Source organism: Excalfactoria chinensis, chromosome 9 (genome assembly GCF_039878825.1).
Source record: "Excalfactoria chinensis isolate bCotChi1 chromosome 9, bCotChi1.hap2, whole genome shotgun sequence".
Lineage (NCBI taxonomy): Eukaryota > Metazoa > Chordata > Aves > Galliformes > Phasianidae > Excalfactoria > Excalfactoria chinensis.
The window spans coordinates 16,586,304-16,658,392 of record NC_092833.1 but is presented as its reverse complement, the minus strand read 5'-3'; the positions used below and the strand labels follow the sequence as shown (position 1 = coordinate 16,658,392).

Here is a 72,089-nt window from a genome sequence, read left to right as displayed (position 1 = left end):
AACAAGCAGCAATGACAGCATGGGCAGACAAAACTTACATTATGTATCACGGATCATTAACTGAGACAATGACAGAGCTTCAGAGCAGGAGCAGGATAGGAGCCAACAATCTGCTAGTTAGGGGATGTAAATTCTATCCAAATCCCCACGGATGTATTTGTACAATTTAGTGCTTTGAAGGAAACCCCTTCTCAAGGGCTTTGGATACCTCTCTGTCCCAACACTTCATGGTTTTCTCAATCATTGCTCACAGGGCTCTTAGAGATGCACACCAATCTCCATTAGGCAGGAGAAAATCAGGTCAGATCAGTTACTTTCTTTTGTCTGATATTCATTAATTCACAGTCTGGTTTCTGCTAATCAGAACAGTTTTTCAAAAGATGACATTTGAGGAAGAACTGGTAGCACCTCTTACTTTAAATGCAAAATTCATGTGGTAACCATTTCTATCAGCAATTTCAGATGAGTTGTGTTAGCCATTAAAGCTGAAATGTACTTCACCTATTCATATGCCAGCTACACATATTTAATTGCAGGAATCTAATGCAAAAGTGTTGCATAGTTTTATTTTTATGTGGAATTCAGGGAGTCTTCATTTTCAAATTTATTTCCAAGATGGAAGAACTGAAACAAGGGATTCTCTTGCTATACCATCCCTGCTGGAAATGCTTGGTGTCAGCTTCAAGACACTAACTTAAATGTTGGCATGTTCTTCAAATCTGAGCTTTCCTTGGGTGATCCTTTGAAGAACATCACCTTTGCACCTGTGCTTTCTGTTGTTTTAAATTATTATTACCTATTTAAAATAGAGCTCTGGTTTTGTAAATCTATTTTTAATACATCAATATAGAAGACTGGAATATTACATAGAAGACTTAATATTTCTCCCATACTCATGGAAGTAGAGTTCATTCTCTTTCCATAACTGCAATGTATCTGGAGCAGGGTACATAATTTTGCTCGCATTAATCTCAGTAAATTGGCAGAACATCTGTAGTTAGATAAGTCCTAATGTAACACTTAGAGAAGAATCTTTTCCAGGAAACGCATATTATTATTATTAGTTCTTCACACATCTTTGAAGTAACGTTCCTCTGAGAGCATTTCTTCTTCAGCAAAGCCAAGAGTTGGCTTCACATTAACCTCTGCGTCAGCACTTTGGAAGCAAGGGAAGGCTGAGGGCATGAGCTTCATTTGGTGTCACAACACTGAGGTCAAGGCAGCATGAACATCAAGTGCTTATCATTATACAGGGAAGATTTTGCCCATGAGATACCAGGAGTACTTTGAACGGGTCCATTTGACTCAGACTGACGTTTTTCAGTGTGTTTGCAGTGGACTTTCAAGTCAGCCCCATTTCCTCCAAACCCCATAGAATATCAGATAGTCACCTGTTTAAAACTTATTACCCTTTTCAATTGGCACAGCCCAGTTTTGAAACTAGCAGTTATCTAGTTCCTGTTTGAAAAAATAAATAAATTGAGATTTATACCATATGTTGCACATTCCTTGGAGCAAGGAGTGTGTTGTGGTTTCCATGTTTATCACAGCTCATAGAATAACAATGACACCAAACTGCACTTTCCCAACCACTCTAACAAATTCAGCATCTTCCTTTGCCAGGCGGTGGAAAAATCTGCTGTTGTTTTGACATTTTGTATCAATATGGGTAAAATTGCAGGAGAAGCCAATTCCTTGAAAGATTACAGGAGAAAGGCTGTAAGTTTTGTCTACACCTTTATGGCTCCATTTGTGCTCCCAGTTAAAGCCTGGGCTTACTTGCATCCAGGGCCACAGCACTGAAACTCAGCATCGCCATGACAACCAGTCAATGTTTGGTTTTCTGCCCACTGCCAGTCACCGGGGAGACAGCAGTGGATGCTGTGTTCAGCTAATTACGTAGGGGAAAACAGAAACTGAGATGAAATATTGTCTTGCTATGTGTGCCTTCATTACAGTCATCTCACGCACACGTGCTCTGAAATTGCAGAATTATTAACATCTCAAATGCAAACTGCAGAGCAGTAGGCACTGATATTTTATACATGTATATCTTTTTCCTTTTTAATTCATAAAAAGTATGTCTGATCCTGTTGAAGCCCAATTCTAAACTGAGCTACCATTGTATTAGATATCAGAAGAATAAATACCAAGTATCCTCTACCACGGACATCCATCTCAGAGCCAGCAGGCCTTGAAGGGAACATTAATCAGGGCATTCCAAGGACACTGCCTTCTTGGCAGGTGAACTCAGTGTCCATGAGACCTGAAGCATCTTCACCATAGTACTAACGATCACAGACATAGGTCAAAAACACACCCATCCAGGTTAAGACCCTTCCCCTGTGCATGCATAGCCATGCAGGTACACAGTCAGCATCAGTAGAATGCTATGAAAATTGCTACCAATTGCAAACTTGCTCAGAGACATCAAATTCCTTCGGACTGAACTATCATGGATATAGCCCCATTGTAAGTGTAAAAAAGAGAAAGACTATGACAGGCATTTGAAATTTATCCACTGCAACAGCTCACTCAGCAGTTCCTCACAGCGCAAAACTCCTGTTTCTGCACAGCCTGCAATAACAACAAAAGCTATCTGGCAATTTCTGCTTTTGACATATTTCCTCTCCTATTCAAAATTCAACATACAAAAACAACTTGTATATTTTTCCTTGAAGCAAATCTGTATCGTTTCCCAAGTTCCTCCCACAAAAAATTCACATTATTTCTCTGAAGCCTTAAGAGCTAAGATTGTGTATTCTTGTTCCAGTGCAAGAAAATACAATAGTTCTTGCAACCATAGCATATAAAAAACTGCAGAAAAAACACAGCATTAATGAGGGTTTGCTCTTCACACTGAAGCCCACAGTATTAATTGATTCTAGTAAAATCTGGCCAAAACTATAAGGAATGTATTCTTGCATGCAATAAAATTTCATTGAAGTGATACAGTGTGAACCTACCCTTTACAAGACCTTATTTAGTTACTCAAACCTAAGTAAAAAGTAACTTACTTCATTCCACCTTCTCCAGTTCTCTAAAAGCTGTTGCACCAAAAGAAGGAAATAATCTGCTGTCCATGACCACAGAGGGCAAAACAGGAGGGACCTCAAATTGCAGTAAGGAAAATGCTGTAACACTTTAGAAGAAGCTTTTTTACCTTAAGGAGAAAGTAAGCTCAGCATAAATTGCTTGAGGAATTAATAGAGACTCTGTTACTAGAAGTTTTTAGTATAAGAACAACTTGTAATGGCACAAGGTCACCTGCTGGGACCCTCCGCTCCTCTTTGGCTGCAGACCAGCAGGCTCAGAGTTAGGATGGACTCATAACCAGAGTTTAAACACAGAGCAAGAGACAACTGGTCATAACTACTGAGTAAGGCAAAGAGAAGATGCTAAGAAACATAAGCACTGAGGCTGGCTGTGTCAAGGCTGTCAGACATAGGGCAAAACAGATTGCCATGTGTGCCACCCACTGCAGCTCTCCACTACTCAGAGTGCAGGCAGTGCAGGACATGACCACTGTTCCAGGGCATGACCAAGACAGGCTGCTCTCTGCCACATCGGTATCACCATCTGAACATCAGCCCTTATTGTAAATTGCTGTCTGCACTTCGGGGATTCATCTCTTCTTGTTACAACAGAACAAATTAATTATCTAACTTCAGACGTATATCTAACTTCTGAATACCACTACCAAAAAAGGCTTTCAGACGGTTTTGTCCCTGCAGTAGAAGCACCCAGCAATGCTTCTCTCTTGTAGTAATTAGCCATCCTTTGTTTGATTCTGATTGTGGCTCACAGAGCATTTCAACAGCTAATCTGAAATCATATAGACTGACATTGTTTTCAGTGTATAAGTAATGTTTTGCTACTAATAAAGTTAATTTCATACTTAGTATTCCAAGTCCTAATTTCCTTTGAAGTCATGAACAGAAAGCAATCAGGAATTGATCCATTATTTTCCAGGGAAATTCTGATATGTCCCAACAAACGGATACCAACGTTTTATAGCAGAGTGGTAGGGGAAGAAATCTTGGTCAGCTACAAACAGAAGAGGACTCAAACAGGCAAAACAAGTCAGGCAGGATGGCAGTGCTAAAGAGAGCACCAACTGATGTCCAAAAAAGTTTGTAATAAAATGATTGCTAATCAGATAGGCTTCTAGGAAGAGGTGGTGTCCCCATTAATGAATCATCAATTATCATAAAGGCAATAAAGGGCCTGGATCATCTCCCTTATAAGGAAAGGCTGATAAGCCTGGGGAAAAATATGACCGAGGATGGATCTGATTAATGTCAATAAATAACTACAGGGAGGTGAGAGACAAACAGTTGAGGCCAGGCTCTTCTCAGTGGTGCACAGCAATAGGGCAAGGAGCACAGGCCTCAAACTTGGACATAGAAAGTTCCAGATAGACATGTGGAAAAACAGTGAGAGTGACAGAGCATTGGAACAGGCTGCCCATGGAGGTTGTGGAGCCTCCTTCTATGGAGATATTCAAGACCCATCCAGACACCTACCTGTGCAACCTGCAGTAGGGAACCTGCTTCAGCAGATCACTTCCAACCACTGCAGTTCTGTGATTCTGTGAAACAGACGTGTAACTTCTGAGAAAGGGTTTAGAATACTCTTAAAGCTTAAAGTGAAATGTTTAAGAATCACTAGTTTCCTCTAACCCAGCACAAGCATTAGATCACTGGATGACCTGATTTTTATTCCTTCCTTTCTATTTTTCCTTTTTAATCAGATTGTCGCACTGTTGCCCTGCTATAAACATCCCCTTGCATCAAAGTGATGGCCAAAGTCACGATAGACCCTATCAGGGCACAGTATGCTTTACAGCTTGCATCTCAAGCAGTAGGATAAAGGATGCTGTTTGGGCTGAGCTCAAGAAAACGTTATCAGAGGCGTTCCCCTGTATAGCAGCTACAGCTCTTCATTGAGATGCAGGTAGTGCCTCGATACCAAAGACTGCAGTGCATCATTAAAGTGCTGTGAAGACAAACAACACTTGCACTGCATACCAAGTGGTATTACATTTAACTGAATCATTTTATTATGAATACATCCAGATCTGCCACCGGGAGCCACTTGTGTAAAACGTGCTGGCAGAAATGGATCTGCACTAATTACATTTCATGCATATTTCAGAATTAACCTCAGGGATATGGAAAGGTGGCAATAAAGAGAAATTTTATAACTAAGTTCATTTGCTATTGGCAGCCATATGAAGAGCAGCCTTCCTCAGAGATAACCCCAGAACATTTCACATTAGGGGGTTTATTGCTGTTATCAGTGCTTTGCTGAAGCACAGGACACATGAAGATTTGGTATCTCTTTGTAACACTGAAACTTTATCAGAAATGAAGCCCTTTCAAATAGGGAGGAGTGAAGGATTTGAGCTAGTATACTACTTCAGCTCAAAGGTGGAAGAAGCAAAATGCCCATATCTCCCTCCAGAGAGCATCAAAGTGACACAATGAGGCTCCATCACTATGATATTTCCATTTCTTCTCACCCCTCTGAACTTCCAGAAACTTTTAGATATGCACTTTAACGCTTTTTCTTGGGGGGAAATGCAGAAAGGTTGGTTCACCCTTCTCCTTCACCTGTTTCAGTAGCAAGTTGCCCAGCTCACACCTTCCCGTTACCTTTGACTCTCCCACAACACCTGTGAACATAATAGAGAGATCACCAGCTATCTCCAGTTCTTGCTTGAGAAGGGGATTCAGAGATGAACAGCTCACTCTGCAGAAGGTCTGCCTTGCTTATTATTTTCCTCATTTACCACTAAATACATTTGGGCTCATTTTGTAATGAGTTGTCAACGACTATTTTCTGTTCCTCTTTGTTTTATATCAACAGCCAGAGTCTTGTTGTGTTATTACTCACGCTATGAATACACAATATATTCCAATGATATCTTGTTCCTACTCCAGCACATTACATTTTATGCTTTTCACATTCCTTTAAACAACTGCAAGAGAATCAGCTCGAAGATCCCAGTCTGTCCTCCCAATCCCTTGCTCTTCAGACACTGTTTGTCAGACCAGCTCATACATAATGTGTTTAAAGGGTGCATCAACAGCAAACAGGTGTTGCATCCAAGGTCACACAGCAGATAAAGGGTTTGCAGTCAGCCCTGCTCCTAGTCTTACTACCGTGCAACACTTCAGCTAATGAATCATGCTTTTCTTTCCACAGTTCATGCTTTTCTCATTTGATGCATCTGCACCGAGACATTGCTTTTTACAATCAGGCAAATGAGAGGAAGCGGAATCAGAACAGCCACAAATCACTCACACGCAGAAAGCAATTAGAGCTATCAGAGGAAACTTCAAACAACTTGAAATGGCATTGGCAGGCCTCTGTTTTACAAGGGTCTCCAAAGATCTGGGAATATTAAACATGAGCTCTGCAGCCAACCATACAGGTTTAGGGAGCAATATGATAAATATCCCCCCTGGGAATGAGGCGGAAGACCAACAGCTGAGATGGAAATATCATGGTCTGCTGTGCACATAAATGAATAGGTAATTTCTAAGCCACTATTTACCTGGTGCATTGTAAAGGGCTTTTATTAAGCATATGGCTGTAAGTGCTCCTTATGACAGGAAACTGCCAGTCCTGCAGGGCATGTGGGGACTGTCCTCTGTGGCATTCCTGAGAGCTCAGGAATGTTCAGCAGGGAACAGAACAACGGCCCAAGTACTGAGTTGATCTCCCTCCTGTCTATAAGCTCCACAATGTCAAAACTGCTTTAAAAAGCAGAGCATCTGATTTTCAACTGTTCAGCAATGACTTCTTCCTTCAAAATCACTTTTCAGAAGTGCTGGATACTCAGAAGAACCTTCTCCAGGGAGCAGACTCCTCATAGGTATAAACACACATTGCTCCAGGGGTGCGTTTCACTGCATGGGAATCTGTCCCCAAAGCAATATGTAAGAAAGAAGAAAAACCACACTTGTATACTAAATTTGACCTGTCAGAACATAAGAGTCTACCAGTTTTCAGCAACTCCATCTTGGCCTAATAAAATACATTTTTCTCATTCTAATAAATAGCTATCCTTAATTTTTTTCCTTTCACATTCCCAGATACTACAATATTTCTCATTAGAAAGTGTCTGCATTCTACTATTTGCTTAATCTATACCATAATTGCTTAATGCCATATGCTTTTAGGGCCTTTAGTTCTTTTAACATCAATAGCTTCCCACCATAGACCACTAAACAACTCTAAATCCTTCCTCCAATCATTTCCTTCTGACCAATAACCATATTTATATGGTCCTTTATTGGATGCAAAGCAGCAAATTAGAATAAAATCCTCCCTCATTCAGTGGCCCAGGATTTGTATGCAAACTCTTTGTCTACAATCAGACATAGGTAGTTGGTATATACCTGGTGTACAGTCCAAGATCTCACAGGATGCAATACCACAGTGCTGGTAGGGCCCAGCACCAGCATACCCACACCACAGATCCCACACTGACACATCGCTCTGGCACTGTTCTTTTCCAGGTTGTTTTGAATCAAAGTGCAGGTACTCAGGCACTCATAACTGCTCACTTCAATAAGGTGATGTGGGTGCAAGGATGAGTCGATGGTTAAAGAAAGTAAGAAAATGCTGCAGCCTTCCCCTTCAAGAAAATGAACTGATGTTTCAAACAGGGAAACTGGAGCAGCAGTGAAGGAAATAACTTGTACCTGCCAAAGAAAGACCAAACTGGGGGGGTAAAAAGTTCTGTCAACCTTCCCAATCAGCTGAAGGTGGTTTTTCTGCATTGGCAGCACAGAGTTCCAGCCCTATTAACCATCCCCAGCTGGCAGGTCTGTACATTTTAGTACCACTGCTATGGCTGTGCTCCTTAATGAGACAGAAGATGTTTGCTTATGAGGAGAGACTGAAAGACCTCAAAATATACAGCCCAGGAATGTGACAAACATGGGAGGAGACAGTGTGAGAGTCATTGATGGCAGCCAACATAAACAGAAAAAACTGCTTAGCATGCTACAATGATTATAAATGTGAGTAATGGTTTGCAGCTTGGATGAGGGTAATTTATCCTGAATATTAGAAAGTGCTCTAACTGAGCTGAATTCATATTCTGTGCTGTCAAGAAAATGGAGTGAGTGACATGAGAGGTCTTTTCTCCTGTAATTTCCATCCTCTTATGACACAGTAACATATCGCATGCCTACCTTTGCATCCCATTCAGGTCGTGCATATATATGGCAACAGAACAAACCTCAGCCTGCAGGTCCAAACCTCTGGTGCTGTGAGTGACATATTAAGTCTTCCTGGAAATTTAATAATCCAACTTTAATGCAGTTTGGATATTTTCTTGCTGCTTGATCGTTTGTAATTTCTTTTTACAGTTCCCATTGGACAGCTGCCCTGAAGCTAGCTGCCCTAATGATAATTGCATACTTAAATCTTTCAGGACCAATTTATGTGTGTTCTTGTGCCAGGACTGTCCTTTCACCCAAATATTTTTCTAGAACTTTCTGTTTATTAGCTTAAAATATATATGAATGCAATCATAGCTTCCCCCAAGCTTACACTTAACGAGCAACTCTGGGCTTACAAAAGAAAACAAACCAAAACCACAAATATGCACAAGATTACCAAAGCAAGACTAAGCAGTTTGCCTTCTTTTAACCAATGGTTCTTTTTTTTTCCCCTCATTTAAAACTGAAAAATTAAAAGCTACCACAGAATTGCTGCCATAACACATAGTATTATGAAAGTGTCAATTAGAGTGCAAGTGTTAGCATCTCCACAAGCTACAATGGCTTCATATCCACTGTAAGCTCTATATCTAAGGTTGGACACAGCAGTGTCCCTGTGCAGGTGCTCCAGGCCATCCCTCAGTACTTCTTGCTAGCAATCAGCCTGCAGAACCAAATCTTTTTGCTTGCAAGAGGAACAGCTATAGAAAACCTGCTGCTATGCCTAACAAAATACATTACAAGAAGTTATAGCCACTGAATTATATGGCGGTTGAAACTTATATGGTTTCAACTAGTAATTGTTGCTACCAACTGGTTGTTGTATCTCTGGTTGTTAAAGGCATTTGTTCTGTAGCCTTCTCTCTGCTGTCTCTTTCCACTGACCCATGTCACACTTCTAAAATAAAGAGAAAACACCTACAGTGAGTTCCCTCTTGCTCACTAATCTAAACCTGAATTTACCAAAGAGCAAAAGCAGCTTTATTCAGAACTATATCCATGCCAACAACTATTAAAGATCCCCCAAAAGCTTGAATTCACCCAGATGTAGTAACTATCAATAAGGAAATAAAACACACAACTCCTGTCAGCCTTACCTGTAAAAGATGGAGTGCTCTCAAGTTGACACAAAAGTATTGAGATGCAGCCCAGCCCCAATCTCACCATCAGTAACAGAAGGCTGAGCCAACAGATCAGAATGGTGCAGTGAGAACTTGAGACAGAGCTGATGCTTCTGGTGGCTTTCCTGACATTCATGGATGAGGTCCACCCCAAGGATGAAGTACACACACCCAACAACTTGCTGAGATCTCCAGCTGTGAGGACAAGGGTGATTTTCATGCATTCTATTTAACTTTAGAAAAAACTTCCTGCACTTTTTAGTTCCCTGGGAAATGCAGTGCTATTGCCTTCTCTGCAGGCTGGTCAGTGCTGAAATGGCAAAAGGTGTAAATTAATTCCAATTCTAATGAGTTTTGTTTTTTTTTTTTTTCCCCCCCAGTTTGGACACCTGAGACCATAAGCTTATTTCAGAAGATCTATTGAATAGCTGTCAGCTGGTAACGATTTGTGGTTCCTAGGCGCACCCTGATCTGGTGGTAAACTTGGCTGGAAGCTGCTGTATCTTATTAGTAATCTCCTGAGGAATTATCCAGAGTGCATTTTTCCTCAACTTCCTCCATTGTCTTTCATTAACCAAAAGCAGTGCAGGATGGACTTAGGAATACAACCCAATGTCTTGATGACACATTACATTAGCAAGACTTTTCCTTTTTGTGTCAAAATATGAGAAACAAGAGAAATTCAGCTTCATAACACGTAGAAAATCACAATTAAATCTCAGCAATTAAAAAAACTAACAAAAAAAATCTGTGCCCACAAGGCTATACTCTACATTGACAAATGATAGTTTAGACAATAAGCAATACATTGGAAGAACAGTGTAATTCACTCCAAAGAATAAGGACTTCTGCTTCGCAAAATGTAAGCATCCCCTGCTTGTCTAAGGTGCTGAACAACTTGAACTAAATGCTTTGCTAATGGGACATTAGGAGTAAAGGTAGGATAATTAAGCTATTTGTTTTTCTTTCATTGTATCCCTGCACAGAACGAAGCATAGCAGGACCTCACTCTGACAACTTCCAGCACTACAATACAATCGATTCCACTATATTTTTAGATTAAGTCTAGAAGAGAGACCACTTAGGAATAATTTTCCATAAAGATTGAAAGCTCCTACTGTACTCTTAGAATAAAAAAAAAAGATACCAAAGAAATAGGGAAATGTTAGAAAAATTCAGTTCAAGACATTGTTCATGCTCTCAGAGAACCATGCATAGGCATTTCAATGAGACAGCAAAGATTTTCACCTTTCACACCACCACTTTCTGCAGGCTCTGACCATTCTCCCCCAGTATTTGCTCCTGTGATGTCCTCTGGCAATGTAATCCATGCAGAAAATTATCTGAGTTCTTCACCAAAAAGACACCCACTTCTTTTTTAATCTCAACTCTAAAATACATAGAAGGTGCCATTTAGTTTTTGAAGTCTCCCATACTGTAAGTGATGTGCCTCTGCTCACATTTAAATCTTTCTCGTTCTAAAGACTATGCAGCACTCTAAAATTGCAACAGATTCATCAGCTTGCAAAGCTTTCCTTTATGCCATTGAAATTTCATTATCACTACAGTAAAGTAGCAGAGTTGATGGTCCTCATTGCATGTACTCCTTAAGTAATGAACAGGGAACTGAGGCATGTAGAAATGAAGCATGTGAGTTGAGGTCTTACAGTGAGATCTCACTGGATGTGCAACCCATGGTTGGAAGTGTGTCCTTCCTCATTACCTGCTAGTCTTCTGCAAGATGTCAAAGATGCAGAGATCATAAAGCTAAAGCAATTGGTCTAGGGAAATGACCTGACACCATCTATACAGAAATAAACAGGAGAATCCAAGATGAGCACATGTAAGAGAACAGTGTGGACTTAACACATGTGACCCCACATCCCTGTTTTTCCTTGTCTCTATCCCAGCAGTGACTCCAGCATGCCAGAAGAGGCTAACATTAAACACTGGTTAACATCCTGAGGCCAAGGAAACAAACTTCAGGAGCAAGATTTTCAATCACTTCTACCGCTCTGCTCTCCTCAGTACAATTTCCTGGAAGCAGAGCAGTGACCAGAAGTTCTGACTGAGAGGTTTGAAAGTGGCACAGGTTTAAAATTCAGCTTTCAAAAACTGGAGAACCCACAAAGCTGCCAACTCTGTAATTCTGTGTACTTGAATCTGAATGACAGCCTCTCTCAAGATGAGCAGAAATGACAGCAGCTTGCAGCTGGACCATTCCCCTGGTAAAATCCATTTATTTCAGGCGTTTTTAATGATGAACTTTTCCGGTAGTTTTAAAGTTACACCAGTGGCTAATAGCCTGGAGAACAGAAATTGGAGCTTGCAGACCAAGCACCCAAAGGGAAACTAAATGACTGCTGCAATGAAAACAAATGGCACTGTGTAGGAGCACCTCCAGCAAATGAGCTCCCATCCATTTTAACCAGCTCCAGGGCCACAGGGGCAGACGAGCTTGGAAATGAATAATGAATGACAGCATGGTCGAAGGCAGGGGAATGCCCCTCTGCAGCAGACCCAGAGGCCACAAGGCTTGCCTTAAACCTATGAGCTGTGCCGAGATCTGTAGAAATAAAGAATGAGCTTCACACTGAAATCATCACAGAAGTGACTGGAGAGTCAGCAGGGTTTGCATCTGTTGTATTTATATGTAATATATGGGGGGGTTGGACTCGATGATCTCTAGAGGTCCCTTCCAACCCCTACAATTCTGTGATTCTGTAATAACATATATGTGAAACAGGCAGAAGAGGTGGCTGCTCACTGAGCATCCCACAAGTCTGGTGAACAAAACCCACATCAGCTCAGGTGTTGCTGGTTTCCTCCCCCATAAGGAGGGCACAAGAACAGTGCAGCTTGCTGTGCCCTTGTGGCTGAAGCACAGAGCAAGGTCCCACATCACCCCGACACCTCAGTAGATGAGAATTGGACAAATAGCAGTTTTGATCTCTAATTATTCTAGTGTGTCAGCCTTGCAGATTAATTTGTGTCTAGTAATGACATGATTACAACAGGTGTTTGGGGTTTTCTGGCACCTCAGCTGTATTTGCCTTATGCATTACTTTGCTAATGCAAATTGCTTCTATATATTGGCAGAGAATTACAGAAGCATTATTGCCTGCTCATGAGAAACAGCTCCAGACTGTAAGAGGTCAACAGGTTGAACTTCCCTCAATCCAGCATCATCATCAGCTTCTGCTGTGTGTAGTTCCTACAATAGAAAGGGCTTGCCTTACACTGGAATGAGAGAATGCACCTTCAGTGCCATGGTAATGTGGACATTTGTTTTCTCTTTGGAAACAATAGCTCAGCTCTCACCAAGATACTTCTATGACAGAGAACATCAGCTTGCACAAATCTACACTGTTTAATGTTGTCCACATTTAAAGCCATGTCAAAAACGCAAGTAAAGCTCAACTCCAATTTAATTTCTCTTTGTGCCATTCTTATAAAGTAGATGGGATGTTTCCCCAGAGTCCCTACAGCTCCAATTTCAGCCCATCACGACCTTAGAGAAGATAACATCCCCACTGCATAACATCCTTCACCAGAATTTCTGATCTCCCACTACAAAGCACTGCAGGAGCAGTTTGTCACTCTCACTAAGCAGATGCAGGAAAGCACACAGAATTATTAATACCAGACAGTTATGCAAACAGCAGTGAAAAATGGTTGCCGCACTTTCTCGATAAGCGATGCAAAATCCTTCCAATTAACATTTTAATTAGAAAATCCACTTACCATGAAACTATCCTGAATTTTCTTCAGGGTTCTACCCATTTCTCTGCAGCATTTTCCACCAGCTTTGAGATGAGGGACCCGGCAGCTGAAGGGGAGTTTCTATGTGAATTATACTCTTAGCTCATGCTCGATTCTCTTTGTTTTACAACTTCAGGCACTCAGGCTTCTATTTCACCATCACTTGCCCTTGAAGACTAATGCAGTTTTGGGGAAAAAAAAGCAATTACCCACTTTGAAAAGCCTCGTAGTTACAATTATGAAATAATAAGATGTCAAAAGCAAATGCCTAATTTAGATATAGTGGTTTAAAACTTTGTTTAGTGAACTACTACAAACTATTCTCCCCAATCATTGCACCTACACAGTACATGATGCCTTTGGCTGGCACAGAAAGCAAATTCACACAGCTTTCGTAAAGCGTTGCTGAGAGTGCATTAGAAATTGATAACCTATTTTGCTCACCGTGTCACCAATAATGCATTGCTTAGCGCTCCAATTCCATTCCCTTTTTTGAATACACTTTGTAAGCAGGAAAACTTCTGTCTCTAGGGTGAAAAATAAGCATAGCATTTGAGAGCAGTCACTTAGTGAGCATTGAGGCTGATGGACACAGGCTTCAGAACTCCTGGTGGTCCACACACCAGCAGCCCAACCACCCTTCATGCCCATCTTCTTCTATTGGGTGAAATAATCTTTAACTCAGTGAAACATTCTACAAGAATACCAATGGCAATGTCTAAACAAAGACAAATTTTCAGCTGGGGTTTTTAGCCCAACCTACTCATCACCACACAACATGCGTATTTGGGAATGGCAGACATTGCAGATTCTCACTGCGTGTGCTGCCAGGTCAGGTCTTACTCATCTTAACACCATCTGAGCTGTGATAAGAAGAGCTGCAAGGTGGCAGAAGGGAAGAGATTACGCCCCTTATCCTGTAATTGTGTTCTCTGATAGCGTCCAGGTACCGTTATCACAGTCCGAGCCTTTTATGAGTGGAATGCAGACACACACAACTCCTGCACACTGAATGCTGGCAAGCTGCACTCCTCATCCTTGCAACGGGCATTAAGAACCATATGCTTGCACAGATTTTGCAAAACTATTGTGGAGACGTGCAACATGTGCTGAGAGAACTGAGAGAAACCAATCACACTCAAGCATCCAGGAACCAGAACTGGTGCAAGTGCTTTTAAAGCGATCTCACCCTCCACGCTGCCCAAACCTTTGCTGGGACCTGGAGCCACCTGTAGATCCTACAGCACACATGCTGTACCTCAGCCATGGCTGGGTGAGCATTACAGCTCATGAGGAGCTCAGAAATGAAGTACTATGTGTATAAAATCACATGCAAGGGGAGTGAGATTGAGACACTGAGGGGGGGAGCAGAACCTGGATGGAAACCCTCCAATAAGCCAAACCTTCCTTCTCCACCTTGGAAAAAACAATTCCCCTGTTATAAACTCAAATCTGTGCAACAGCATGAGACAAGGCTGTTTCATCTCAGCCTCAAAAGGATCGGTTTAGCATTCCCTGCACCTCTGCTCTCCCTAGATAAGGCCAAAACCTTGAGACTGGATTGTTTTTAAGCAGCAAAACCCAGTATGAGACACAATTTGTCCCTCATCATACACTGGAAAGCCAAGCTAAGGGAAATAGAACAATTGGTTGTGAACAAGGTTAGTGAATTCATCATAAATTTATAATAGGTATTTAATTTTAGTCTTTAAAGGCTCTCTGCCCCTTTCATGCTGTTTTAAAATGATATCTAACATGAGAAATAAGGACAAGGAAGCTGGCTTCAAAACAGAACTTGATAGATTTATGACCAGCATCATATGGTAGCTACTTCTGAACTTCTGTAACAAGATACCAAGGTTATGACCCAGGCACATCCTTTCAGCTGTAGTACCAAGGTTACAGCTCATTAGTGGCTCTTTTCCCCAAACATCTTTCCTACCAGTTTCTTTCGATAGCAAAATCTGCCCAGAAGACAGAAAATCAAAACCCTGGAGTGAAAAGAGACAGAGTGAACAAATGCAATGAATCATTACACAAAGCTAGGAAAGTTCCCACAGCTCACAGACAGAAATTGCCTGCAGCACCTGTTTCCAGGAGGCGCTGCTTAGTCCTGCAGGAAGACAGACAGACAGAGCATGGCAGAGCAGTATTCTCAAGTGGAACAGCCAGAGCCTAATCCCCAGCTAAGTGATAATCACCACTGTGCCAAATGTGAAGGCTGCTATCTCACACACATTTATCTCCCTCTCATTCTTTTAATAGCAGAATCATCTGAAAAGAAATCTGTGGCAAACTTGTCTAGACACCCTTTTCAATCCCCACCCAACACAGAGAATCATATGCAGTCTCTCTGTAAAATACAAAGATCAGATAACACCTGCAGAACAAACAAGATGTGTTTTCCTTTTGTCACACAGCAAGATAGATTTGAGGAGAACACAAAAGCAAAACACTTCAGTGATAACCTAGGTAAGATTGTATGACAAGATAATGGTTAATCTAGGCTGATTCTATCCCACTACCTTACTTACATCAGCCGATGCTCTGACCATCAGGCCTCAACCAGTTCTTCCATGAATATCTCACCCACATCTATACTCTAGCTCAAAATGAAGCTCATATGGAAGCTGGGCACCCGACATGTCTTGCAGACTTTTAAACCAGACATGAATCAATGCAAGCTTTTCATCATTTCTGTACGGATTAAACAAGCACTTAAGACAATGCTTCTCCACATTAATATACAAAAGTGTATTCTATGCTAACGTTACCATATCAATTATAACCCATGCTCACAGTGTAAATTCTCTGACAGGAATCTGCAACACCAGCTACTATATTAGAAATCCTTAGGAAAGGAACTTAAATGCTTGAGAAACTTGAAGATATAGTGCAAAACCACAATGCAATCCAGACAGACATGCCCCGACTTGTACCCAGTGAAAGATAAAGCTGAGTTCTTCAGACTACCAGATATGGATTCATTGCACTTGACAGAAGAGTGATCTGATCTCCATTTCTATCTTTTCCCAATACCAGGCATGTATGACAATGATTAAATTTCACACTACTTTAAAGGTTAAAAACAAACACCAAGTTCATAACTAAAACAAAAGTCTTTGACTAGAATACCTGAAGCTTAGCAGTACATCATGCACCTTTACCCAATAAAGATGAAAAGAAATGCTCATTTAACAGCTTCTTCGATTTTAATGTCAAGGAGTCAATTAGCAGCACACCTTTAGGATCAAAGTCATAATATAAGCATATATTTTCACCTGTACCTGCAGAACACGTACATAAACAGTGTCATTGTTCAGCTGATAAGACTGCCAGCTGTTCCTCACTCCAAATCAATACAAACTGTTTTAGTAACTAAGTCCAATCAACAGAAAGTAAACCACGCTGATGTCTCTCCTTATAGCCACTGTACAGTTTCACCCACATCAAACACTACTTGCAAACCAAGCACTAAAAGCTGTGTGTGACTTATTCCTTCCTTTTACCTAATTATTTTTCATTAAGCCCTTTGGAACAAGGGCTTAATCTTACATCATCCATTTTACTTCCAAGATGCAAATCAAAACAGCACACTCAGTGAGGTAGGCTGCCTCCTTCCTCTCTGCTTCTCTTCTGCCATCCAGTTTAGCGCACCATAGTTAAAAACTCTCGTTACTAGTTAAATGAGTTGTAAAGAATAGCTTTGTTAGCTTTGTAATGTTTCTGAGCTCAGCTTGCTAGTAAACACAGTCTCAAACAAAACCATCCCACACATTAAGGACTCCCTTCTGCTTACAGCTTTACGCAATCATGAAATGGGCAATGTACATTCCATAGAATTCATTTTTACTTAATACTCTCCTTCACACTTTTGTATTATTTCATTATTATCAGTAACTCAGCTAAAGAAAAGCTCCACATACAGGTATGTAGAACATCCAGGGGTATTTTAGAGGGCAGCAGGTATCCAATGTTTTCCTTTTCTAGATAATTTAAACAGGCAAACAATTTTAAGACCCATCTACTCTGGTTAAGGCAGTTGCCCCAGATGAGCAATAATGCACCAAACTACTGTAGAAGAAAGCCAGACTACATTTCTTCATAGATGAAGAATTAATCCTGTAGTAATTGTGCTCCTTCAGTCTCCAGTGATCCTCTTGCAGCAGGTTTCTGCGACTTTATAAATTGCTTCATTCAGGAATTGTCTCCATAAAGATCTCATGTACTCCAAAATAAAATCAAGATGCACTTCAAAGGGAAACTCACCATACTGTTAGAAATTGCCAAGTACTGCCATGAAATCACACAGACAAGATTTCACTCTGTCAATCAGCAGTTCTTAATCATCAATACAGCAACATTTCTCAGATCAGGCCCCATATGACTTAAATCCCAGGCAAAAGCTGCCTTACAGCATACATAAACATCACTTCTGGAGGACTTTTAGCTTTTCTCCTGCTCCTCCCCAAAAACGGTACTCAATATAAAAACTGACAATACTTAAATATCAATATATGCAGAGATGGGTGAACTTGAGCAATTTGCCTCAAAAACCATAGAATAGTAGACTAGTAAGAACTGTTAACTTACCATCAATAAAAGGATTAAGAAGTTGGATTTCATTTCTACAAAAAAACAAAACACACCCCTCACTTCTGAGGTTCTTTATTACTTTGTCAAAGACATTTTAATAGAATTATTCTGGTATTCGGATCCAGTACCCGATCACAGCCAAAAACCTCCCTTTTAAGGAAAACCCCTCATTTCGTACCAATTTGGACTGCCAACTGGCTTCAATTTTTCCATTTAATGAATGCTCTGCAGTTCTAAGAAGATGAGTTATGCTTTTCTGCTCACATACAAAAAGACAGTCTAATAGATGTAAACTATTTATTGAATATTTGCCACCAATATTGTTAAATACATCATCTCGCAGTTCTCCGCTTTCAAGTTAAAATGTCAGAAACAGAACACCAAATATTTACAATTCTTATAAGGAATGTTACATAATGACACATTAAGGCGTAAATTCTTTTGGCTTATAATTCTGAAAAGAATGATAATAGCAAAAAGTGATGCAAAATCTTCATCGTGAGATTATGATTAAGCTACAATGTTTTACAAAAATATGGTGTAAGATGGCAATAATCCCATTCAAAATCCTGCATTAGGCCCCTCAAGAGAGGCTGATAATTTATACAGTCAAAACTTTAAAATTTACATATAAAGGTACCCTATCCACCATTGAAAAGTACAACTCTCAACATATACAGTTTTCAGGCCACAGTTTTGAAGGTCTGGAGTATCAAGTTGGTTTGATGAATTAGTCGGTTGGCACTAATGAACACATTTATTGCCCTGTTAGAAAAACAAAGATTATGCTTTAGACACTTTTCAAAGAACACGGTTCAGTAAATAAAGAATTAAATCTAGATAACTAAATATATTAGCATCCAGGGAAACTAGAAGCATCTTTATGTATTGCATCCTATGATGTACCTGAAGCTTACAACTGGCAAACACTTATGTGCTTCTTCTTAGAAGTCTATTGGCAGGAACCTGAATAACTTTGGCTCTTGCTTACATCGTGTTAGGGTTTTAAACATCTAAGGAAGTGTAGGGCAGATGACCATTAGATGTCTGTTCTTTCCCTAGCTGACCATTCCAACCCCTGGTAATTTCATTCAGAATTAGCTACTCTTTACTAAAACACTGAGCATGCAGGCACATGAAAGCAACTTCTTGCAGTTACCTCTGGTGACAAAGAAGAATGGGGTCACTGAGCTTTCCAACTCAATGACACCATTATGAGTGACCATGTTATTTAGTGCTCTTCCTCATGCCAACAGGTTATCTTACCTAGTGTGCTGTTCAAACAGATGTAAATTATTTTCTGTTCCACAAGGAACACAGATATTACCCAGGATTTTCTGAAATACTGATAATACCTGTAAAGCTTATATCCACAACACACAGCACAGCACTCACTTCACACAGGGCTGAACAAAGCTGGTCTGTTTTTCAGCATGCATGGGGTAAGCACACAACACACACAATTCTTGCCCCACTTTTTCAGACAAACGGTTTTGTCTTATTTTCCCCTAGTCACACCAGTTAGGTAAACAAAACCTTTTCACTGTGTATAAGCTTAGTATAAAAAGACACTTACTTGCCATCTTTAAAATAGGTTTTCAGAGTATCGCTGAAACTTTTGGAGTATTTTACAAACTCTTTCTTTTGGTGCTCAAGTGCCTAAGGAAAAAAAAAGTCAAGAAGTCTAAGTTGAGATGCTATTGTGTACATCACAATTAAAGATAAAAGAAAGCACACAAGGATTATGTCGATAAAAGAAGGTGTTTACTGTGGTAATGGGTTCTTCTTTCCCTGTATGTTGTTTTAAAACCAATCTTCCTACAGAACTGCTGAGAATTACCAAACAGCCATGTTAAAACACTGACACTGACCAGTTACGCTCTCCTATTAATCCTACAAAGAAAACAATATGCTTCCTCTTCTACTAGAGAAATACTATATTAGGTTATTTTCACATACCCTCCGGTTCTGGTATTGGTATTTCTTAAAGACGTTATTTACTGTGTCAAGAAGTTCCTTTATTGCACTGGCGATGTCCCTGTTTGAAAATGAAAAGAATTGTAATATCCATAAGCTATTCAACTCAAACATAGAAATTTAATCCTCTTTTAATAGTAGCACAGAAAGAATTTCAAATAGGACACAGAAATCAAATGCTAGGAAAGTGACATGGAACTTCAGCTGCTAATTACTGATTCAAATTACTATCTCCTAACACAGGGATCTCTTAAATGTTCAGCTTTCTTCTTATTTCTACGTGTATGAGAAACTCTCTCCCAATGAAAACAATTTTGCTAGCGCCTCCCACAGCATTTGAACATTCAGCTCCAAACACAAAGTTAGGCCCCTAAAACTTCATAAAAATATTAAATACTGTACTTACTTGATTGTCTGAAGAAACCTCACTCTGTCATTGATCTCATCTGGAATCTTACTAAGAATCTGTTTAAGTGCTCGCGCCTTTTCATTCAGATCTTGGAATTCTGGCTCTGGTCTTTCAATCATATATTCTAATAAGTTGGATATGTAAAAAATGCCATTAGTTTTCCATCCAAAATTTTACAGTGACAGCTTAAATAAAACATTACTTCACAAAATGCACTAGCATTGCCATGACGGATCTCAAGATATTAACAGAAGCAGCCCAACGTCCCTTACAGAAAACTGAGGAAAGCATAGAGCCCATTTTTATTTCCAAAAAACACTGACAACATTACAATAACCAAACACAGTTTTGAAAGAACTTTAAGCCTACTGCATGTTGCTCTCCTGTCATTGTAACTGATGCCTTCAATTTGAAACAAACCTCAACAGGTGAACTTCCCACACAAATCATACAAAGGATGCATTTTCTTCCTCTTAGTCAAGAACATGTCTGGGGAGCTGCAGTGGTAGGGCTTTTTCTTTATTGTCTCCAAAAATAGGTATTCAGAGAAAGAGCTATTCCTACTATTGAATATGGCTGAAAAAGAATCTACTTAGGAAAAGTAAACCTCTTCTGAAAAGAGGCAGAGCAATGCACGCTCTTGTTTAGAGTATGATGAAGAACGCCCTTAAACAACATGAGGCAAAATATTACCTTCTACATCATCCGCTGCCATACGTAGGAGGGACTCTGTAAAGTTCACATCCACACTTTTTTTCTCCAGAATTTTCATAATAATGTCCTGTGTGAGGCCTGGATTTTCTTTTTCAGCCTGCATTGTAAGATAAATTACTATTAAAAAAATGCTCTAGAAATGCAACCATAATATTGCAAGCACAAAAGCAGATTCTAATGCAAGCTGCTTTGTTACACCAGAGTTTGCTAGAAAAGTTTCCATTCTAACAGCTTTAAAAGAGCACTTTACACTGACAACTATTCTTCCAGCATATTTTCCTTGGGTTATATCAGCAGTTTTATATGAATGACTTTATCAATAAGTCCTTCCCCTCATTACAAAATATTTCTTACTCAAATTGACAGTAACTTCTTTATGCTGTTGTACTCCTGCAATGTAACATTAGCAGTATTCACAGTACCTGTGTTGCTATCATAAAACTATGCTGTGCTTAACAAGAATAAGGGTGTGTGTATTCTGAGCTATGACTACCATCTCCACTAAGGTCAGTTTCCATGTCATTCATATTCAGCTTAGCTTCTCAGGACTATCTATATAGAAAATTTAACTTGGAAGAGTTCTAATTGAGAGTTGTGTCTGCTCAAGTACACTTTAAGAGGAGAAACAGGAAAGCACTGCTCGGTTGCTACGCTTGATGTACTTTGCATGTATGCTTATTATTGTTTCTGCTAAAAGAAGTCTAAAAGATAGCTACTGAAAGTATTACAGAATCACACATTTTCATTCTTCCGGTACATAGCAAGTTAAAAGAAATATTTCTTCAATTTCCTGCTAGATTTAAGTAAATATGAACACCAAATACCAAACTTATCTTTCATCCACAAAAAAAAATCCCAAACTATTAATCTTTCCAAGCCTGATACATTCTTAGTACTTCTGAACACCTTCTCTACATAACATCCCACTAACACTGGATTTGTTACCTCTATTTTCTGATCCATCTTCACTGATTTATGCCACCGTTAAGCTTTCATACCACGTACACAAGGTAGGATTGTTTAAAATTGTTCAATATACTTAAATCATTCAGATTTCCAATATGTTCACACCTTCCAAACTTACAGCCCATGCAATTGTACACTCAGTTTTATTGAAAACTATTGATCATAAAGGATGCATTCTTCAAATGCAATAATACAAAGAATTTAAGTTTCAACATATACTGTTTAACTGACCATACTTCAATACAAATTATGTCTCACCTTAATAAAAGCTGCTCTCAGTGTCTGAGCTGCAGATAGATTTACTCTTTCTAGCTGCAACAGAAGTTTAGAATGATTAGTAATTTCACTGTTAACAGCACAACTCAAGTAAAGCACTCATGCACTGCCTTATGTGGCCCAGTGAAAAAGGGTACTGACAGAAGAACAAAGACTGATCTCATCTGAGGGATAGACAAGATGAAGTTTGATCCAAACAAACAGCACTCGATATGCCTTGCTTTTATTCTGCTTGCAGCAGAAATCTGACAGAAGACTTTTGAGAACATCTTGACCTGTGATACTCACAGAGAGACAAATATTCTATTCCATTACAGCCATTAGCAGTAGAAATGGAAATGTATGAGGCTATTCACAGGTATGTGTTACACCATGCATCACTTCTTGTCACATAATGCACAGGTTCCTAATGCTGTGTCAGATCTGGGAACATTAGAGCTGAAACAGCTCCAAAAGCAGCCTCCCAAAAATTGGTTTGTGCATTTACAGGGATGAAGGGGAAAAAGAACACTGAAGAGATCATCTGAAAAGGAACTGCATGGTCAAGAAAAGCATTACTTAGCTAGCACTTCTGCTAGTATCTTCAGCAAAACCTAATTAAAATAATATCAGGGCCAACATATATAATAACTTTTGAGAAGCTTGAAACTACACTTATGGGAAAGAAGGGTGAAATGATGCATAGAAATAAGTGGTGTTAAGAAGTCCTCTGTGTCAAGGTAAGCAATCTGTTACTGCAATCAGATTTACTAATGTCAAAGGGATTACTAGATTCTAAAGCAAAAGCACACAGCTTACCTCATTAAAGACAGGGTACATAACAGCATAGAGTGGCATGGAAACCATTGAAGTGGTCTCTGCTTCATTCTTCATCTCTTCCATTGTCATCCTCATTCAAAGACCCACTTCTCAAGAAAAATGCTATAGAAGCAGAAGACTCCTCATTCACTGAAACGTTTCTTCTTTCTCCTCGTTGTGCAAAAATGATCGATGAACTTGAGAAATGCTGTCCTTATGTCACGAGGAAAAAAAACAACCACAAACCAACAAATAATTATGAATGCTAATAACTGACAATTGCTAAAACAGAAACAAAAAGCACAGAACAACATCAGTCCCTGCCCAGAATGTGGGAATTCTGAGTTTAAGTACAGAATGACTGCTCCATGCATTTTAAATTTCCAATTCTAATTTATTAAGCAAGCAGGTATTTTACTGGAACACGCTGCCACAAAAATCTTCACTGCAAGTTCCTACATAATTCATTTCCCTAGAAATGATTTCACTTGATACACAATACAAAAACTGTGAATACCCTATCTTTGTTTTTATGTAAGCAAAAGTCTTAAGTCATCTTTCCACTCAGGGTGTGTCAACAGCTACGCTAACTGAATGGAAAATTATTGTTCCAGTAACTGAACCTTGGTTTTGGAAGTCCTCCACCCAGTCCAGCTCATCATGCCCAAGATAGCACAATCATTGCTCAGACACAGAAATTAAGAGGGGGAAAAAAGAAAAAGGAAGATGGCTGCCCCGTGGTTCATAAGAAAGCTTTGTAGCAGACCACTAGATTTTGTTTTCAACAAGACTCCTAGAATGTTTCACTTAACGTACTTGAGGACCTAATGTCCAAATTAGGAACAAAGTAGGAACAAAGATGCAAATCTTCTCTTTCTTCAATTTTCTCCTTATTTAATGTGCTACAGGAGTGGTTTTTTCCCCCCACTCCCAGGAACCTTCACACATCCAGCATTTGTATGCCCAAGTAACAGATTTTACTGATATTTTAGAAAAAAGTGAATAGGGTGACATTTTTAAGCAACAGTAAAAACTATAGCAATAACCAATATCACCTTGCAATGGTTTGAATGTGACAAAACATGCTAAGACACTTCAAGCTCTATTCCCCACTCTGCTCTGGTTAGAAATCTCCTGCACACATCTATTTAAATGCAAAACACTTCATCCTTTTGCCCAGTGCAAGCACATATAAGTGAGATTTGTTATTGATTCAAGTAAGCACACAAGGAACGTGGATAGCTACAAATACCATGCATGCCTCACATGTGCATGTGATTGGGTAATATGAAAACACCCCAATGTGATAAAACTCAGGAGCAGGTCACATTACAGAAATAGCCAACAGTTGGGAAAGCACATTAAGAAGAAATTAAATGTAAATGTATTAAGAAGTGACAGTCCTTCATACAAATTGTGACACAGATTATCTACTGCAAAACCTTTTTCTCTTATTGTTTCAAGCCTTCAGTGCAACACATAAGCAGACTTCTGTAGCCACAAAGGCAGCTTACTGGATCCTTATAACGGTAGCTATACAGCTATGTTGGCATGAATGGTATTACAGATCAAGACTCGCTTATTTTTCCATTTACCACCAACCAGCAACTCTTCTACAGTTATCAGCAACACAGAAGAACACAAGTGAATATTCATCATTTCCTCAAGTGGGAACATCTTTAAACAATTTATTTCCGAGTTACACAAATTGATGCCAGGTCTACTCCCATGAAGGGGGGGACTCGTCTGAACAAGTTTCCTCACCAGTGCAAGTACAAGCTGTCCCATTTCTTACACATGCATACTGCCAGCACCAACAGCCTTGGCATGTCATGGGCAAGGGGGAGGGAGAGCTGTTCATTTTGCTCTTTAACTCTGTGTTTCTGGAAGGTCAGTAAGATAAACACTCAAGCAAGGCAACACACAAAGGAGCATCACTGAAGACAGCATTCACAGATTGCCTGCAAGTGTTTATCTAAAGCATTGTGCTGTCAGTATAAGCTTTTCAAAACAGGTAACTGAACATCACTGAACATTACCCAAAAGATTTTTGATCACAAGCAGAAGGGCAAAAAGGACAAAGCAACCATTAGATGCAGTTACTGTGTTTTTATGGGTTGCGGTATCCAGGAAAAAAAATAAAATATTAACTGAAATGATAGATTTTTATGACAATGAAAACCTATTGCACTGTAGACTACCATGAAAGACTCACTTTGTGAGGAGCTATAAGCTACTGTCACTAACCTATTGTACCATTAAACACCCCATATTAAAACAATTATAGACCATCTATTACTTCTTTAGCAGGCACAGACATTCCTCAAACAAAGTAAATCAACCCTGGACTCACATTATCACAAAGAACTCAAGGGACGGAAGACAGAGGTATTTTTTGAGACTGAGGACAAGAGGTGCTTTTAAATACACATGCACACAAAAAACAGGCAAGAACATCAAATAATTTTGTTGGCAACATCACAGAAGGGCCCAGGTTGGAAGAGGCCTCAAGGATCATGAATCTCCAACCTCCCCCTCCTGCAAGCAGGGCCACCAACATCCACATTTAATACTAGACCAGGCTGCCCATGGCCCCATCCAAACTGGCCTTGAACACCATCAAAGATGGGGCATCTACAGCCTCTCTGGGCAGCTATTCCAGCACCTCACTACTCTCATAGTCTCAAACATGATTTAGACCAAATCTGCATGCAAACCATAACCAGCTCCATCATTTTGGTGAATTGTTAGGTAGTCCAACAGCCTTCAGAACTGTTGCTGTGTGTGGCTTTGCTGACACTCAAAAAAGCTGGAATAAGATCCTACAAATAGATGATCCATTAGAACACCACAGTGTCATGGAATACAGAAAACCTTGGTAAAATGCTGTTAGATGCAAAAAGGACATTACTCAACTGGCCAGTCTGCTAATTGCTCTGAGGGAGAAGACTAGGAGAAATTAGTATATACTGTATGAGTTATGGGAATAGACAGACTGCTCAATATCATCTGCATATAAGACTTGTTTCTTTACACAGCAATCCCACAGATTCAAATGTAGCCTGTTCACCAGCATGTGTAATTACAAGTCACGCCTCACCCCTATCAGATGAAATCAATCATCAGAGAAGGAACAAGATGGATATAGCAAGTGTAAAGAGAATTTAAATTTGAAAACAGTGCTAAGATGCAAGCTAATATAATCCTGTCTGTTTAGCATTAAGCCAAATGCATCAAGCCCTATTCCCAGAGAACAACTAACACAGAATCTACTTTCACTGTCCATATAAATCTTGTATGTTATAACCTTTAATGTTGCAGCACCAAAAGACTAGCCCAACTATTCAGTAGTCACAGAACCAGCACACTTTAGATGAGTTACAATGAGTTCTGTTATAGATCTATTCCTCCAAATTCACCCAATGAGGTTTTCAATCATTCAACTGAACTGCCTGAAAGGAAAAACACCACAACACCCTACATTCAGATAAACTTCCTGTAAAGCAGAAGGATGAAAAGCAAGAAACTCCATGTTTTCCCAAAACATACTATGCTATTTTCTGACAGGCGCTGAAAGTCAAGTAGCAGAAGAACCAGGAAGGGCAGAAACTTTCCCCAATCCACCTCTGCTCACTGGTCAGTGTGAAAACAAGCTACTTATCTATAAAAGAAAGTATTTCATCTTATACTACCTTTTGAAAGCGTGTTTAAAGAAAATACAGAAGTATTGCACTTGCAACTTGAAAAAAGTTGGAAAACAATGGAAACGTGAAGTTCCAGATAGCAGAATTTCACTCCTCAGCTATTTCATCTACCTACACCACTGGTGCTGTCTCCATTTCATTCTCCAGGCTCCATTTACCTCAGATGTAGAAAATCTTAAAGCAGCTAAACATTTGTGCTATTTCTTTTTAAGCACGCTATTTCTTTTTAAGCAAAGTACCAAGAGGAAGAAGGCCTGAGGCATTGATCTACCTGCATGATTAATTCAATGACTGGCTTTTAGGACAGAACCAGAAGTTACAGCTCTGCTCCTCCTAGAAAGATTACCCCCACTAACAAGAAGTTCCACTCCACTTCTTGTAGGGAGGATTCAAGAAGGTTGTGCTAAGAGAAAATGCCATCAGAAAAACTTAAGCTTAGTAAGAAAGAACGGGATAAAAACAAACACTTAACTTGAGGCCTGTCCCAAATTCAGAGGCAAAGACCTTGGCCTTTCTTAGTAAAGCCCAAGTGCATGGCTAATATGTTGCTCTAACAGCATACCTACCCTGTGCACAGCTTGCTACCTTTAAATTTCTCTTGTTAATGGTTGCTCATAATAAACTGGAAAAAAAAAAACAACAACACAAGTTCCCCCCTTCAGGAGAGAAGTTACTTACACAGTACTTCCATTTGTAGATCACAGTCACTCCTCTTGTATAACTTTGACTGCATATACAAAGCTGAAAGCCTCTGTGCCTCAAATACTGAGCTACTTCTCTTATTAGAGCTGGGGGCAGGATGGTTGAATTCACTGAAATTGGTATTAAGAGCAGCTGTGATGATAAAAACCTCTGTATTCTAAAACCAATAAAGACAAGAAACCTAAACAAGCAGCCTACTGTATAGGTTCTGCATTCTGCTAAGTCTTATATTCAAAACCTTCACAAAAGAGATAGTAAAAGGAATATTATCAGAAAACAGCACTCAAGTTTAATAGGCATATTTAAATGCCTCTTAGTAGAGCAAACATGCACTTCTCAAATACCTGCATGCACATCTATCACAGCCACTTCCATCCGAGTTCACTCTGACAAAGTATAACTGCTTGTGCATTTTATTATTGTGAGGCCAATTTGGGTGACTAAGTCGCACAAACTTGCAATACATTCAAGATGCCTATTTTTAGACAGTTATTCCAAAATACTCTGAAATCTGGCTTACAATAAATTTGATGCCTGAAGTTCAGAATGGAAATTTAGTAAACCCTAATACTTTGGTTTTGTGTCTGCCTATCACATGAAAAACAAAAGGTGCCTGGACTAGGCCCTAATTTCATTTCTCTCTTGTACTATCACTACTGACCCACAGACAAAGTTTCTCTTTTGTTAACATACTCTCTTTAAGTACTAGAAGGCCACAAAGAAGCCTCTCCGCTCCAATACAGAATAACACACCACATCCCCGTTTCTCTTTCAAGCTCTTTTCCTCTTCCTAAGGAATTTGAAAGTAAAACTACTCAGTTCTTATTGCCCTATCAACCACTAACAGATAAGCCACAAACAGAAACAGCTCCAAACACAATAACACATTCCAGTAGGTAAACAACCAGCACTCAGCAATCAGTTCCTCTGATAACAAGAACACATCCACCTGCCTCAAGGCTTCAGCAGCATACCTGTGCCCCCTACACGGGCAAGCCCCAGGAAGGCCACACACTCACCACTCATTAATCATATAATAGCACACTCAGGCATTTAACAATACCTGCCCAAAGCTCGGTCCTCACAGAGAGCACGACGCGAGCACTTTCTGTCCTCCCCCAGACTCCAGGGCCAGCAAAAGGCCCCACCTGGGCTGAGCCGGGCCCAGCCCTGACAACGCTGTTCAGCAGTACGAGGCCGGGCTAAAAATACACCGCGGGCCTAACGCTGCCAAGAACGGCCGTAGGGCTGCAGACGGGGGTTGGTGCCCTGCCCGACCAGGAGAACTCCGAGCGGGAAGGACGGAAACAAGGACGAGCCCTTGGGCCAGGTCACTGCGCTGATGGGCCGCTCCCGCGGTAGGAAGGAAAAGGCCGCGGCCCGCACCGCACACACCTGCAGCAGACGCCGTTTCTCCCCTCACCCAGCCCCAAACCTGAGCCAGTTTTACACTCCTAACGTAGCGCAGCCCCAAAAGGAAACCCAGGCCCTACACGAACGTACCGGTGACCCCCACCCTCTTCCTCTCTCTCTCTCCAGGCGCTTATCCCTTTGAAGACACAGGCCAAGAGAAGAAAACGAAGCTGCTTACCTCACCGCCTTACCTCCGCCCCGCAAAGCTCACAGAGCTCCGAGGGGGCTCCTCCGCCTGGCCGGAAGCCCTACAAGGAGGAAGCGTCCGCCGTGTTACCACACACCAGGCGTTGTCCGGAACTAACCGGCAGCCGCGCGGACCCCTGGGAGTTGTAGTCCTCTGTCTGCAACTACAAAACCCACAATGCAACGCGGAGGCAAAAGGGGCGGGCGGAGGGGGAAGGAGGAGGAGCAGAGAGCGCCCAATCAGAGCTCGAAACTCGAGGGGTGGGCGGAGCCTGGACGGGGCGGGGCGGGGCGCCTGTGGGCAGCCTGACGCGGGCAGCCGCGGCTGCACTTCACACGGTTGGAGGGGGCTGGTGTGGAGCTGCGGTGCTGGTGAGTGCCTTTAGCCTGCTGTGTTTCGCTGTCGGTGTGTTTAGGGTTGTGGGAGCAGCCTGCTGTTTGCGTGCTGTGAAGCTGCGTGCCTCCGTAGTGCGGGTTGCGAGGAGGGAGATGTTCGCGCCGCGCTGTCTGTTGGCGCCTGAGGGGAGGCGGCAGGCGATGTGGGGGGCGAATGGGATGGAATGGGGGTGGAAGCGAACAACGACATCGTGGCGTCCTGCTGTCCCGGCACCTGCAGCCTGTCCGTCTGCCTGTGTTTTCTGCTAATGCTGCGCTCTCCCGGCGCTCCGTCCCAGCCGCGGTGTGAGCGTGGTAGAACGTAGCTGCCCCAGCCTTGTGCTGAGGTGCTGCCGCGCTTTTCTCCATCGCTTGGCTTGCGCTGCCCTGTGGGTGTCCCTTATGTGGGCTGTTTGAGAACGGTCGCGTTACTTTTTGTGCTGTTAGCTGCCTTATTGGAAAGCTTTGAGGTGAAGCTCTCGGTAACCAGTATGAATTCCAATCAAAACGCAGCTCAGTTCTGGGTTTGCACCTTCATTTCTAACGCGCTAGCTTGCAACTTTTTCCTGGTTCTGATTTACTTTGGTGAGGCATGCGGATTCTGCTGTAAGCAGGTGATGAATCGGTGCATCGTGGTGCTCCTGAATGCCAGCTGCATCTCCTTGCAGCGCTGAGGTGAAGTGGGAAGGCACTGACATCTGTGTGTGGGAGCAGAGCCCTTGTGTGTGCTACCCATACATGTTATTAGTGCCCACCATCTGTATGTAGGTAAGGAAGGATGCTAGAAAACGACTGCTGGATTTGCTGTGCTTTATTGTGTGTGTGGAGTATTTGTCTTGGATTCCTCAATTATTTTCTCTCTATTTTTGATGCGATCAGTGCTTCGGTCCAGTAGAAAGCCTTGCTAGTTAGTTTGCATGATGGACACAGAAGTGTCATAGCATGGGTTGAGGTACGTATGCATCTATGATATTGTCATTCCTTGGTGGTTGTAAAGTGAAGTTATGAAGCTGCAGTTCTACTGGTGCTAGTATTTTACTTTAAATCATAGCATTAATAATGCTTTCCTAGATCTTCTTTTTTTTAGTAGTAAGCTCTTGGACCTGTTTCATACTTCATTGTATTTACAGTGTTTTAGTTTTTCTGAATGGTGGCTTGCTTGAGCATGGTGAGGAGTGACTGTTCAGGAGGTGAGAGTAGGGAGGAAAGGCTTTTACTTGGAGATGTGTTTTGTGTACAGAATTGCACAGAGAAATTGTAAGGCAACAAAACATGAGGTTGTGTGGCAGAGTTAACCTGGTTTAGGCTTTAGAATTTGTTTTGACTCATTTACCTCATCAGTTTTCTTTAGTAGCTTGGTTGTGTATATGAAAGCATTCATGAAGCTTGCTACTCATCTACTTCATTAATAAATGGAGCAGTGGAGAGGAGCTGGTGCTGGTAGGATTCTTTGCACCAAGATCTTTAGCATGCTTTCCAACTTATGTATCTGTATGGTAACTGCTGAATCAATGCCTGAACCACTGATCATGCACCTAGGGAAAGGACCCAGTTAGCCCTGGGAGCACTGGTGAAGGCTTCACCAGTTCAGAAGGAGTGGAGTCTGGCTACATCTCTCTTAGACCTGACTGAAGGGCTGACTGCCACTGGGGAAGGATCTCTGTTTGGAGATCCCTTGCTTGTGGTGTTTTACTTGTGAGCCCAGATCTTCAGAGATGGGTGAGCACTTTTCCTTTGTTATGCACATCACATTCCCTTTGCTTCTGTGCTCCTGTATCACTCTTCCACTCTGTTGACTTTTCTGATTGGTGCAGTGTCTTACTGTTTTCTCCCACTCAGGTTTTGTTGATCTTCATCTACGGAGACACATTTCTGACATTATTCTGTCTTTGTAAAACGCAGCCTAAGCGTGAATTAACATGTCAAGTGTCCTTTGATTCTCTGGTTAAAATTATTTTAGGAGGTAACCATTAATATTCGAGGTGGTGGGCAGATAGTAGGGGTAGACATCTATGAAATAAACTGTTCAGTGGTAACTTTGTACCTTTGAAGACCAGAGCAGTTGATTTAAATTTGGAAGCATCTTCAAAATTGTTGGCTTAGTGGAGTTTGTTGGTGATTGCATAGAACTGAGTATAAATGTAGGTAAGGTAACCTGTGCATTTTGTTAATAAAGCTATGCTGTATTAATCTGCTTTTTTTCCTGTTAGTCTCATACGAACAATCTGCTTCACGTTGATCCTTCAGCCAAGCTGAAATTGGGTGTCTATAACACAGCCTTGCTGGTAGGATGGTCACTGCCTGGCATTGCTTGGCGAAATAGCAATGGTGTTCTTCTGGCTGTTTGTGTTTTGGGTGATTTTGAGCAGCATCTCATTTGGTGGCATGAAATGTCTGATAAGAAATTTTTCTTATGTGGTGTGCTGAAAATATCAACTCTAAGGTCACTTTCTGCTTTGTTTAATATACTTCAAAGCTAATGATTATGAAAACAGCAGAGTGTGGCTAATGTGATAAAAGCTGTGTGAGTTATCCGCATCCTTCTTGGTCTTTTAGAGCCATTGCAAAGCAGCTGTAGCTATGAGATGAGAAAAAAGAATGCTTTGTTGATACAGGCTAATTAGTTAAATATGCACCTCACTTGTGGTTAATAAGATTTGACCTTATGTATTGTGAAGAATTTTTAGTTTTCTGGAGTGTTTAAATATGGTAATTCTTCAAGATTTTTTTTTCTCAGATCTTGAGACAGTTGGTATTTTGGGAGGGGAAATTGATAGTGACAGGTAATATTCCTACTGGAAGAAAGTTGAGCTGTGTGCTGGTGTTCAGTTTTAACCAAATAGCTGCCTATTAATCAGATGTCTTCCTGTTTATTTGGTTGTTCTTCAGCCTTGTGGTTTTTCATCATTACTGTTACATCTAAAGTAATAATTGCTTAATAATGTGAAGGATATTTAATCTGCTGTGCATGTCTCGGGGAAAGCTTGACCTCATGATGACTTCTGAGTCCAGTGGGCTGCAGGCTTCTAGAAAGATCCCTTCCATCCAGATTCAAGCTGTACGCAGTGAAGTTTCCTGCTGATATAAACAGAAATGCTTGTTAGCTAAGAGTGTTCCCCTGAGTCCTTCAGTTCTTGTACTCATTTGTTTTCACATATTTTGTCATTTGAGTTTCTGTCTGCGGAGTGGGCTTGGAGTTTCCCTTGTATGAGGAAGGAGAACTATCATTTGCTTTCTGAATTGTTTTAACAACATATTTAAGACTTGTTTTACTTCTGGAATTGACTGAAGATACCATAACAAGCACTAATTAGCTTGACAATAAAATAACATGCCCAAATGCTTGTGCCAGATGTAAACTACCACTAGTGAGTTGCTTGAGCAGAGATACCATTCTAGTCCTCGGCTTGCTACAGATCATCACAGAAAGTTAGAGAACTTGGACAGCCACTTCTTCATGTTATCTTATAACTGACCTTGGCATGTCAGGGTAACATTAGGAGCATGGTACTTTACTGAAGACAGCCTGTCTGAATTCCTCATGATCACTGAGCCACTGGAGACTGCCTCCTGCCTTGACAATAGAGCAAAATGCTGTTTTTCGGTAATGACCACTTCTGTCTGAGGTAATACTCGCTGCCCCAGTTTTCCCTGTGTGCTTCTTGGTTATATAAGTTACAGCTACAAAGAAAATAGGTTTAAAGATTAAAGATTTCTTTTTTTATTTAATTGGTACACTAAAGCTGCCCTTTTGGAAGGCTTTTCTTTCCACTTCTAAATTAAAGCAGCTCTTTGAGCATTTAATGATTGGGTATTTCACATTGCAACTTGAACTCACTGAAGCAACTCGTGTTTTCTTTCTTGCTTAACTTCTTTCCAGAAAGCATTTGCTCTAGTTTCTAAACTATTTAAAGATATCAATCAAAACCTATACCCACACAAAAAGCTTACTGTAATACTGGGTTTTCAACTTGAGATCCTTTCGGTGTGAAGAGGGGTAGGTCTCAGCATTGTGAATAGAGGCGAAGCTCAAAGGTGAATGATATCTGTGTCAGTAGGGAGGAGACAAGAGGAAAGCCAAGTTACTTTTGCTGTAGATACGTCAGCTTGTAGATTTGTTAATTTCAGATTTATTTGCAAAGCAGGAGGAAGAAATGCTAATGTCTGCCAAAACACGAGTTAATAGATTGAATCAAAAGATGTCTGATGATTCTTATGAGTACTCAAGGGGAATAAACTCTTATTGAATTCTAAGACACTGTAGTGTAGGTTTTTTTTGCCTTTAAAAGCATGTGCACTTGCATATGGTAGCCATAAACCTCCTTATTAAGTAGCATTGTTTGTTCATAATAACTTTACAGGCAGCAGCTGTTTTTATTAAAGTAAAAAAACTAACAAAACAAAACTGACTCAATGCTTCTAAAATAGCCTCAGATAATATTTGACGAAAGTGACATTTGAAGATCACAGAATAGCCTTTAAGTTTAACACTTTATAAGCCTCTCATGCTTGTAGCTTAATATGGGAAAATAAGACCTTGTTTCAATGCTATGTATGCTTCCACACACCTCTTTTTTTTCTTTTTTCTTTTTGTCCTGAAACTCTGCAGTGGTTCTCCCAGCTGCAGCACTCATGAACGTGAGTTCCATGTTCTCCCATTTCCATCTGTCCTTAGAGAAGTTATTCCTGAAGGCCGTGGAATTAAGGATTTGAGTATAACGGATTAGTAGTGCATGAGAATTGGATAAGGAGGTGTTCAAAGAACATACATCTATCCATTGTAATGCAATTGTAGGAGAGTCAGAGCTGAGGTCTTAAGTGAACAGTTTTGGTCTTCTGTTGCTATGGTTTTGTTTTTATAGAGCACTACTGAAACTGGCTTTCCTGCTTTCCTTTAAATTGGAATAATTTTGTTGCGACTGGTATGAGCAGGAAATAGTTTTTGAAATATACCACTCGATGAGCTTCCCAAGAAAAAGTGTTTTTTAAAATGTCTGGGATGAAAGAATGGCTGATATGCAACTTCTTCCCCTGCTCTGCAGCTCCCGGGGTATGGGACTGGTATGTGAAGAACATCTTTAAATGGCTGTTGGAAATTCAGCAGGACATGGGTAACACTGCTAATAAAAGAATGTCTGAAGGAATAAGCAGCGTGAAGCCATTGTGATGTTTTGTGGCAGTGGGTGTTCCTGTTTGTCCTGGGGACAGGCTCTGAAGTTGCATGTCACTTCTGTCTAAAAGCAGCTCCTCACTTCACTGCATGCTACAACTCTGCTTGTTCTCGCTCTCCTGTAGTACAGCCTCTCATTAGTCCTCCCCAGTATCTCTGAGAGATAGGAAGTGCCACAGCAGCACAAATACGCATGTGGATTTGGAAGCTTCTGAGGTCTCTGCTTGCACAGAAGCTTCTTAGCATCATCTGTAGCTGGCAGTTTCTATCTGCTCTCCCTACACAGCATACATTAGAATACTGAAGAATGCAGAATATTAGTTTTATGAGAAGATGTTGAGGGAAAACAAACATCAGAAAAACAAGCAAGCAGCATGTGTTTAACTACGGATGATATGAAGCAGCAGGACAAGTAGAAAGGTTATCCATGAAAATGAGTACAGAACAAGGTGACTCTAAGTGTATTCAAGCACTTAATGCACCAGTCAAAATGTTATTACTTTTTTCATGTGTGAAGGACTGTCAGGCATCTGAGTATTAATTTATTAAAGGTATATTTGAATGGATTTAATACTTTAAACAACATTGTGTTATCTATAAGCTGTGTAAGCAACTAGGTAGACTTGATATTCATCAAGTATGATTGTCTTTGCCATTCGAAAGCATCTTGCTGTAGATCTTGAGATATTAGGTGATTCATACTACTTTAGGGGTGAGTGGTGTCATCAGTTTTCCTTTTTTAATTTGCAAGTCTTTCAGTACAGAGGTTGAATAACACTGTCTGAAATTTACAAATCACAAGCCCAAGATATTGCTTGACTTAGAGTTGTTCTGCAGTGTCCTGATGAGTTGTTTAAGTCTATTAGCCATATTAGTTATGTTCAAGGAGGTAGTTGGATTATCAAGCTTAAGTGAATGCTGTTTTGTCATTCACTTGGTGGGAAAAAAGATCCAGTGTTGAGTACCATTTCAGTCACCAGAATGAAAACACTTTAACCTTTGGGACTCAACTGTTCCATCCTTGAAGTCTTGTGGGACTGTGCCTATGACAGGAAACATTAATATGAGATGTCCATCTTCTTTGTGCTTAAATAGAGTAGATCTGAAGTCAGTTCTTTCAACTAGACAGCACTTTATAACTACTTTAGAGCTCATCAGAGGCAATGTGCTCTGAATAGTTTGCTTCCTATGTGAATTATTGAGACTACTGAAAATGTTGTTCAGCTGCTGTGCTACTTTTATATTCTTACATTTTAGTTGGTTGACTACAGTCACAAAAAGTTTGACTGTTTTTTAACTTACGCAAAATAAAGTTAATTAAGACATGCTATACCTTCTCCCTAGAGTCAAAGTATAATGTTCAGCTGGCTGACTTGCATGAATAATCCATCACTATGAATCATTAATTTAAAAGACAAGTTATGGTAATTGATGTCTTAATACAAGCTATGAAAATACTTAGGGAAATCACTTATTTTTAATCTTGGTACATTTTTTTAATTTGGTTTAGAATGTTTTCTGGCCTGAGTAGCCCTTGAATCAGATTGACCTGTGATTAACTGTTGCAGTGTTAAAAGTGTGTCAGGTAGTGCATGCTTATTGTAATGGAAGACTTGCGTCTGAAGGTTTCATAAAGTTCTTGTAGTTAAATTGTGCTGGAGGCTGCTCCAATAGTAATGTCTCCTATTGTGTTATGGTGGCCTACAATTGTTGGAGGTAGGTTTTGGTGTTGTGGCAGTAGAGACTGAACATCCCCACCTGATATTCCATTACATTTTGTTGCCATGAGGCAGATGGCAGCAGAGTGGTAGTCTGACCGAATGGTGTTTGATGTGGAAGTGCATGTGAAGCAAAAGTATGTCACTGAATTCCTCCATGCAGGAGAAAATGGCATCCATTGACATTTACTGATCCCTGCTGAACACTTCTGGAGGCCAGATGGTGGTTGTGAGCGCAGTGAGGTGGAGCACAGTGGTGATTCAGTGGTGGGGACAGCAGTGTGAGAGATGAGCAGTGTTCTGGATGGCTAGGCTGTCATGGCATGCAGGTGACTGTTTATCACTCACAAAAATGCTAATGGTGGTGCCTGTGTTGAAAGTGTTGTATCTCTGCTCTTTTTGTTTGTAGTTTCCATGAAATTAATAGGAGTCATTACTTTTGGAGCAACCTATGTATAGCAATTATACTTGTATGTCAAGGGAAGTGTTACTAGTTTCTTTTGTGGAATTTCTCCCTGTAAATGAAATGCTAGGATTTAATCATCTGTGTTGTACTAGTCTATGACTTTGTCCCTATTTATGATGTTTTTTACTTTCAGAACAAGGTAGATGTGACTCAGTATTTTATCCAGAGAGTGAGCTCTGTGATGTTTCAGTAGCAGTTCAGAAGCACAATATCAATAGCACATAACAAAGGCGTTGTTGCTGAGGTACAAACATCAAGCTACAAGCTGATTTTTATATTATTACAGATCAAGGCAGTTTGTTTCATTATTTCTTTCAATTGCTGGTCTCTTGTATTTGAAAAATATCCTTTTTAGATCTAAGTTTTCTCCTGCTTTGGCAGCCAGGGATGGTTAGTCTGATTCTTTGAACTCTATTGTATTATTGTTGGTAGGAAAAACATGAATTTCATCTCAAATAGCTTGTTTTTGTGATAGAAGGAGAACTTGTATAAGATTTTTGTGTATGTGTACTTCTAATAATATATATACCTTAACTGTTGTAAATCTTGGTAAAGATTAGTGTCATAAACAGTGAGTTCATTTAAGCTGATGGAAGAAATTTCAGAGCAAAGCAGTGTTTGGTGAAAATAGTGGTCCAAAATTGAGCTGTCAAATGAAGTGTGTATGCTGTGTTTCAGTGGTGTTGCTCCTAGAAACAAAACAAGTATTTTTCTTAATCCATTGTTTTACTAGGCCTTTCCTTGCCCCTCCTAGTACATAGTAATAATGGTAACAATTCCAAAACTCAGTGAATCATGGGAGACAAGTTTTAAGCTGTTAATTTCTGGATGGAGGTGCAAGTCTTACCTAGGCAAGTGTGTATTCATGCCTGACATCATTAATATTGTATTTAGGAGGTACAGCAAGTGTGGACCTATTACAGCCCTATGTGCAATGATGTGTTTCATGAAGGGTTAACAGATTTAGCATGAGTAGGGATGAGACCATTCACACTGTGGGATGTACTTGGAACCCACAGAATGACTGTTCCACAGTGAGTAACTAAAATCTGTGTGCTTCCAGCAATGCTTTGCAACAGCTGCACTAACTGCAGGAGGTCTGTATGAGGCTTTGCGTTCTAGTTGATTGTTGGTTAACGAGTTTGCTGAAAATATGTTGATTGAAAATTAATATCTTGTGTCTGTGTTAGTGGAACCGGATGGCACAAATTGGGTCGAAATCCCATGTTTTGAGGTGCAGCTGCCCACCTCAACTGTTTAACATCCTAATTTAGTCCTAACCTGTGGAGGGTTTGAAAACTGACAGGCACAAAAACTTTGGATAGCCTGTTAATTTTTCAAAGCCAAGCTAATTACGATTAACCTAATTTTTTCATCAGGGTGTGTGCTTTTTACCCACCAATGTAGAATAGTAGACGCGTATGAATCATAGCCCCGTGTTTTATATTATAGGCTACTATTAGACTTCATAATAGGCCGGAACTGAATATTAACTTGCCATAGGAAGTCTCAAATGGAACACCTATGACTTGCTGGAAACAGAGCAGTCGTTCCTTACAGTAAGATTTCAACCCTCATTTTTCACTGTGTATATTGGGAATGCATTGATTACTTTTTGTAAGGGACTGAAGTTGTCGAAGTACAGAAATCTTTTTGCAATACAAGTTCATGCTGCCCTGGGGAGATCATACATGGTTCATCATGTGAACCAGTGAATTCTTGGTTGCTTCATGGAAATAAGACAGAAGTAAATATGTGCAAGTAGATGAGCACTAGTATTGCAAGTAGCAATAATGCTGAAGCCTTAGAGTTAAGAACTGAAACTGACCTTAGGACAGAAGAATAAGTTGAACTTCAGTTTGCAAGTGGTCTTCTCATGTTTCTCATTCCTTTATGATAATTGGGCATCAGTGTCTCTAGCTTCTAAAACAGGACTATTGTGGTGTGTCTTGTTTGGAGCTTCCCCTCATGCCAAGTAGTAAGAAATTCTACTGCTACCTAAATTTTGCATCCAGATTGTTCCGTAGTTTATAGTCTTTTTTTTTTGTAATGGATTTTCTAATGTTACCTTACAGAAATACATGAAGTTGCAAATCTTACATAGTAACAGTGTAAGCTTTTAATTTCTGATTGCCGGTTGTTTGTTTTTGTTAAATGTACATTGTTTCTGTCTTGCTGGTTCAAAGTAAACAACCTTCCATTAGTTCTTAATTTGGTCTCGAGTTTTTGCACAGGACTAGCTTTACAACTGCTTTTGCTTGAATTTTGTATTAATGGTGGCTCTGTCTCATCGTGCTTGCCAGAACAACTCTTTCAACTGGTTTCAAAAGCAGTCCTTCATGTGTCCTGTATGGCTGCAGCAGCTCTGCCAGCACGGCTCTATTAGTGGGTGGCAATGGTTTGGCCAGCTCTGCCAGCCCAGCTCCCTGACTATGCACAGAGCAGCTGTTAGCACAGGAGGTGCCAGAGCTGCTGGTGGCCTGGGGAGCCTGGCTGCTGTGCTGCTGTGCTTCAGTTATCATGGCACAATGGTTAATCAAGTTGTGCTGCTGGCTGTCAGGTCTGTGGCTGTCCTGATGGGCTGTCTGATGTATGCATTTTTGTACTGGAATTTCCAGCTGACTGGAAACTCAGCAGTGGCTGGAGCTTGCCTTGGGTGTAGGAGCGGACCCTGAAGTGGCAAAGTGTTAAAGAAGCAATGCTTGTGCATCAATTAATGTTTCTAATGATCATTTCCATTTTGTAATTAGGGTATAATGTCTACCTCCAGTGCTAGTGTTAAATGTTATTCTTTCCTGAGGCCATTTGTGTATCGTATTTCTTTACAATAAGAAACTAATTCTGATCTAAGTGCTGTTAATGTGTGAGTAACCACTCTTTGCAGTAGTGATGTTACACAAATGCCATCAACATTGGGTTGCATTTATGAGTTTGAAGCCAATGCTGTAGTCTAGATTAGAAAGCTGTTTGGTATGTCACATTTTCATTCAGTTGATGAAATGAGACTCCTTTTCTGAAATTGTGATACATTTTAATGAACTTTGTTCTTGATATCTCTGTATCCATGGTCCGATCTTCTGAATTGCAGCTGAAGGAAGCTGAATGAAGCAGAAATTTATCCTTCGATTCAATGAACTTTCAAATCAGTTTCACAACTAGTACATGGCTTGTCTACTTATTGATTTTAAGGTAATTTGAAGACTGTTGTTCTTGGCTGCATTTTATTGGAGATGTTTAAGAATTATTCTGTGGTTAGTAAGTTTTGGAGATGTTTCTGATTCATTTCAAAGGAGAAACAATTTCAAGGTAGCTTTAATGTGATGCTCATCATTATAGATAGTGAAGGTCTTCTGTTCTTTTACTCCTGTATTCTTCAGCCCTTCATTCTCAGGGGTCCAGTACTGTCTACAAGAACTCCTGTAATGCCAGACTCAGTATATTCTATGATGTAAAATCTCTCATTGCTTTATGTGAAAATACAGAGTTTCAAGAAAGTGTATGGCACTTGAAACATCGTGTTTCCAAACTTGCAGGCTGTAAATGCTTTCACAAAGTGTATTTTTTTTTTCTCATTCTGCAAAAACTGTAATATCGTAATGCATTACAGAAATGTCTTTGACATAAGTGACAGCTTTCATCACATATAAGGCTATGCTCCAGTACATGCAGTAATGTCGCCTTTAGACTTAAACTGTAGAGATTGCATCTGGCAGTTGCATATGGGGGGACTTAGCTACTGCCCTTTAAATTAAATTATAGTTGGGAGTTTGCTTCTGGGAGCTTGCTGATCAACTGGATTTCCTTGTGAAATAGCAGAAATGTGACTTATTGTAAAAGAATTTGCAGTACATGCAAAAGCAGACAAGAAGTCGTTCCTGTATCTAAAATACCTCATTAGTGTGTTGTCTCTGCTGTTCCTGATAGAAAGTTACTGTGGAATTAGGTCAGACCTTTCTTCCTTTCTTTCCCAAACCACACAAAGGAAAACTGAGGATGGAAAAGTTAATGTAATTTGGACTGTCATTCCTAGATGGTTGTATTAGAATTAATGCGGTGCCCCACTTCTATTACTTAAATTCTATACACAAAATGTTATATGCAGAAAATTGCCTAAGGTATAAGGTGTAACGGATGCTTCAGAAATGAGGCACTGGTTCTTCCTACTCCTCAGGGGGTTGAGATCAAAATCATCACTGTGAGACCAATATGTTTGTGAGCGGTCTCATCCAGAGTAGTGTACAGTGCTGACAACCCTCACTGAGAGATGTATTATCTGTTGAAAATCTGTGCCTGATTAAGCTGTGTCTATGGGGCTTGACAGGTAGATGGTTTTGATCTGTTGAAAGCAAGGCCAAGTTGAGCCTCTAGCCTTGAAGCTTTCCACCTCAGTCTGTGTTCCTCAGACCTCCAGTCCCGAACCTTCAGAATCCCCAAATTCTTTAGTATGCAAGTTTCTACTTCATGTCCTTATTTTCTTCATTCTTTGTGGGTTATGTTGTATCTGTTTCAGATTAAAAACAAGCACCACGCTACCCAAGAATTTCTCAGATGTTTATCTCCTGGAGAGATGGAACAAATATACAAGTTGTAGATGGGTCTTCACAATTGTAGGCTTTGTAGCAGTTTCTGGAATAAAAGACCACCTTAATCATCTAGATGTGGATGCAGATATTTGCTTTAGGCTAATCAAATACAAGTATTTTGGACAGTTTCTCAGCGTATTCCACTATTTTTTTAATTGGAACTGAGGGATTTCGCCTGAGGAAGCTCAATTAAGACAACTTTGGCTTGCATAATTGTCTCAGCAGGTTAATGACTCAGTGCCAAGCTCTGTGCAAGTTTAAAAACATTTGGGATTTAATGGTAGAAATTTTCAATATGAAAGTGTTCAGTGCATGTTTCCAGACATTTTCCAGAAGCTGTTGATGTTATGGGGCCTTACAAAGCAGGTTCAGAAAGTCTTGCCTAGCTGTGGTTTGCAGAAGAAAGTCTTAGTACTGCCCAGGCATTTCTTTTTTAGCACTTGTATAATACTGAATAAGAGAGGTTTTTGATACTGAGCTATTATGCTGCTTTCTAATGAAACTGATTTCCAGGTTTCTTTCTCCAGAAGGCAATGACTCCGTAACTAACAGATGGTGATAAAATCCCACAACTTTATTACTAATGTTTGTGCAGTTTGAAATATGAATGTAATTGCACATCTCTGAAACGGAGTCAAACAAGCTTAATGATGCCACATCTGTCTGTAGAATCTCCATTTGACAAGGTCGTATGCTCACATAAGTCTAAGATAAATGTTTTCTAAAAAATCAGGCTTTTTTTCAAGGCAGGAACATGTAAATGTGTGCTCTAATGGGAAGGAGTTAACATTATAGCTGCAGGTGAATTCTACTGTAGCTAGCACAGAGGTCAATTCACCCATGTCTCCAGATACAGGGCACTGATGATCACTAGATGATCACTAATTTTAATAACCAAACTACTTGTAATATCAGAAGTGCTTTGTCAGGAACTGCTTGTGCTGTCCATGATGGCTGTTTCTTAAAGCATATTGCAGGCACAGACTTATTCTCCTATTTCCTTGGGTTATATCATCCTGGTTATAGGCAATAATGCCTCAGAACAACAGATGTATCATTGGTGAGAACTGTGAGATATATATATATATTATTATTATTATCATTTTTACTCCCATGGCTTTCAGGGAGGCTCTTGTGTTTCAGTTCCATGTACAAACCTGACCCAGTAGACTGGGTAAGCATTATCTTAAGGCAGTTGGCTTGCTTGGAAAGCAGTCTCATCTCTTGCTCTCTGGGACTGTTCTGCTAGACTCATCTGTTCCTTTGGCTATTCCTCTTTACAGGAAAGCATGTATACTGGCGGTGTTCTTTTCTCCCCAAGTTTTTCTTTATACACTGCTTGGAAGGAATCAGCAGTTATTTTCATTTCTGCTTCCCACACTTTTGGTGTTTAGCTTGCATATAGCCAAGAGTAATCTTCAAGGTAACTAATCTTAGTTCAGTCTCTGCTGAGGAACTAAGGCAATATATCACAGTTCTATTTTGTGAAGTTGCTAGGCTTCTAAAGCTGCAAAGGAGTTTCTTTATAAAACCCACAGTCTGGAGGTGTAAAAGACAAGCAAATGATAACCTTTTTTTCTTTCCAACCTGTCTGGCATGCACAAGGCACTAGAATTCAATCCTTAATTGAATTTTTTGGCACCTTCCTACTGTGAGTTCAATTCTTGCTGTTTCAGAATTCAAAGTACTTAATTTCTGTGAGCCGTTTGAGTTTGTTGGTATGCCTTAAAATATCTTGGCTTACAGAGGATGGTTGCCCCTCTTGCTTTTTTTTCCTGAAAGCATATGCAGTGATCTGAATAGTTCACAGTTTGTGGGTGTGAGGGGGTGATGTTGTTCTACTTCCTCTTAGTCATTGCAGCCTTATGCTTGGAGGAAGGCAAGAGCTATAGTTAATCAGCACAGTATTCTATCCTATGCATCTTTCTCTTCAGATGTTATGAAATTGTTTTTCTTTCTGCTGGTGTACAGGAATACATCTGTGCTGGCTAAAGCACAAAGGAATGGAAGTGCTGCCTGCAGTGACTGGCTGGGGGAAAGTGTCAAACAAGAATAAGTGTTATTTTTCATGAAGACAATTCTAAGAAACTCTTAAACCCTCCACAGAGCAGGTTCCAAAACCTAAAGAAGCCCCTGTGTGTGAGAAAGGCATTTCTCTACTGAAATCAAGTGCCAGGAGGTAGAAGGCATTAAATAACTCCTTTTACTGTTAAAATATATTCTGTGGAGCTGCAAGTCTTTGTGCTTTCAAGTAATACTGCATTGTTTAGTTTGCTGCTGCTTTTTTAATAAGAACCATTGTAAGCAAGGGTAAAACTAATGCTTACCTTTGCATCCGTAAATGATTTGTGATGCACGCTTGCTTCTTTTTTCAACAAGATGCTACTGCTGGAGGAGTTAGGGCTGCTTCTTTCTTTACCTGGAAGGCGAATGCAATTTGTATGTCGGTTAATGTAACTTCTGCTGTTTTAGCTTCTGTCGCTGATTGGAGCTCAAATGAAATTCACATCTCAGCCTTTAATATTTGTTTTTCTGAAGGGCTGGAAGTAACTTCAATAGATATATATGTATTTTTAATGTATGTCAACCAATGCAAAATGTTTGCTGCAACTTTTGAAATTAATAATTAAGTCTACACTGAACAGTAGTTAAAAGAACAACTAATTTAGCTGATGCAGTATTGAACTAGATTTTACTGATATGGAACAGCTGATAGTGTTGTCCATGACAGTCTGAAAAGACTGCGTCAAAATTCTTATGGTGCTCAGATAGTTTTACTTCCCAAGCAGAAATTGCACAATGTTCAGATTTGTTCCCTTCATTTAAAGTAGAGTACAGGTATTTTAAAAAATGCTCTCTGATTCTGTGTTGTTGTGGAAACGAGTGCCCTTGACTTACTAAAGAAAGATTCTGAGGATGTGCTGTACTTTAAGTGCTCGGCTGTTTGTTGGACCAAGACCTGCTGCTTGAAGAGGCATGTGGAAGTATGAAACCAAGTGTAATACTGCCTAAAGCAAGGTGGAATTGGAGGCAGTCACTGTTATGACTAGAATGATAATTGAGCTAGATTCCCATTGTTAGTAGAACTGCATACACGTGCTGTCAGTGCAAGGAAAAAGGAACTGAAGAATTTACCCCAGATGTCTTGGGTTAGACTGAGAATAAAACTTTACTAGGAAATGATTTTCATGTAAACAAACAGCTTGACCAAGTGTCTGTTCTATTCTGTAGGCTTCTCCCACAGATCTTTCTATTGAAACACCGTCTCTTGTTTTATACTGTATGTTGGGAGAGCCCTATCATCACAGCCTGAAAGTGCTGCCACTGCAGGACTGCACTGCGTCTTCTACTCATACCCACCTCTTGCAATTATTTAAGAGTTTCTGACAGTCACGTGCATGGCAGAGATCAATGATGAAGTGCTGAATGGCTCCCTCTGCCATGAGGAAGCTGGGGAATTTTCCTCTTTTAAAACTGAGAGTTCTTCTGTGTGTTTGAGCAGTTCAGTACCACAGTCTTGATACAGTGGAGGAAAAACTTAGGGATCACTAGAAATGGAAAAATAGAGTATATTTCATACATTCACATAAACAGACCTGATAAGGGAGGTGAGGTGAGGGAGAAGCAGGGCTCTGGGTCATCTTTCTCTAAGAACTTGCCATTTTTCCCTGAAGCACATTTGCTGTGTTAATTCATCTGTTTCATTTCCTCAATGAAATTTAAACAGAAGGCTGAGCAATGGCCAGGAAACAGGAAGGATCTTAAACAGTGACCGTATTGCTTGCTGCCAAGGCATGTACCTTGTTGCTTTTTGTATTTTTCTCATCTATGAAATGTGAGTAATGTTTATATTATGTATCATTCAGTGTTATGAAAGTTAATTGTGTAACATACATAGTCCTTTGAAGATGAAATGCATGATATGAATGTTGCACAAAGCTTACTGATGGTCTCTGTCAGGTGTAGGGAGATGCGCAGTAACTGCAGGCACACAGCTGGGAAGCATAAGGCAGAGGCACTTTAGCTAGCAGCATGTAAATTGACTTCAGTTGAGCAGCAGGGTAGCACATTCACATGAATTTATCCCATGCTGACAAGCCCAGCAACCTGGCACAGAAACATACAAATGCTGCTTCTGGACTGAATCTGTTTGCCTTGTGGTATTTGAGGCTGTGTATGTCCAGGAGAAGAAGCTGAAGCGCAAGCTGTGTTGGCTCCCATTGCTGACCTGTTGGTCAAGTGCCAATGTAGCATGAAGTGAAAGGGAGAAATGAAATGATGGATCTGTGTATGCAGCTCCAGTATGTGAAGTTTCAATTAAGCTAGTAGTTGTGTCACAGACCAAACTGGGCTAGAGTGACAACTGTTGCTTGCTGACACCTTTTAGCGAAGCCTGGGGGTAAGTTAGGTTAGTATTAATCCTCTTGACTTCTTTCTAGTTTCCTGTTTCCACAGTTGAATCTTTCTTGCTGTTAAAGTAATTTGACCTGCTCAAGGGACCTGCATGGGAAAGTTATTGCCTGTTAGCAAATGCAACGAGTCAGACATCTTGGCTGCTTGCTGTGAGTTCTGCCACCAAGCAGCATCATGGTGTCAGTAAGCTTTTACTGCACCTGAAGTAGTTCTACCAGCTCCTGGAGTAGTGTGACTTAGATGAATAAGTGGTGTATCTTATTTGGAAGGTCAAATGAAAGAAAAATGTTTTCCTTAGTGGATAAGGCACAGAAATGTGTATCGCTTTCACACCAGCACTGCTTAACAACATCAAATTTGACAAGTAGGAAAGGTGTGGCTGTGTTTGAGGTTTTTTGGTAGAAGCTGAATTGTATCAATCTGTTGTTGAAAGATTACAGAAGCATCAAGTCACACAATACCTAATTTTTCAGGGGGGAAATAATTGATTGCTTCATTTTGTAGGATATATGTCTCTCCTCCAGAAAACTCAACTATTTCCTTTACTCCTTACCTAGTTTTTTCCCACAGAAATTACCAAGTTTACCGTGGTGCTCAATTTTGATCCGTTGTTATATGGAGTTAACTTATTTCCTCTAAAATTATCTTGCAGGTCTTAATATCTCACGACATGTATTTCCTTGGACTATTGTCTTTGCTTGTTCTGCCAAGTAAAGCCTTCAAGACAAATTTCCCTGATGAAACTATTGCTGAGCTTTCTGTGAATGTTTACAATCAGCTGAGAGCTGCAAGAGAAGATGAGAATATTCTTTTCTGTCCTCTGAGCATTGCAATAGCCATGGGAATGATAGAGCTTGGAGCCCACGGAACTACTTTGAAAGAAATTCGACATTCATTGGGTTTTGACAGCTTAAAAAATGGTAAGGACTTTTATAATCATGCTTTACAACAGGTTTTTAGACTTAAAGAAACAGCTGGCAATGCTTCAGCAACTGTGGAAATGACCTGATGATGTCCATTAATCAGTAGGCTTCTTGATGTTCTGTGTGATGGTCTGAGCGTGCTGAAGCATGCTTGAGTGGATCCTGTGTGAGCAGCAATACTAATGGACAATCCTGGCTTGGGCACCTGAATCTCAAGTGATTGCAGTATACTGTTGATCGTCATTTCTATCCGTAAAGTTAAGGATGCTCTTGCCTCTGGAGTTTTAAGACTTGTGGAAGGTTTTTTGTTTGTTTGTTTTTTTAAGGCTTATGATGAAACCTGAAAAGGAAAAGATTGTTTTAAGCAGTGCTGCTTAGACGTAGAACTTGGTAATAAAACTAGAAACTCCATCGCTTACTTTGACAAAACTTGTTATTGTAGGTAGAATATGTAGATTTCAGCCTAATGTGTCTGTAATGTTCTGTTTGCACTATGTAATATGGCATACAGGCTAATTTAGGAAATATCAATGTCTTGGTTATTTCTGCATGATACTTCATGTACTTTGGGAGTTGGAACTAGGTGATCTTCAAGGTCCCTTTCAACTCAAGCCTTTCTGTGATTCATGTGCTCCTGTCATCCTTGCTGAGAAAAAAGAAGCATTTATTTAACAGAACTATGGTACTGCAATAGTGTAGGATGAGCAAAAAGTCATGCATCTGGATGCAGTGTTGTAGTGTGCACACTCAGTGCCAACTGTTCTGATTTGTCTTCAAATGGAGATAAATGAATGGGGAAAAATATTTTAACAAGAATCTTTACTAATTTTGATTTTGGAATAATAAAAATCTGAATGAAATTGCTTGTTTTTAGAACTCATCGGATACTAAGTTCTCTGTGAATGGGTGTTGAGGAAGGAATTCTGAATACAGTTCAGAAAAGAACAAGCTTTGTGTGCTGTACCTGTATGCAGTTGATAGCTTTCTGTAGAGATTACAGTGCATGTTGAACTCTCAGATTTCTCTAACAGTTGATAAATTAACCTCTTATCAGTAACTTAAGAAGCTATGTAGCATATTTGAGCTGGGCCATTCATTCTTCTCGACACAGTGCTCTGATAGCATTCTGTCCACTTGAGCTTGAAATATTTAATTGCATTCAGTTTTTAAGTTACCTTGTGAAGAAAGTTAGAACGTTCAGCTTCAGGTAGGCAGTGCAGCAGTGTGAGCTTTCTATCTTCAGGCAAGCTTTTTGGAATCCTTTTTGGCTGCGAGAGCAGTTAGGTTTCTGTGGCATTTAATCTGATGCTGTCACTGCCAAAACTTCTCATTGCCCAAGCAAATGATCCATGCTATATCCTGGGAAATTCTAGACCTGTCTTGGAGTGGGCATCTTTGCAGGGGCCCTAACCATTAGGACTGAGCACCAAGCTCCTGAATTACTCGGTATTTTTTAGAACATTAGATAAATCTGTTGGTTTGTGATGACAAAACATAGAAGTATAACTCATAAGAAGAATCCTTAGTTGCTTGATGTTGAGAGGATTATCACTGATTATCACTAGGTCTGGTGGGGTTCAAATGGCTTATTAACACTGGTAACTATAAGTTGTTGAAAGAATAAGCTCTAAATGTGTTCTGCTTTGCAGATTGTCTTCTCAGATCTGAAGGCATTCAGGTTTCAGACTGCATGTGTTTAACTGTTGGATGTAGAAAAAAAGAATTGGACTTCCTTCTTAAAATGACTGGATTTCCAGTGCAGAACTACAGAGTTGTGTTCTGAAGTGCTCTCACTGAGTTTGTATTTCTTTCCTTAGGTGAAGAGTTTACCTTTTTGAAGGACCTTTCCGATATGGCAACTACTGAAGAAAGTCATTATGTTTTGAATATGGCTAACTCCCTCTATGTTCAGAATGGATTTCATGTCAGTGAAAAATTCTTGCAGTTGGTGAAAAAATACTTTAAAGCTGAAGTAGAAAACATAGATTTCAGCCAGAGCGCAGCTGTAGCTACCCACATCAATAAGTGGGTAGAGAATCATACAAACAGTAAGTTTATGTGGTTTCTATTTCCTGCAGTAAGTGTTTTTATTTCTGGAGTTATGACACTGAGTTTTTACCTTTTCATCTTTTTTGTTTCTCTACTAATAAAGGGAAGTGTAGCATTAATCTTGCCATGGAAAAAATATATTGCTTTCTGAAGAGAAGTAGTGTTCTAAGTAACATTAGCCATTTAATCATATGGTAGGATCTATCTGAATAAATTTTCCAGTGTTACTCCTGTGCAGTACCTATAACATCTATTGGAGGAAGATGTTTTAATGGTAGTCATTTAAAATTTTTAATACTATTTCTCTATTAAGTTACAAAAAGGTATAGGTAAGTGCCATTGTTAAATGCTAAGCACTTTTATACAGAGGGCTTATTGGCCTGTGCTTTGGCCCTCGTGAGGACTGAGGAACTGAGAGGTACAAGTTATGGAGAAATGGAATGCTAATGAATACTAAAGGTTACTTCAAGCACAGTACGAGACCCTGTGATCTAATCTTTCCAATATGTGGTTATGAGATAACATGTTTAGAGAGTATTTGGTTGTAGAAATATTGTCAGAGTTCTGTAACAAAAAAATGCAGTGGAAGGGGAGAAACAAGCACTGAACTACTGATATAAATGTACCTATTTAGATCTGGTTGGTGCAGCACTTCAGGATTCTTTTAAGGAATGAGTACATCACTGTTTTATGTGCATTTAAGGATCCATAATGCTTTACAGGAAATCTGCAGCACTAAAGTTGAAAGACATCTTGCATAATATGTTCAGTGCATTTTAAAAAGCATCTCTAGATTTTTTTCTATGGGGAAAACAGAACTTACTGTGGTAAATTCTACCCTTTATCTCAAGCTACAAAAATAGTGGGAATGGAAGTAATGCAGCTGCTTGTGCAGAGCTTTAGGAAATCACACGTCTGAGGGAAAAGCAAAATTCTCTTTGAAAAAAGCACCCGGATCTCATGCTTAATGCCTGCCACATCTGCTGACCAAGCTCGTAGCCATCACCTTGGAAGGAACTGTTGAGCTAACAAAGGCAGCTGTTGGTCTCTTAGCATTAGGTTGCGATAGTAACAGTCCCTCGGTCTAATCTGTGAGCACTAGATCTCATTCCCTTCTGCCTGCCAGTTCTGACAGAAAGGGCTCATTTTCTCATTAGTTAAGGAGTACAAGACAGTCAGCTTTCCAGTTCCAGCGTGTTTAAAATGATGGGAGGCTCAGAGTAGAAAACATAACTGGACAGAGAAAATTCCTAATGTACATCAGTGTATTAACAAGATGTGACTGAAAAGCTCTAGAGAAAATGATGTACTAAATAATAAAGCTCAAGCATATTGCTTAATTTTTTTTTTTCCCCAACTGTAGAGTAAGTATGGGTCACATCTCATTTCTAACGATGTACTAGTTGGGATGAAGTATGAACAGTGACCTGTAACTAATATTGCCATATGATACACAAATTTCACATCAGTTAGTATGTGTCATGTGGTCCAAAAAGCCGAATCTGTAGTTTAAACAATGCATTACGGGATTAATAACCAGGCTGGGGAATGTTTATTTTTAACACTTCGTACTGCAGTGTCCGTTAAAAATAAATGAATGAGAGAGGCATCTGAAGTGGGCTATAATTTGTCGAGAACACCAACAAATGTGGTCAGCATGACAAATTTAGCAGCCTCAAAATTGTTTTGTTGAAAAGGAATCTGTTTAAGATGAGCTCAAGCAGGTAAGACTGTATTCTTATGTAAATGAGTTATATAGGAATAGGAGTGAAGCAGCTGCCATGCTTAGCTGACATACTTCCCTTGTGTGGAACAGATGCTGGATGTCTCTCTTGTGCTTTTCAAGCGCTAATATCAGTGAACAAATGCTGAGAATCTATACAGATTAGCCTTTACTAATCAGTGAGATACTAGAAATCGAGGGCTTAAAAATTAGCCTAGGTGAAGCTCCAATGGGTATACATTTCAAACATCCACTTCTAATTCTTTTTTGGATCAGAACCAGAATGTAAAGATGATCTGACGTGAAGAGAAATATGCTGAAATGGTTTACAACACCAGTGTAAATAGCTTGACTTCCTTTTCCCCTTGATTTAGTTATGGGATATATTTAAGTAGTGATACAGTAACAGTTAGCTAACATATCCTTGATGGAAAGATTTGCGTGCCTACACTGTGACTTTAGGTTTTCAAAACACTGGTGGTTTAATCAGAGATTTAATAGAACATCTGAATTGGAAATTACATGTTAGTGTAGCTTTTTATTTGTTGCTTTTTTTTTTTTTTTTTTTGAGCTGTTTTGATTTGATTTAATGCTCTGTTTGACATAAAGACTGACAGTTGTGTTTTTTTTCCTTAGACATGATCAAAGATTTTGTGTCATCAAGAGACTTTGGTGCTCTAACTTATTTGGTTCTCGTCAATGCAATCTACTTTAAAGGCAATTGGAAATCACAGTTCAGACCTGAGAATACAAGAACTTTTTCTTTCACTAAGGATGATGAAACTGAAGTGCAGATTCCAATGATGTACCAACAGGGAGAGTTTTATTATGGTGAGTTGGAGATGTAGCAATTTAAATCCAGTATGTCTTTCCTTAATATCTTTGTTGCAGTAGTACCTATTTGTGTTCTTCCACATAGAGCTTTGAGTATGTTTGCCTAGTAGAAGGAGGGGATGCTTGTTTGTTGTGTTTATATAGCATGTGCTTGCACATTGTACCAGGCATCAACATATTTAATGGTTTCGTGATTGCTGCTTAGGTATGTTGTAGTGCCATATGATGAATTTCAGAACATTTGTTTTCTGATCTATTTACAACTATAGAGCTAAATCTGCTTTTCAGTGAAATATTATTCTTGTCCTATGTTAAGTATTAAAAATAATAGGCTGGATATTAGGGAAGGCTTCTTTATTGTGAGGGTGGCTATATGCTGGAGCAGACTTGCAAGGGAGATGGTTGATGCTCCCATGCCCCTCAGTGTTGAGGTGTTTGTATAATGTCCTCAGTGATATTTTCCAATTGGTAGTTCAGTTGTTGTGTTCTGATTTTTTTTTTTTCTTCCTAGATCCCTTCTAACTATTGTATTTTAAATAAAAACAAAGTCTTAATATAAGGATGCTTATCCATTACTGCCCTAATATCCTTAGATGAAATGAATTCTTCATACAGCAGAGCTAATGGTTGTTTTTATCTTGAGCCTGAACTCCAAATGGATTCTACAGTGTCTACTGTTGGCAATATTTTACTGTCTCATTGTTAATAAACTGTCTCTTTCTGGAAGAAAAACTCTGCCCATTTTCATGAAGGTCTTAGCTTTAACAGCTTCTAGACTTTGCTTGCAAATGGAAGTTAGGTGGAAGCTAAGTAACGATTTCAGAGGCACGATTACCTGCAGAATGTGATTGCATAAGCTTACCTTGTTTAGGAAAGGAAATATAAGACTTAAATCTTATGATGAAGGAACTGACTTTTTTTTCTTTACAGAATAGAGGGTCCCTTTTAACTCCTGTACCTAGTCATCATTACCTACCTCTTATCTTTTCTATATCTCCAGTAAAAATGAAAGAACGTACTTCTAATAGCCTTTCCCTGTTTTTTCTTGTAGGAGAGTTCAGTGATGGCTCTAATGAAGCAGGTGGTATCTACCAAGTTCTAGAAATACCATATGAAGGAGATGAAATTAGTATGATGATTGTTCTTTCCAGACAGGAAGTTCCACTGGTCACATTGGAGCCACTTGTCAAAGCCTCATTGATTAATGAATGGGCTAACTCGGTAAAAAAGCAAAAAGTTGAAGTATATTTACCAAGGTGAGAATATGCTGCCATATCATTAAAAGGGGGAAGGCTGTGTTCAGTTGGGATGGAATAGCAGTGTCAGTAAAAACTGGACTCTTGACCAAGTCTGTAGTTATGTAGCACCTACATGAAGGCTGCTGTGACTGGATGATCTGGTGGTATATAGTGCATAATAGTAGTTGTTTGAGCGACAACTGAAAGCTGCTTTCATGTCCCTTCCAGGTATAAGCTCCAGGAAGGAGAATTTCATCAGAAATATATCTACTGAGTGATGGCTCCCTTTTTATTGCTGAACTCATTATGGTTAAGTTCTGTTTAGATAGGAGCCATACGAATATTTCAAGCTTGAATTAACAAAGCTAAAATGTTTCATTTGGGTTCTAATTAGTTTACTGTTTGCTGCTAATTCAGAAAGTTTTAATGGTATATGTAGATACAAACAGTTGAGTATTGAGAGGTAATTTCAATCAACGTCTTTCTTAGATGTTACCAGGGTTGAGCTCATTTTCTTTAGTGGATTTTCATTGGTTTATTTGTAGACATCAGCTGCATGAACTCAAATGCACTGTTACCTTTCCTGGAATTTTCATCTGCCTCTAAATGTGTACCTCATTTGTGTACTACTAAAGGTCTGTAATGTGTAGTTCCATCCAAATGGTCTTCAAAGGCTTCATAATGATTTCATTGATTTTATTTAAACTGTTTATTTAACATGGTAACATACTTCCATAATTACTGAGTTTTCTGTAGTGCTGTGCTACAGCACAAGGCAGCAGGAAAAAAGGAACCCTAGTGAACCCTTCTAGTCACAGAAACTATTCTTGTTTTCATGTGATTTGGAAGTATAGGTTATGTTGCATGTGTAAGGAACAGAGCAAAATCCTTTGAAGGGATGAGAGGCTGCTGCTAAGCTATTTCTCCTTTCACAGTGAAATGTTGTGTGTTACAGATTAACAAAGATCTAACAAAATAAATGAGACTTCCATCCCTTAAGCTTCTCTTTTATAACTGAAGTATTTCACTGCCTCTTTATCAGGTGCTGGTGCTTGATATGTTTCTCCTGTGTTTGAGATGCCTGGAATCTAGAGGTCTATGAAGACTAAGTTTCTGAATGTAGGAAGTTAAAGTATCTCAAGTTAAATACATAAGTACTGTTGGAATGGTTCTGGCCTTAAGTTTTAGTAGGCAGTTTTAGATTTAGCTTTCTTCTTCTCAACCTAAAGCAGAGTTCAGGGTTTTCTGTAGCCAGAATTTCAGACACGAGTTTGTGGCTGAGTCGAGGCTGTTTTTGTGTGGTCATATAACTTATTTATTCTGTACTGAACAATTCCTACCCTAGGCTAGTTTTCATGCCTGTCACATTCATCTAAGAACCTCCAGAAGAATTGCTAAATGCTTTTTGAATTAAGGTTAAGGAAAGGCAAAACAGGTACAATTAGGTTCTGATTACTTTCAGCAATTTCCAGTTACGAGAGCTCTCATGAACTTGAAATACCACACAGTAACAGTGCAATTTCCTTATAAAAATTAGAAAGATTAATTGCATGCTCCCAAGGTGTTGGATTTCCATTAGAGATTCAGAGTGGATCTGCAGGATTTTATCAATGCTCTAAATAAAAACTTCATAAATATTTTATGCTCTGACTCAGGAAGGCATGTTATGAAATGTGGCCTGCAGGCTCTGTCCACTGAGAAACTGAAAACAGCACTGGAATAAAATTAATTTTTTATATCCTGAAAGATGCTATCAAATTATAAAGTGAACATTTTCTAAACTGTAATAGGGCCTGAACACTAGCTGAAAGCACAGTTAATCACAACACTGTAATTTCTGTTTGCATTATCTATGTGCAAATTACTCTTTTTAATAGCAAGGGAGAAATTTGAACAGAATTGTTAAATTATCTTTTTCATTTTCAAATGTTTGCAGTTTAACCCAGTCTAAAATGATCAACGCTCTAATCCAATTTCTTCATAGAATTGAAACAGACCATGAATCTAATATACAAAACTAACAATTTATTTGAAGAACACAAGAGGAGCTACTCTCTAATAACATTGTAACAGATTGCAGATCACCCCTTGAAGGCTGTCCCAGTATGCTTGGTTTTCTTCATTGGCCGTCCTGCTTTACATGACGATCCTTCTTTATCTGAAAGTTTTGTTTCTCTCAAGGAAAAAATTGTCCCTTTTTTACGTTCTTTTGAGTCCTGTTTGATGTGGTCATATCTTGTGGTTCTTGAGATACAGCCACAGAAGAGGAAAAGCTGTGCGCTGTTGCAATACATACGTAGCCAACATCTGCAGCCTGTATTTAGCCCTCATAGAAGGACCTTGCCAGAGAGAACCATAACCTGCCTTGATCTGCCTGGTCAGAACAGCAGTACTGTGGAATTTTTTTCTTGTTTTATTTTCTAGCTATTGAATTATGCAAGCTAGTTCTAGCACCTCGGGACAGCCTTGCTGAAATTCTGTCTGAAAAGTTGAAATTGATGTTAGCTGGCAGCTCTGTATTATAGGTTGCTTATTGGGCTGAAATCGCAATTCAGATCCTTAAGGCCTGTCTTCTAAGTATGAAATTGTTGATTTCTCAAGTGGAGCCATTGCCTTGCTTTGTGTTCTGCAGAATGTAATATATTAGAACCAAACTGAGAATCAGGCATTTTTTTTGCTTTTTCTCACTCAGGACTATTAGTAAGCCTTGAAATTATAGCCTTTGGGATGAGTCACATTAGGTTTTAGTTATACACTTCCCAGTTACACAGAAAAAGTATTCAGATCCTCCTGATTCTGTAGATCTTGAGCACCTAGGGGCTCTACTGGTAACATAGCATTTCAGCAGAGTTGTGTGGCCTCATGCAAGATGAAGCCATCTTTTTTCTTGTCTTAAAGTCTATTAACTAGATTACTTGATACATTTTTAGGTTTTGTATAAAGCTTAAGTGTTGTGTTGTTGTAGCTGTGAACAGTCATTCATTAAGGTAAAGGATAACAGGATAGATTTAGGTTAAATGTAGAGAAAAAATCCTATGCAGTAACAGCTATGCTATACAATGGTTACTGAAGCTCCTATTTCACATTGTCTCTGTATTTCAGTTGTTGTTTCCTGGAAATTTTAGTCCTCTAATAAGTACTGCTTACCTTGATTAGTTTTGTGTTTTTTCTTTCCTTTTTCAGGTTCACAGTAGAGCAAGAAATTGATCTGAAAGATGTATTGAAAGGTCTTGGAATTACAGAAGTGTTCAGCCATAGTGCTGACCTCACTGCCATGTCTGGTAAGAGGAGATATATAAGTACTAAAAACATCCACTTGAGGATAACCAATAAGATCTCCAATGTCTTTTCATTTAAAAGATACCTGCTAGCAAACTTGTGATCTTCTGGGATGTTTTGTGTGATGCAGGGTTGTTGTCTATAGGAGCAGCTGAGGTAGGTGAGCAATCCATTGAAGTGGGAGTATTTTTGACCTGGGAGAGGTCGTTCTAAGATATCATACTTGATCTTAAAAATGTGTGGGAGGCAGATCTGTATTAGAGCAATATGTGACTTCGGTGCCATAATATTAAGTGAGGCTTATGCAACATGATAGTTGTCCTCTTTCTTCTCCAGAGGCCATTTCTTCATGGCATTAAGTACATTAAATACTTATATGACTGGTTATCCCCTAAATACCTTCTGTATGTAGGCGTAACAGGAAAGCATTCTGAAATGGAAACGTGCATGCTGTTTGTCTATTCCAGTAAACTGAACAATTTCATTTTGAAGTTGAAATATCTAATACTTCAGGTGGAAAGCAGGTGTTTAAGCTCTTAATACCTCCTGAAATGTATGGAAGTGTTACAAAAGGTAGCTGTGTTACTGTTGCTCAAGTACTTGTATGTAAAAAAAGAGTACCCATATGAGCAGTATATTTAGCACAGTCTGTCTAGACTTGTGGTGTGACAGACCAGAATATTCTCTATCTAGAAACATGTTACCAGTGTGGGTTGACTGATGTTCTTGTAATTTATGCTTATATACTTACGCTCTGTGTACGTTTCTGCTCTGTGGGTTACTGTCTAATCAACCAGACACTTGCACAGCTGATGGGAAGTAGTTCTTAATTGTCTGTTCCTGGAAGCAATCGTGCTGGTGGATCTTGTTCAGGGTAGTAGTAATGAAGTATAAAATTTGCAGCTGAAGCATTTAGAATTACATCCTTTTCATTTTTGCTAAGCTAGAAACATTGTTCATGGGCTATATGTAGCCTGCTCTGCTATTTTGCTGCATTTCCTTTTCCTGTGAAATTGTAAGGGAAGCTGAAATTAGGTAATGTGAAGAGGGTTTGTGTAAACGAATGATGTTTCCTTAATACATTTTTCTGAAGAATATTAAAAACTTGTTTTTACAAGTAGCTGGATAGCATGTTGGGTAACAAGGAAGCTAGGCCATTAGTTTACATGCAGCTCAGTGTTAGCGCTTTGGGGAACTTGCTATTGTATGAAAGCCTAAATCCAGATTTTTGATTGAGAACACCACTAATTTAGGGAGAAAATAAGGAGTCTTCTGTGAAGTTCTGCTGTATAAAATAATTCTCTTCCCCTTTTCCTGTTGCTGTTGCCTTTGAATTGATGTCAATGGAAGTCTTCTGTGATTACAGCAGCCCTAATCCTGTAATCAGATCCAGGTACAGACTGTTGTCTTCAGTGAAATTCTGTGAGTTCAGTGGCTATAAATGAATTTGGAAGATTATAGAATTTTCCATCTTTAGTATCTTTTACTTTTTACACTCAAATGGAAAAATGGATCCGGATGAGTCAGGTTTACCTCTCAGGATGTCTGGGTTGTGAGCAAAACTGTCAGTTTGTGCAGGTGAGGAGGATGTTCCTGTTTTGACTACCTGGTTTGTAGTATTTGACTCACAGATGTTGTTTCCATCTCTGATTTGATCTTGTGTTCATAGTAATCAAACCTGAAACTCAGCAAGAAACAAATTTTGAAAGAACTTCCAATGTTTGGGATTTTATAACTTGCCCAGACTTGCAGTTTGAGTGTTTTGACACTAAGAATTTCGGCAAGTTTCAGACTGTTGTGCTAAAGGTCAATTTCTCTTCCAAATGATTGTAATATTTTTTGCCTTAACTGACAACTGTTTTTAAGATCAAGGTGACCTGTGTCTCAGTGAGCTGCTAAGTGTTTTTAATGACTGATTTCACAATATTAAATAATTGGAAGAGTACCATCTCAGTAAATAGTTCTTCACGGTCCTGTCTGAGGTAAATGTAATTTTTCTGGGGCATCCTGAGCTAGGAAAGCCAATAAATAAACCTGCATGCTTTTCTTTAAAATGAGACTTGCAGAGCAACCATTTGGCAGCTCTTGAGTAGGAGTTTGCAAGCATATGGAGTGTAGTGACAAATGAAATGTGATGCTAACAGAGTCACGTACATTAGAAATAAGCCTCAGATCACACCTACACATTAATGGCTATCTAGGCAAGGGTTTTGCAGAAAGCCTAAACTCCATGATGCTGAATCTTCACGGGGCTTTTCTGAGTAATAGTTAACAGAACACATTGACCCCTTAGAAAATCTCGTTTCAGAAAAGTTACTGGGTGGGGGGGGAAGATAGGAAATACTCAGGTAAGCTTTATCTCTTCCTCTTTTTAAGGGAAAGACATAAATGTTGTGTGATATTGAGTTCATTCAGTCACTTGATGATCACAAAACACAGTGAAGAGATACTGTCACCTAGTGCTGTCCCTGCTCTCCATATGGAAGCAAACTCACTTCAAGGAGGGAATGTAATAGCAGCAGTATAAAACAAATTGTCTAGAAAAAGGAAACCGGGATGTGAAACTGCTATTTTCACCATCCAAGGACAATAATATCCATCAGGGTGAGAGGCAAGGAATTGGAACCAAATAAAGGTACGCACTTATGGAAACCTTAACCACAGACATTTGGATATGGTTTGAGGTTATGAGATAGGGATTAGAAAGAAGTTGCTTCAGCACAATTAAAACTGTTCACACTACATTGACTAAGGACTTCTTACACCTTCTGTAGATTAGAAACTTGGTTTAGGACATAAGGCATGTGTTGAATGACAGGATGTTTTGCTCTTGAGAGTAAGTTACGCTGTAGTTTTTAACTGAGATGTGTTATTAATGTTTATTTAGTACAAAATAAATCTGGAGATATTTCATCTGTTCTTTAGTGGTGCACTTCTTGTATTCCTGTTAACTGTATATTATTTTTTATACTTAGAACCAGAATACATTTACAACTTGTCTTATTTTAATAGCTGATGGTAAATGTTAGTAATATTTGTGTTGGCTGACTTAGGGCCCAATTTCATTATAGTCAATAAGCTCATTAGATGGAGACTGATCTTTTAAGGTGCTGAGTGTTCAGGCTAGAAATATACTTCAGAGTAACATAATGCTGTGCTATGCAGAATCAAACATACAGGATTAAAATAGGGAGTATTGCTGTGAGTATCACAGGTCACAGGAGCAGGCTGAAGTACTGTGATAAAAATCATGATAGAAGGGCCATGATTAGGGTAAGTGGAGTGTTTCATTATTAAATATCTGTGTTTAAGAAAAGAAGCTCTGAAACAGCATTTTTCTATGAAGGCTGCAGAGTTCTTGTTTTCTTCTGTTAAGTCATATTTAACTCAAATGCTCAATAGAGCTTTGAAATGTTCTCAAGCAAAAATAGCAAAACATAACTACCCTGGAATGAAGAAATGTGCTGAGCTGACCAGTAAACTTACCAGGAACCCTGATAACCTGACATGTTTACAGAATCAGTGCACGTGATGCTAGGCATGCAACTGGGGTAAGGTTTGTATGGGTTTGTCACCCTTTCTGGCTGCTGGTATCTTCTGTACAGCATCACTTCTGTAAATGATCATGCATGTCCTAGGTTTATTGTAAAATACTTCTTGGAAACACAAACCTTAATGATATGTAAGAATGAGAGCTTTGGAGGATGACCATTTAACACTTGATTATGCTGTTTATCCAGTTATTTTTAATAGACAACACTGAAGGTTTAGAAGTGCTGTTAACATTCTTTTCTGGTGGTGTTTTTGTTAATAGCAAGGGATACAAAAGCTGTGGGAATCATTTTGTTGTCAAGATTGAATGTGGGACATGCAAAATCTAAGGCAACAGTGGAAATTTTATTCTAGCTCTCTAAGTAACATTGCTGAAAGCTTGGCTCTGATGCCTAGGATTTCTAGTATTTAGCAGTCTCTTATGGTCTGTTCCAAAGGGGAATCATTTAAGGCTTCTGCTGGCAGGATTTAAGGTCAGCAGAGGAACTGTGAGATCTAGCTTGATTCTGAGTGCATGTAGCAGTAGTGAGATCTGAGGAGAGGCATCTTGAACTGGTGTCTCTTGTGGCTTAGGTTTGTTAGTGTTAGAGATCCTGGCCGCAGCTGTGGATAGCAATTAAAAAAATACGTCCTAATTTTTCCTTCCTTACTCAGCCTTCGGCTGGTGTTTTGGCATTGAATGTTTTGTTAAGGATCAGAAATGCAAAAAAGTATAGCTGTCTCAGTGGGGTGGTTAGATTAGATTTTCATGGTTGGGTGGCTTCCTGTTGAGTGCTTTTATTCCTTTCCAGCTCTTAACTGTGTTCTGTCATTACTGTGGATTTTATGCAGGTACAATAAATGTATATCTAATCCTCATTATGTCTTACTGATGAAACTTAGTCAGACTGATTAAATGATGTTATGTATTGCTTCCTGCAAGCTGCTGACTATTCCAGTAGGTCTGATCAAGGTCTGATCATTTAGATGATGAAGAAAAATAGTGGAGCATCTACTCACTTAAGCAAGTGTAGGCTTGCACCAAAACTAGAAAATGGAGGAAGAAAAATGGAAAACAAGACTGAAAATAACTCAGTTCTGTGGTGAATGCTACTGTACTGATGCTCTAGGTAGTGCCATGCCATTCCAATGCGTATAGTGTATGTAATACACAAAGAAGAGCAGTACAGTCTTGAATGTGGTAACTGGTGCTGTTAGAGGCACTGGCAAAACATGCTTTATGTAAGTCCTTTGCACAAAGCTCTTATCTTCTGTTCTGGCTTGGTGTAGAAGGTGGCTAATAGTGCTAAGGTGCTTGGCTGTAAAACTGCTTGAAATAAATATCTTTTTTTCTTCTCCAGATAACAAAGAACTCTACCTTGCAAAGGCATTTCATAAGGCTTTCCTAGAAGTTAATGAGGAAGGATCAGAAGCTGCTGCTGCCTCAGGTACCTAATTGAAAACAGAATGAAATCTAATGTTGTTCTACGTTAACTGTTTTGCTGAAATTCCAGGAAGCTAAAAAGTATGTAGCATGAAGGGAGCGCCACAACTAAACTGGTTTTCAGAACAGAATTAAGGTAAACTTCTGTAGTGCTTACACATGGTGTGTTTCACAGTTGTGAGGCTCCTGTGGAAAATCTGTTTTGCTTCCGAGTGTCAGGCAGGTACGAACTTTTTGTTCACACAGCTTAAGCACTCCTTAGTTTTGGTGTGCTACTTGAGGATGGTCGAAAGTGTTTGTCCTAACTGTCCTGGATCAGAGCTGCTGCACTTGTATTTTAATAAGCTCATTTGGAGAAGCAAGATTGGAAGTGATAAATGGAAAAACTTAAGTTGGTCATTATTGATGTTAGGAGGCCTGATAGCTGAACTACGTGGTTATCACATGCTTTTCCTGAAATTGTTAGGTTTTGTATCATCAGCTGATTTCTACTTGTACTGGAGGAAAAGATAAATGACTTCCTTGCTCATAAATACCAGTAACTAGCTTGGGTTGTAACATTAAGATGGACAGGGATTGCTGGCATGCACAAGTCTTTACTGTCAGTACAGCGGAACTGTAAAACTAAATGAAACACTGGGAAATAATGCCCTCGAGAAATTCATGTCTTGCCAAATAAAAATAATGAAGAGCCAAATCCTACCTGATTACTATTTAATTTTGCCCTTTCCCTCCGCTTTTTTGAAGACTGAAGGGAAGCTAAAAGCTGCAACATTAGCCCATTTAATTGTTGCATTCCCTGTATGTGTTAAGAGTTATCTTTTCCTATCAAATATCAGCTTGGAGTTGTTAGAAGAGGCCAGCAGCACTGTCCAGCATAATACATTTTATTTCTACGGGGATGCATGATTCATAATTCCTTTTAAGTTTCTTCATCTTAGAAGCTGCTTCCTCAGCCTGGGAAATTGTGTCACTCCATTTTTAATTACTTTAATTTAACCTTAAATATGCTATTACTTTGTAGATCTCATTTTTGGTTAGGTTGTTCATGATATTTCTTGGTTACATTAAGTGCTGGAGTGTAAGACTTCACTGTTCATGAGCTTCAAGTATGTTTCATTAAGAGCAGGGGAGAATGTGTAGTAATACTCAAGTTTCCTGTTCTTTTGTCCTTCAGGAATGATTGCCATAAGCAGAATGGCAGTACTGTATCCTCAAGTTATAGTAGATCATCCATTTTTCTTCCTGGTCAGAAACAGAAGAACAGGTGAGACTTTCAGTCCTCTGTACTTTGCACAGTGTGTTGTTGGGTATGAAAGAAAATTGCATGTTTAGAACAAATTCTCTTCATGTTCTAAGCTTTCTTTCATTTGTCTTGGAGTAAACATTGGAAGACTGGCCCTTTCTATGTCCCCCTAATGTTTCCTTGAGCAAGACACCAAAATCTGGTGTAATTCTGAATAGTACTCGTTCTGTGATTAAGGAACATGAAGGCAAACCCTACCCTTTGCATCAAAATGAGGTGTTATTCCCCTGAATGATCATAATTATTGTGCTCCATAAGCACTTGGCACTTGTACTGAGACCAATAAGCTGTGTTCCCAGTACCAAGTGATTTGCATAATGGACAGAGATTACAGCAATGAATAATTCTGTTGTACTCTTGAAGTGTTCTATGGCAGACAAGAGATGAGAACAGCACTTGCAAAATGGGCAATGATGAAGTAATTCCTTAGTTTCATATTTATCTTAATGATGTGGATGTGGCTGGTATGCAAAATATTGTACAGCCACAGACTATCAGATGGTTCTGTGTTCTGGCATCTTAACTGTTCTACAGACAGGTGAAAAAATTTAATGGCTACCCTTATTCACCATAATATCCTAAGTGCTTGTGATTGGTTATCACTTATAAATAGGTATAGAAATATATAAGTGTGAAAGCTATAAATGGTGGTTAAATAGCTGGGGAGAGTAGTATTTGTATAGAGAACTCTTGTGGATTGCACAATCTGGAATAAACAATAATGAACAAGGATCTAGTAATAATTCTAGTAATGATCAGACTAGTATGGTGGCTTTTCATGCTCACTTAATTCTGTGAGGATTGTTATTCACCAGTTCAGGCTGGAAGGGGTGTAAAGTTGAGAAAGTCTGGTTCAGTTCAGGTCTGGCTTCGGTTAGGCTAGCTGCGTCCTTAGAAACCCTCCCAGTCTAGAGAGCTCTGACTCTACATCAGTGGCAGTATTTCCACAAGGCTTCACCAGAACTATTGGAATTGAAGTGAACCTCCGTTTTGATTTGTGGTGGGTTTTGAATCAAGCCTTTAGAATAACCTGAAGGGTGCTGAAATGCAGGCAGTGTCCACTGTTCTTGTCTGTGTACTATATCACTTCTGAATACAAAGAAGTCCTTTTTCTTTAGTGTTATTGATCCATACAGTTTCACAGGCACCAAATTCTATCACAGATTCCTATAGAAATTCTTTACCACATGGTCAAGAATTCAGTATTCATCAGCTTTTAACTTCAGCATTTCCTTTTAGTTCTAATGACATCTTCCCTTTCTCCCTTTTGCCACAGGTACTGTGTTATTCATGGGGCGGGTAATGCACCCTGAAGCAATGAATACAAGTGGCCATGACTTTGAGGAGCTTTAACTACTGCCAGCTACCAAAATGAGGGGAAAAAAGCACATCAAGTTTGAAGTTTATGTATTTAAGGTTTGCTGTGTTCTCCCCCACCCCCCCAGGATATTGTTTAAAATGCTTTCAGGTCTATGTGCAAGTGTTTCCAGAGGAGAAGTTCACAGTATTAAAATAATGGTTTTGTTTTTGTTACTGTGATTGCCGTGTCCTTAAAATAAAACTGTGTACATGTCGACAACTGTTTCTTGTTTAGTGAATTGTAAAGTAAAAAAAAGTCTTGCAAATCCATAATTCCTGAATTGTTTACAGTGCAGAGACTTACTGGATCGATGAGACAGGAGTACAATGTGCTCAGCTCTGAGTAATCAAATGACAAACCTTCATGATTTATAGTTGAGCTACATCTGGAAAATGTAATCTTGTAATAGTAAACAGACTGCAGTGTGCTGTCTCGAAGTTAATGGGAGAATCTAAACCTAATGGATTCTGTCTGAGAACTGTGGTAGACTGTGTAAACTCCAACATCTGGTTCTAAAATGCTGCTTTTATGAATGCTCCTGCATGCAACTCCGTGATTCACCTTCCGTAAGTGTTGATACCAATAAAGTTTGATCGCATGAGTATTTCAAGCCAGTCAGTGTAGAATAGCTCTGTATGTCCAAATTAAAATAGTTGAACAGTCACATCGTGTGAACATTTTTCTCCCCAAAAGTAGTTGTTCTGCTTTTAACCTGAGCTTTACAGCATCTCACTTCGGTGATTAAGAATGATATTAAACATTTTCTGTATTTTACTTTATTTATGTGTCTGAAGATGTTTAGTTCATACGGAACAGCATAATACTATTTGTTCCCTAAGTTTTTGCGTGTTGACAGAGGAGAATGACATTACAAGTAAATGTTACCTTGTGAACTAATTGTAATTTCCATTTTCAAGTGATCAACAGGCAGGCATATAATTCCATCCCTCACGGTGCTAAACATGAGATGAATAGAAGTTATCAAAAAGGTAAGAGAATAGGAAAAAAGGGTGAAGGAGCTCTTTTGAAACAGCATAAATACAGACTTCTAGATAAGTAGGACTTACTTCAGTCAATAGAAGCTTTGTCTTTTACATTCCATGGGAACATGTATTGGCTAATCGTAACTTTTACTAAGGGGCTTCACTGGTTTGTATTCAGTTCAAAACAGACTAGATACTGCTAACAAAGCTATTCATGCAAGGAGAACTTGCCAGGTTTGACACATTGTTCGCTCTTTTATCCTACTGGTGCAAATCTTCCAGGACAGGCTACAAAGTGATGAATGATCTCTGAGGAAGCTGGTTAAAACTGCCTCAGAGAAAGGGCATTTGAGCACATATCAAGCCTCACCTCCTTGAACTGTTTGGAGCTATAGCACGGATGAAAAATGAAGCTCCGTAATATTACTTCAGGTACTTTGTTGTTTCCTATTACCCATAGTGTATGTTAGTCTTAATTCTGAGATTTTTTTTGTATTGAAATTTAAATTATAATCTTAATACTGTACAGTTGAGAGATATATTTTACACCTGACATTCTCTTTGCCTCCAAAGTAGAAGCGGAACTACTTATACCAAAATGGAGGCCTTGTCTCAGAGTAGGTAAATCCAGCTCCTTTGGTGCAGTTACAGAAGGGCTGGTTCTAAATGTTCTGGTGATACACAGAGAACCATTTAATGCATCTAAAAGTAACCAGTATGCCAAAGATCTCCTACATTTTTGACCTTGTCACGAGCCTGAGTTTCATGTTGTTTCACGTCTTAGCCAATTTTTGTGGTGCTTTTTGAAGCACCTCATTATTATAGAGGAATTTATTGTAGAAAGATGAGAGAAAAGCAGTTAAGTCTCAGTTGAGCTTATTCCTGGAAAATAACACTGAAAGTTCTTCCTGGCCAATTTTGTCATCTTTACGCTAGGTTCTTGCAGTGTAGGTGCTCCTTATCAAGGGAAGACTTTGAAGATAGACTTGATCTGAAGGAAGGACAACTGCCAGTCAGAAGGATATCAGGCAAGTGCATGTAGAGCCCTAAGCAGTTAGTCTGAATCTAGGTACTGATTGGAATGAGACAGTCTCCTGTGCCAAGTCTGAATCTAATTGCCTCAATGGGCATATTAGAAAGCAAGCAGTAACAAGAGTGCAAACACAAGCTATCTCACTTCATATTTGCCTAGTTCTAGCAAAACAGTTATTTCCTGGTTTTTTTGGAAATAAACAAATGTTTTCCAGTAATGTGAATGGGTTTATTACCAAATTATGATGTTTGCAAAGAAAGCAGCTCTCAAACTATACTCTTTTTTCATTGGTATCTTAATTATTGTTGCCAGCCTATTGAGATACATAATGTTCCATTGTGTTTTTAATCTAGATTTTGTATATTCTTTTCAGAGGTACTATTGCTTCTGAGCCAAGACTAGCAACAATTCTTTTTGTCCTAGTAGTTTTATGGTAAGGGGGATTTGTTAGTGTCCCATATGTGAGTTTAGGTGTGTAGTCCTTTAAAAAAGTTTTGTATTTTGTGTTGGGGGTTACATCAGAAAATAAATTCTGCAACTTCATGTGCTGTGTGAGTGACCCATGATACGAGTGTCTGTCTGCATCACAGGGCTGCAGCAGTTCAAGCACAAGATGCAGTTCCCTAATGCTGTCATCTCTCTGCCTCGCATTCCTCTCCTGGAGTGCTGCTGGAAATGCTGTTCAGAGCTTCGGTTGCTTATCATTTTTAGTATTGATGCTATGACTTGTAGCTGGTTAACTATAGTGATAAGGTCATTTAAAGCATGGGATCTTGAGCAGCAAACATTCTTTTTCTGGATTAGTACATCATTTAAACAAAACCTTGACATGTTCTACACAATAGAATGTTAATGTTCTTCCAAGGAGTAATTTTTCACTGTCTTCCCAGAATCTTGATTGAAGTTCTTGTTCATTTTTAAGCATTTAACCCAAACACAACCACCCACTAAGGTTCACAGGAAAAAAACCTGGGATATTATTGAAAATGGCAAACTTGTTGCATAGGGTGTATACATGTGTACTTTGCAATGGAAGCACGGCTTTTATGTTAGATGCAAGTGCTTTTCATCTAATGTAATTCAGCTGCAGACTTTGATATTGCAGTAAGAATCATGTTTTGCATTTAGAACGTGATTCACCCTCCTGCAGTGTTACAGAATTGCACAAGCATGAAACTGGACTTTTATGGGACTGAATGAAGCACGATATTCCTCAAGATCACAGAGTTATACCAGAAATAGAAGTTAGTCAACATTCCTGTGGCTAATTCCTCAATGACGGACAGAAGAAACCACAAGATGTCACTCTATCCTAAGAAGCCAAGAAGTACTTCCTTGTAGGGCAGTAAACCTAGGGGAATATCGAAAAGCTGAGCATCCTGATAAGAGCTGCCTGTGTGTAAGTTCTGGCAAATAAACATGATTTCCTTGTATGTTTGAGGATGTAATTAGACACAGTTGTCTGACATTAATAATTGGAAGTGTAACAACCATTCTGAACTTTTCCTTGTGTCTTGATAACTGATTGCTGGATTAAGTCAATTGTTTCAAGTCTTGGAGTTCTTGGCATTATATTTTTATTCCTAGAGCCATTGAACAGATTCACAAGTTAAATTTAAGTAGACAGTTGAAAGCAGAGAGTCCTGGGAAAACAAAGGGATACTGGTGTTCAGCATTTCAGGCAGTAGCCACCTAGCCCTGTCCAGTACAGGGAGCCCTGAAGAAGAGTCACAACCTACATTTGAGGAGCTCCTTCATATGCTGCTTCTGTATTACTTTACCTGCATTTTCTAGATACACCAATTTGTAAGTGGATTTTATTTGTACTGCCCTAAGAAGCAGCTTTGGTACAAGTTAATTTGAGCTCTCTTAGCCTTGATAATACCTGATTAAAATACACTTCCTTCCATGAATGAGAAGAATAGAGATTACATTATGACAGTTCTCTGACAAGTGACTTCAAAAAGCAGCAGAGAAGGCTATTCTTCAGAAAGGCCATTAACCATCTGGCAGCTCATTTTCTACCCTCCTTCACTGCAAGTATAATAATCTGAAAAGCATTTGAGAAAAAGACAGATCAAAGTCTGCAACTTCCACGTAGCATGTGTCCTGATGACTCAATAAACAAGGGTTTTCAAGTGGGGAGACTTGTTTTACCTTTACATCTCCTTCAGTGCTGTAATGCTGAGCTTATTTAAATTGACTTTTCTAAACTTTTTTGTTAAAGTGAGACTTGGAGGTTATGCATTGTGTGTGTGTGTGTGTGTGTGTTCGCAGTTGGCAGAAATGTATGGAAGACAGCATATGCTAACAGAGAGGAGAAGAGTCAATGACTGTTAGGCTTTTGTGTGTGATGCTGGTGAGTTATCCTGTTGTTACACTAATTGTGCACATTTGTGAACACATTTTCCCTAACACTGGTGGTAGAGGAGCGTAAGATCACAATATTTGCTCTTTTTCACCCCCATCTCAGAATTTACTTTGAACCTTACAGGTTACAGATTTGCTTCCCCTGACTGTTATGTAGGAAAGCACTTTTACAGATAAGATCAAAAATGCACAAGTAGTGCCTATGTCCCTCCTCCCCCTGCTCAGAGGAGCTCGTATTCTTTTTGGCTTACCTTAAGGGCCTGGGCACACCAGAGGGGACCAGAATGAATGTGATGAAGGCATGCAAAGAACTAATCCTTATTTCTTTCTCTTGGAGGGCAGGAAAAAGGTCATGGTGATTTGCACCACTTAATTTTGCTCTAGTGCATAGCTGGATGCTCCAGTCCTCTGACAGGGAGCACATCAGACACAGAATGGTTCTCTGGTCCTTCTGCTTGACTGTAGCCCAAGTGACCTATTCCACAGAAAATAATGGTGCCAGAGTACAGTATAAACCCCATGCTAAATGACCAGCAAGTGAAGTTGGTCCAATGCCCTAGGGCCTGGAAAAGAAGAATCTGCTAGTTTGGCTTGTGGGTTAGGATCCCTGCCTTTTTTAACTCACTGTGTTTTTCTGAGGCTGAAAATGGGAGTGGTATGGTGCTGTGAATTGCAGGTAATCAAGCAAGAAGGAGACCAATATGGAGCTATCTATTGTGCCCCAGGCTGCCATCCAACTCGCTGAATCACCTCTCTGGGCTAAAGTGACAGTGGGTGTGTGGGTAGGAAAATACAGCAAACAATCAAAGCATTTAAAAACAAGTCAACAAATATGAAGCCTTTGAGAGGAGCAGCTGATTTTCTCTGAATGATCCAACATAATTTCCATAATCATAAAGAAATATTTAATCTTGTTTGCTTAAGCCAACCAGTGTTTCACTGTGAGTGTTAATCATCTGGTGTCACACAATAGCACACTAAATGTCGCACATTGAATCACATCTTTTGTAGCATCATTATGGATATTCTGGATGTATTCCACAGCTGTAGAAAGAAGTGTTTCATGCTTTGCTATAGCTGTAGAGCAAGCACAGTCTTACCGCTTTGTTTTACATTCAGTAGATCTACAAAACAGGAAGGACAGCATGTAAAGTAAGGAGGAATACTGTTGAAGCTCAGCTGCTGATCTTCCACAATGAGACTGCAAATAGTCAGGGATCTGAAGGAATAAACAAGTGCAGTAAGATGTTTGCCTGGAGCCGCAACAGCACCATATAATGTTTCCTGCTGAAGACAGAACTTCCTCCCAGTGCAAGCCAAGGAGAAAAGGAATTTCATATTACTCATCTGCTGGAATGTAGCATAGAGTTAGCAGAGCGAGATGAAGTGGAGCAGCTGAAAGGTGAGTTTAGTTTGTTTGAGACCAGTTCAGTGACCAGGCAGGCCTGTGGATGGAAAGTTTACTGATGTAAAGTACTTTACTAGTACCATCATAATTCTTTAAGTAAGCAACAGATTTAGCTTTGCTAAAGTTTAAAGAGATGGATAGTGTATGTATGTAGAGTAAATATGCAATAGGAAGAGAGGGGAAGTGAACCTAAACAAAAGTATAAATTTATCTTCAGAGGTGATTCCGAATGAGAACAGCTAATGCAGTGAGAGACAGCAGATGAAGTCATTTGGTTCCAAAGCCTGAGTGTTGCCTTTACTGGACCCTGCTCAAAGCTAACCTGTTGGCCAGAAAGACTAATTCATATAGATTGTGTGCTGCCCTTATCGGTGATTGCAAGCACGTGCTCTGTGAAGTGCTGCCAACAGACTTGATGTCCTTAAGTCCTAGAACTAGAGTGGAAAGACAGCATTAGGTGAAATGAGGTCATCTTGTCTTTCGAATGTGAGAGCTGAGAACTCTACTGAAGTCAGTAGGTCTGATTTGAATTTGATAATTATATGTGTGATAATTATATGTATGGATTTAAAGTACTTGTTACCATTCGGTGAGGCCCGTGCTCACACTTAAATAGCAGCAGGTACAAATGCATACCTGAAGGACAAAGCATTATAAAAATAGTCCAAAGAATGCTTAGATGCCTCCAGTGCTGCTGAAATGTAGCATAGCCCTCAGGGCACATAAATTTTCCTTCCTTTCCAAAATTCTTGTGTCTTTGTGAGGTCTTTATGACAATGCAATACAACAAGTGTGTTCCCTGACTTTCACCAGAAGCACACGTTCATTGCATTTCATTTCTTTTGGCAGGACGTGTCAGTTCCTAACTACAGTGTCTCCCCATTCTTCCTATAGAAGAAGCTCTGAGGGGAATAATGCTTATTCTCCTTGCTTGTATCACCATTTTTTTCAAGCTGAAAGCGATTGGGAACAAATTATTTACATTCCTGGGGAAGAGTTGCACAATTGATGCATCTTGAACAGAAATGGAAGGTTCTTCTCATGGCGCTTCACTCTTCTCTGATTGTAGGAGGTTCTGTTTTCAGCTAGAAAACATCTTTATTATACTTGCAGGCAGTGAATAACAAGGCTGTCAACTGAAGCACTTTTATGACAATAAGATGGGGAAAGAATACAGATGAATAAAATCAGGGATATCAGGGATGAGTTCTGCCTGTACTCATTCATAGGACTCGGTTCTGCCTCTGGTGCCTGTGAAGGCAGGTGTCTCTGAGTTCTGAACAGCCAAATTATAGGTGTCATTTAACTGCATTGCTTTGTGTGCTTTCAGTCTGCACTTACATAAGGCCAGGTGGTTGCTGGCATCTTGTCCCACAGACAGTAGCATCAGTAAGAATTATAGAGCAGAGAAATACATTGTTACCACTGGAGCCAAAGAAGGATTAGGTGTATGTTAAAGTACATTCACACTGGAGCTCAGTGATGTCTGTATAAGAACAGTTATACTGTGTTCTCCTGTTTGGCTTTGCACACTACTTATGTGCACACGTACACACTCAGATGTGTGTATACATATGCAGATCCACACATCTGTAAATACACATACAGAATAGATTGGCTATGCAGGTGGAGGTCTGTAGTTTGTACATGCAACAGATGTTCATGAGAGGCAGGAATGTACCGGGAGGAAGGGAGGAAAATGAACAGCTTGAGAACTGCTGGCATTGATGATGTGAGACTGAAGAAATCAGATGTCTTACGAGTAATATATTCCTACTCCATACTTAAACAGATTGTGTCTGTTTATCCTAAATATCTAACATACGATAACCTCATAAAGCCTATTTGTTGAAGGACTGCTTTAGTGATTCCTGAGTATTCTGTACTACCTGATCCATGTTTCGGGAAGTTTTTGATGCATGAGGTGAAACCATTCTTCATTCATCTAAATTTGAGTAATGAATTCTCCACAACAAGCAAACAACAATAAAAACCAAAAACTCTTCAGCGATTGGCAGCAGTAACGATTTGTGGAGATTTTGTGGCACCTGCAGTGAAGGAAGTTAGGCAGGAGAACAACCAGAGGCACTGCTTAAAAATGACAGAGTGAAAAATGAAGCTTACAAGACAGCACCAAGAAATTGCTTATCAAAATTAATTTAGAATGATTTTCTTATGATTAAAATAATCTGATGAAACTCATGTTCAATAAACTAGGAAGCTCTTAATGAATGTTGTATTCCATTGGGATTTATTAACAATTAACGTGTGCAATGGTGGAACGTGACGTTCACATCCAAGATGTGGATGGAGGCAAAGGGAACTGTCCTTCTCAGAGTTTCCATCTCTGGGTGGCTTCATCAGATGTCTGATATTGTTTTGGCAGCTTTGGATGTGATGTTTCAATTTGTGAGAATTAGACAGAAATGGCATTTGGACAAGTCACGGCTGACAGAAAGCTCGTTAAAACGGATGGCATTTGACGACCAATTTCAGCAAGCTTGAAACTGTGGCCTCCATAACTGAATTCTTGGTTTAGTCTCTTATAAAAATCTGGCAGGTGCTATTTTTTTTTTCCTTGTATGCACATACAGGTTTTGACTCTGCCCTCACTGAAGTCAATGGTGATACTCTTAGGGACTAAAAGGTTAATCATAAGCTTATGTGTGCCTGTGGACTAGGGGTTCAGTAACTTTGTTCATTATAAAAAGCTGTGTTTTTGAGGGGAAAGTGGAAATATACCTTGTCTCAGTGAGACGTGCAATGAGAGAAATTGCTTCACTTAAATGAATAGGAGCAGTGCATGCCACTGACTTCGCTTGGGATATGATTTTCTCTTTCATACAGCCACGGATAAGTTGCCAAATGCAAGAGAAGGCAAGAAACTTCAGAGAAAAAAAAGAAATCCCGACACATTACTTATATGTGATACTATGTGTCAGAAAAAGTCAACTTCATCTGTAAATTCTTGACTGACATTCTGTGAGAAAAGTCCAATTCAAGTCTCCCCTGAAACCAA

General features: G+C 39.5%; 2 protein-coding genes across 4 annotated transcripts; one reads left to right on the top strand and one right to left on the bottom strand.

Annotated features, from left to right (window-relative positions):
* Positions 1–17,776: 17,776 nt before the first annotated feature.
* PDCD10 (programmed cell death 10) lies at positions 17,777–28,994 on the bottom strand. 3 transcript variants are annotated; one of them, XM_072344911.1, is made up of 8 exons: positions 28,857–28,994; positions 22,860–23,072; positions 22,044–22,097; positions 20,799–20,916; positions 20,103–20,229; positions 19,679–19,757; positions 19,296–19,378; positions 17,777–18,484 (listed from the first exon to the last, which is right to left on the bottom strand). In XM_072344911.1, exons 2-8 carry the CDS (start codon positions 22,953–22,955, stop codon positions 18,403–18,405), a joined length of 639 nt encoding a protein of 212 aa, XP_072201012.1. In that variant the 5' UTR covers positions 22,956–23,072; positions 28,857–28,994; the 3' UTR covers positions 17,777–18,402. The 3 variants fall into 3 exon arrangements, with proteins under 3 accessions (XP_072201012.1, XP_072201014.1, XP_072201013.1); XM_072344913.1 differs by having other exon boundaries at positions 22,860–23,067; positions 28,857–28,984; XM_072344912.1 differs by having other exon boundaries at positions 28,870–28,979.
* Positions 28,995–29,100: 106 nt separating this feature from the next.
* On the top strand, positions 29,101–64,055 carry SERPINI1 (serpin family I member 1). The gene is made up of 9 exons (XM_072344222.1): positions 29,101–29,236; positions 46,242–46,509; positions 48,330–48,560; positions 50,921–51,115; positions 52,170–52,374; positions 55,540–55,637; positions 60,528–60,614; positions 61,788–61,877; positions 63,193–64,055. The coding sequence occupies exons 2-9, from the start codon at positions 46,260–46,262 to the stop codon at positions 63,267–63,269; spliced, it is 1,233 nt and encodes a 410-aa protein (XP_072200323.1). The 5' UTR covers positions 29,101–29,236; positions 46,242–46,259; the 3' UTR covers positions 63,270–64,055.
* Positions 64,056–72,089: the final 8,034 nt, after the last annotated feature.

Coding starts and splice junctions, on each gene's coding strand:
- SERPINI1 (XM_072344222.1), top strand. CDS start 46,260: ATGTATTTCCTTGGACTATTGTCTTTGCTTGTTCTGCCAAGTAAAGCC. Junction 46,510..48,329: donor TTTTGACAGCTTAAAAAATG/GTAAGGACTTTT, acceptor TTCTTTCCTTAG/GTGAAGAGTTTACCTTTTTG. Junction 52,375..55,539: donor GTTGAAGTATATTTACCAAG/GTGAGAATATGC, acceptor TTCCTTTTTCAG/GTTCACAGTAGAGCAAGAAA.
- PDCD10 (XM_072344911.1), bottom strand. CDS start 22,955: ATGAGGATGACAATGGAAGAGATGAAGAATGAAGCAGAGACCACTTCA. Junction 22,098..22,859: donor TGTACCCTGTCTTTAATGAG/GTAAGCTGTGTG, acceptor CTTCTGTTGCAG/CTAGAAAGAGTAAATCTATC. Junction 20,230..20,798: donor GGCAGCGGATGATGTAGAAG/GTAATATTTTGC, acceptor CCAACTTATTAG/AATATATGATTGAAAGACCA.